The following is a 72,089-nucleotide window of genomic DNA, read 5'->3' as shown; positions in this document are numbered from 1 at the left end:
TGGTGCCTGATGCACAGCTAGATTTACAAATCACTTCTCTTGTGGCTCTGGCTTCAATTTCTTCCTGTCAATTCTAACTAATTTTATTAGTACTCCTATCTTTAATAGGAATTTGAATCCTCAGTCTCTACTCCATCTTCAGAAAATTTGGACTCTTATATGGATGGATCAAATACAATAACATTGCATGGGCTAAAGCAATAAAAGAAAATATTTCTCTTTAATAATAATCAAGGCTATTTTTGTGTCTATCCCTTTCAAAATTTACCTTTTTGGATTGTCTCCCTATTATGGTCATCTGTAAATCTTTCTGACTTGAGAAAGTTTTCAGGTTTGATTTAGCATGTGCAAAATTCATTTTTGATGTAATACATTGCAAGTCACTAGGACTAATGGTGTCCCCACAAAGATTTTAAAGCCAAATTTAAGCTAGTTATAAAATCTTCTTTTGACCTTATCTTATGAGCATATATTTTTCCCAAAGCATATCTGTAGTAATGGTAGTTAAAAGGTCAGGATTTAGAGAATCTGAATCACAGCTATATAACTTTTTTTTTTTTTTTTTTTTTTTTGCGCGTTACGCAGGCCTCTCACTGTTGTGGCCTCTCCCCTTGCGGAGCGCAGGCTCCGGACGCACAGGCTCAGAGGCCATGGCTCACGGGCCTAGCCGCTCCGCAGCATGTCGATCCTCCTGGACCGGGGCATGAACCCGTGTCCCCTGCATCTGCAGATGGACTCTCAACCACTGCGCCACCACGGAAGCCCCCACAGCTATATAACTTTGAATCTTAATAAATATCAAGAGTATTCTAGCCCCACTGGGACTAAGGCTTCTTATATTACCTTGATCTAACCAAGACTGGTCAGGAATTGCCTCCAGCTACAGGGACTGACATTCTCATAATTTTCAAATACAATGTCTGTCAGCACCTGGAATATTGTGTTCATTTATGATTACCATTCTTTAAGAAAGATAACAGAGTTTGAAAATAATAATAGATGATTTTAAATAATTTTTTAAAATTTCTACTGCTTTATGAAGTGAGATTTAAAATATTAGAACCACATTTTCATTCTGAAAAACAAAAGCTAACAGAGTACTACTAAAACTATGAGGAAAAACACAAGCTATGCTAATGTGACTTTATTTACTAAATTGATAAATAATTAATTTAATTATTTATCAATTTGGTAAATTAGTTAATTTTATTAAATTTAGTAAATTAGTTAATTTTACTTCCAAAATTCTGTTAAGTCTATATCCATTTCTTTATCTCTTCAGGAGCCAGTCTAATTCAACATACCATCATCTATCTGGACTAGCCTTCTAACAGGCTTCCATTCTCCACTCTTCCTCTATCCTAATCCACATGCCACATACATTCAGTGTTTTAATCTAAGCTTGGGCCCAGGTCAAGATGGCAGGCTAAGCACATGTGTTCACACTCTAGTTTTCCTGAGATACTAATTCAAATTATTATAAATAAATATACAAAGAAAAATATAATCTTACAATAAAGAAAATAGAATGAAAGCCATCAATGGAGGAGAAAGTTCAACTAATTCTGATGATGCAGAATTAAGAAAACATCACCTAGAATTCTGGTAGGGAGACAGCCCATATAGCAGGTGTTACAAAGACCAAAATTTTAACAGAATTTAAGAATGAGGAATGGAAATAAAAGCAGAGGTATTATTTGAAGGCTTAAAAATATATATACATATACACCAAGCAAGGCTTTTTTTTTTTTTTTGTACTTGAGAAATGTCATCTAACAGGAATTCAAGAAAAAAAAAGGGGGTTTGGGAATACTAGAAGATAATTTACCAAGGCTGAATGGAGGCATTCATCATCAGAATAAATGTTCTATAAATTACTGATCAGGATGAACAAAAATAAGTGACCCATACTCTGAAATTTCATGTTCCCAATGATAGAAAGAAGACTCCTAAAAGATTCTAAAAAGGAAAAGAAAAACAGATTTCTTTCAAACAAACCTTTTTCAGACTGCAAGCAGACCACTCATCAAAGTTGGCAGTTAGAAGAAAAAATAATGCCTTAAGGGATTAAAGGGAAATTAATAAAAAACCTCTGGAAACTGGATTAGCAATTGAAAGTGAGAAGTGAGTAAAGACTTTCACAAACTGTAAAGACTCCAGGAAATTACCTCATACACACACCTTCTTGTGTTATTAAAGATGTACTTCAGTAAAATGAGGGTTAATTAAAGAAGGACCACTGAGGATCTAATGTACAAAACTCAAGAGGAAAATTCCATATTGCTGCTTGTCTGTAGGCATTTACCACAATTTGTGCAGCTATGAGCAGAAGAGAAGACTCCAGGAGAAGTCTTTGAGAAAAAATTTTATCTCTGTCTGTATGATTTAGATAATATTATATAACTTGAGAATCTGAAAAAAAATCATAATAAAGGCAGAATCATAGAAAATATTTTGAGTGTTTACAATGTGATAGGCATTGTTCTGAGCATTTTATGTATATTAACTTATTTTATCATCACAATAACTTTAAGAAGGATATACTGTTAGTATCACTAGTTACAGATCAGGAAGTAAGTTCATACAGCTAGTATGTGATGAAGCTTTGGTTTTAAGTCAAGCAGTATAACTCCAGGAAATATCAAAAGGAGAAACAAAAACAAAATAAACAAAAATTGTAAAAGGCACATAGAAAAGGATTCATTTATAGTATACTAGTTGACTTGGTAACAAACAATATTTACATAATTATAATATGTAAACATCATTAACCTTTAACTTTATAATTGTTTGGAGGGACACTTATCCCTAACCCTAATGTTTCTAAAGAAGAATAGGAGTTATCATTTGACTTCTTAAATGTGAAAATAAGGGAGAAATACTTCAAGATTCTCTCCTTTCCTCAATACTCTGCAATATCCAAGTGGTGTGCCTAGGAGAATAAGTTGCTTATGCTTATCCCAACATTTTCCTCTTTCTCCTCTTCTTCCTCCTTCTCACTTTCAGAGATGGTACATGTTGGTTGGCTTTCTCTCTCCACGCAGTTTACTCATATATGTTCTGTTCAGTCTGTTGTGAGTTAATTAGCCCTTGATAGCCTATTTTCTAGCTCAGCTTCTATTAGCAATAAAGCTGATGTTTTGATCCCCTCCTCCTCCATCTTCTTCCTTCTCTCTCTCTCCATGTCCCTCTCTCTCAATTACAAACCCAAGAAGGTAATAAAAGATTCTTATTTACTCATCCTTTAATACCTAAAGAATCATCCTTTTATATGCCATAATATAATATAAAAGTGCAAATATGAGATTAAAATATAAACAGACAATATAAAGTACAATATAAAAGTGTAAATGTGATATAGAATAGGTGCAAGAAAGGATAGAGTTGCTAATGTTCTTATTAAAAAGTAGGGGAGCAGAGAGACACTAATTAATGCCATAAAAATGTTTAGATATATTTTAAACAATATTTATGTTTTCTGATTTTATATAGCCCCACTCTTAGAGGTACTTTGTACATCCAAATTCTGAGCCTTTCAGAGCTCCTGAATCAGCCTGATTCTGTGCTGTCCCTGGGGCTGACATAACTAATTTGCTCAGGTCTGTCAAGTTAGTTACCACTCAATCTTCCTCTGCTTCCAGCTTTCCAAATATTGTAGCTTACTTCTTCCCTCAGTTTCTCTTTGCCTTATAGACTTAACACCTTTATGAAAATTCATGTTACTGTCGCTTTCATGGTATCTCACAGAGCATTGAGGTAAACAAATATATTTGATCTGCCATGTTTAATTTGAAGTTCTGTTGTTAGTTTCAAAGTTGTCTGTATTTGCAGTTTAGACGTTGGCTCCACCACAAAATGTAATTATATTCTTTCTTTAATACCCTTCTTATCTAAATTTGATTATCTCATTCATCATTTCAACTACTGTCTTATCAAAACACTAAGTCCTTTGCTATTTTATTCTATTAGCATCTACCCAGCTAAACACCGCTATTTTCTTTTTGCCTACACCCAAATTATACAGATAATACAAATAAATAAAAATAGTAAACAAACAAATATATAACACAACTAGCTCAATCCTTTTATAATTTTATCACCAGAAGTACCAGCACATAAATGGTCAACAAGTGTAATTGGTCTTTTTAATAATTTTTCTATCTCCAAATATCTTTCAGCAGCACTTGACAAAAACTGACCTTCTTTATTTATTGGAGAAGAAAGACTGTCAGCTCTTGCTTTCAGTGAAACCCAGTTTCAATTTTCCTACTTTTGACTTCTAGAATTTCTCTCTAATTTGCCAGTCCCCCTTTTTCATCTTGACCAATAAATGTTGGAATACATCTGGGTTTCTTTCCTAGGATCTCTAAATTTCTAATCATCCACTTGTTCCTCAGGACAATTCTGAAGGGTCTTCATGTTTCAGAGTCCCCAAAAGGATTGGACGAGTCTCCTGTTGAGACTGCATCACAGCTTGACTTCTGCTCATTCCAGCTTCTGTCTCTTCCCTTCGCAGTGTTAATGCCAGGAGCACTTCCTAATAACCTGCTGCAGGAAGAATCTATTTCTCAATGATGCAACCAGTGACAAATAGTGTCACCCCTACTTAGAACAGTATACTTCACTCCCTTATTTTCTTCACTGACTTCTCACTGTATGTAATCATGTTTTGATGGAGACATTTCCTGATTTCTAGAATTGGGATAAATTCCCTTATGTTATAGTGTTACAACACTGTGCACTTGCCAGCTCATAGTAACCATCATATGTTGAATTATTTGTTAGTTCTGCATCTTCAACTGGGTCTTCAACTCCATCTCTCTCCACCTTCCATGCTGGTCTTCCTCAGTCTTTTGCATTTTGTAGTTCATGCTGCCACCTGCTTCTGGTCCTCACACTACTGTTGTGGGTTTCTGGCCCTTCCCTCTAACACCATTGCCTGCCTTAGTCCACTTAGCTTACTCTCACTCATTCTTTATGTCTTTGCTTTAAAATACCATGACAGAGTTTCCTCCATCCCGTTTACAAATATTTACTTATTCCCAATACTATCATCATGCTTTATTCTCTAAATAACCAAGAATGTAGGAACTGTATATGCTTTTCCTCCCACTTTAAGTCTTAACACAGGGCTTCACACATTGTGGATGCTGAAGAACTGACTGACTTGAGTTGTTGTTTTGCCATCCACATATATATATTGCTTTGGGATACATCCTCCTCAGAATGAACCATCCTTTTTGGAATTCTATCCTTCCCTCCTTCCAAGCCCTTTATACTCAGAGATGTACAGTTTCTATATTGATGAATAAAAAATGGAGGTGGGAGGGGCTTCCCTGGTGGCGCAGTTGTTGAGAGTCCGCCTGCTGATGCAGGGGATGGGGGTTCATGCCCTGGTCCGGGAAGATCCCACATGCCGCGGAGCGGCTGGGCCCATGAGCCATGGCCGCTGAACCTGCGTGTCCGGAGCCTGTGCTCCGCAACGGGAGAGGCCACAACAGTGAGAGGCCCGCATACCGCAAAGAAAAAAAAATGGAGGTGGGAATAGACTTGAGGGTTAGGGACAGAGGCCATTGCTTACTGCCACTTCTAAAAGAGATCATCATATGTCCAAGTTTCTCATGTAGTTGACATAAGGAGTGTGCCTCTCAATATGGAGAGATGGTAGGGGTGGTACAAAAACATTTCCTTCCATTTGTCAGGTAATCTCTATTTAGTACTAGAAGCTATTTATGTCACAGTTACTTCTCACATTAATTTAACTTAGTTGGACTAAAATAACTGTTGCAAAATTAATCTGTTATGCTTCATATTAGTGTAATTCTTAGATTTAATAGTACATGGAGTTGTTCTTTCTGAAACTTCATCAATTAGTAAGAAATTAGGACAGGCTCAAAATTCCCTACAATTTCTAGAATTTGGTGGTATAATTGAGGATTTTATAACAGGTATAATAATCTCAGTTTTGTTTACATTTGTGTATGTTTTCTCTCGAAAATAGTTTTACTTCTGTTTTTCAACCATATTTAGTCACATTTATAAGCAGGCATTAAGGACATCTGAAGATGGAATGCTTGCTTCAGTTTTTTTAACTTACAAACTGTGCACTTGTTGCTAAGTTACATACTATTTTTGTGTGGGCCTCTCACTGTTGTGGCCTCTCCCGTTGCGGAGCACAGGCTCCAGACATGCAGGCTCAGCGGCCATGGCTCACGGGCCCAGCCACTCCGCGGCATGTGGGATCTTCCCAGACCGGGGCATGAACCCGTGTCCCCTGCAGCGGCAGGTGGACTCTCAACCACTGCACCACCAGGGAAGCCCCATACTTTTATTTAATGTTTGAGATAGACTGTATTTGGTTTTGTGTTTAATTACTGCAACTTACTTGGGAGATAATTGTACTTTCCTGCCCCACTGATGTGAGGCTTAGCTATGTGGCTTATACAACTATGACCAATGAAATGTTAGGGAAACTGAAGATTCAACATGTGATTTGTACTGTTCTCTTTTTTCTTTGTGTCAAGGAGAGGAAGAAGTTTCTTCAAGCCTTGATCTCAGAGTAAAGGGTGATTTCTGATCTATCTATCAATCTATGTATCTATCTATTTATCTATCTACTTACGTAGAGAGTAAGAATGCATGCATATATGCACATAAATATAAATATCCACATATATATTGTATAAAAATTACATGCACACAGACATATGCATAAAAATGCTCACTTTCAAACGTTGTGGAACAAAATATATTGGAACAAAAAACAAGAGCCTGTTACTCTCTGTAAGTGTTTTATTATTTTGTCAGAGACTTTAAGCTTGTGATCTTCTTTTAGTGTAGAATGACTATCCCATTCACAGATTTACAGAATATCAGCACTAGACAGGCTCTTACAGAATAGAGCAGGACCATCCCAAGTTGGGTAAATTCAACTATGGCAGCACTGGTATTCACTGGGAATCATTCTGTAGTCTCTTTGCCACACCCCTTGTTGGCTACTGTTGCCTTTTTTCAGATTATATTTTAGAAAATGTAGGGGGAGAGACTTTAATCTTTGGATTAACTATTCCTAGGCATCATTCTTTCAGTTTGCCCAAAATATTCAAATTGCATCAAAATATCGTTAACTGGGTCATTTTGATTTTCATTGGTATAACTCTGTGCAGCTAAAATTTTGGTAATAATTTTTGATTAAAGGAAAGATAAAAGCAATTTCAAATTCTACTTTTTATGACAGTATTGTATATACCTCAGTGGAATAAATTTTGATATTAGATAGATGTGTTCTTAAAACTATTGAGCCATTTCCCCAATAAGTATTTACTAGCTGGTTGCAGTTCCTTTCCTTGAATCTCTCTCCTTTATTCAAGACAGCATTCTGTGTCCCCAAATCCCATCCTTCTCTCTTGCAAAGAGAGCTCTTTAGCCATCCACCTTTTTACCAAAAATTAACTTTTCATCTCAAATCTGCATTCCCAATAACCATTAATCATCTCTGCTAAAGAAAAGAGACAGCTTTGTAAGTTTTCTACCCTTGAGTAATAACAAAGACTGGAGTAGAGTTGAATTAGAATATTTTCTTTAAATGATTAAATACTTAGTAAGGTCCCCCAAAATGCTAATGTTTATAGCAGAAGGGGCACCATAGAAAAATGTATTCTCTTCATCCAGAGAAAGCCCAAGAGTTCTTTAGTTCATTCTTTTTCCTTCAATTATATGTAGATTTAAATCTTGCCAAGGTCACATAGATAACCTTTAATAGTAATAATATCTACCAATTTTCAGTATATACCATATGACCATGCATTTAAAAAATATTTATCAACACTTCTCATGTGTTTTCATTCTTTACAAATGAGGAAACCTTGGTCTTTGTATGGTTTAGGTAAATTGCCCAAGGTCCCCAGCACATTGGCTAGTAGACATAGGAGTCTAAACTAGATATTTCTGGCTAGGAAAACACATGGGAAATAAAAGAATGGCTGACATTCTTGGTCCTGTTACTATTTAGATTTGTTACCATCGGCAATTCTCCTAACAATTCTGAACTTCAGTTTAATCATCTAGAAAATGCAGGGATTAAAATAATCTCTAAAATATGTTTAAGGGCTTACCTGGTGGCGCAGTTGTTGAGAGTCTGCCTGCCGATGCAGGGGACACGGGTTCGTGCCCCCGTCTGGGAAGATCCCACATGCCGCGGAGCAGCTGGGCCCGTGAGCCACGGCTGCTGAGCCTGCACGTCGGGAACATGTGCTCCGCAACGGGAGAGGCCACAACAGTGAAAGGCCCATGTACCGCAAAAATAAATAAATAAATAAATAAATAAATAAAAATAAAATATGTTTAAGCTTCAAAATTTGTGATTTTCCAGTGAGACTTGTTGCAAGTAATACCACTATAAATTACATGCAAGTTCAGCTATTGCTCTGTATTTTTGAGCTATACTCATTACTTGTCAGTATCTACGAGACTATTTATATGTGTTAATTTAATCAGTTCATAATATTAAAGGGAACTCACTAATGTATATTTGACATCACTCTTTCTTAGACTAGAAGTCTTTAAGTTTAGGTTAAACTGTGAAATTGTCTTTTCACTTAGGAATCACTTCTTGAACATTGCATTTTAAATCTAATATTTAAAATATATTTCAAACCTTTTGTCATAGGGCTTCCCTGGTGGTGCAGTGGTTAAGAATCCACCTGCCAATGCAGGGAATAAGGTTTTGAGCCCTGGTCTGGGAAGATCCCACATGCTGTCGAGCAACTCAGCCCATGTGCCACAACTACTGAGCCTGTGCACCTAGAGCCCGTGCTCCGCAACAAGAGAAGCCATCACAATGAGAAGCCTGTGCACCGCAACAAAGAGTAGCCCCCCGCTCACCACAACTAGAGAAAGCCCTTGTGCAGCAAAAAAGACCCAACACAGCCAAAAATAAATAAATTAAATAAGTAAGTTTATTAAAAAAATAAAAAAGGTTTTGTCATAAACACATAATTTTAAAACTTTGAATTTGAGTATATCTATCAAGGTTCTACAAAGGTTTAAAACATTCGGACACTAGTACAGCTTACAATAGGTGAAGGAAACAGCAGGTCAAGTGCTCCAAGGTTAAAAGTAATATTTAGTAAGTTAGACCATAAATAGGTTTTTTTAATGTGATGAAGTCATGAGAATATCATCCTTGCAAAGGGGAGATGATCTCCAAACTGAGCATAAAGTTTACTAGATGTACATAATTATTAATTTTTTGATAAATGGAAATTAATATACTTTTTTCATTTCCACCTAATTTTTTAAGTCAGTGCCTAACCAATTTCAAAGAATTTGCTACTGTCCTATTGACAGTCAGTAGACCCAAAGACTGGTGCATATGCTATCATATTGTAGGATGTAATGAAATAAGTTCTTCATTATTTCCAAGTAAGTAATTGTAGCAATAGTCTCTTGAAAATTGCATAATTGAAATACTGGCTGTATATTGCTTCAAGCAGGCATACTTTGTAATGGATAAAATAAAAATCCTTTTAAAACACAAAAGTATATTTTCTGATCTCCTCCCTTGCAGTCATCTCACATGATCATGATTATTATAATTTAGCAATTATAGAACTTTTAAAATAGATTGTGCTTAAACTAAGAACTATTATTACTACCATACTCTGAATTAAGAAGCAAGCACAAAGATTTCATCAGTGAGACCTCTCAGCCACTCTACATTCTGTTAATCTGAACACTAGAAGACGAAAAGGTCAAGTCCAACAGCTATACATACTGAATAGCTGTTTAACACAGCAAGAGACACTATCATAACCTGGATACCAAGAGTGCAGCCTGAGAATGCTGAGCCACTGGCAGTGTGGAAGTGAACCTTTCCAGATTTAATTAAAACTATCCATGAAGATACTAAGGACAATGAATCAGACACCATAACAATTACCATAGGCTTTTTGTAGTTGGATGATAAAGGAAAGCTATCATTCAGGAAAAAAAAATTCAATTCAGAAGATAATACTGTAAAGCAAGTTTTTACTGGGTGAAAACTGAATGCCTTTTTGCTATTTGCTGAATGCCTTTTGCCAGGATGGGAATAAATGGTGTTTTAGGTGGCACTTTTACACTCAAGTTCATATTTAACAAATACTTTTTATGACATTCAACAGCAGATGTATATATTCTGGGGCACTTGATAATAACAAATTGCACATCTAACAACTTCTTTCTCCAAGCCCATGCAATGAGGAAGGCTCTAAGTTACTATTTATAATTTTTATGGAAATACTTTTTAAAAGAGCATTTCTAAATAACCACCCATGGCTGTCTGATTACAATTATTTTTCAGCCTTAAAGTACAGTAAAGTGTAATTCCCTATAATAACATTTTCAGAGGCTTTAAGTGATAGTAAGAATAATTTTAAAAAATTCATTCCCTGGTGGGTTATTCTATTACTATAGTTCCTACAATTTTAATATCTCTAAATCATGAGTTAGAGAAGATAAGCAAACAATAAATATATAATATGTATCCTCTTAATTATATCTGTGTTACTTCAATTAAAAGAGTCAGGAGTAGAAAGTAAAAGCAACTCTTATTTCAGAGAACATACAAAATATCAATGTTATGTGGACTTTACTATTATTATGGTTTAAAAGAAAATAAGCATTTAATGTTTCAGAGTTAAGCAACATTATGAACAAAGTGAAAATATAGGCACTGCATTAAATTCAAATTTTATTAAAATTATTCTTAATACACAAAAATATAGAGCAGTCAATTGTACAGATTTATGTATATGCACACAAATTATTTTCTTTTAAACCAAGCATAATCAGTGACAAACATATAATCAAGCACTGTTCTGTAATACAAGAAATTAAGACAGTGAATAAAGTGAGCATAAGAGCACTGGAGTAATCACAGATTTGAATACTTTTTTTTTTAACTTTTTCAGTTTTAAAGTAGTAACAATAGTATCATTTCACAAAACACCTTAAAGGAATAGTCAGCTGAACCATCCTGTAACAAAGATAATGATAGAGACATCCATTATGCCAGTAAAGGGTCATATGGGTGTATTAGTTTGCTTGAGCTGCCATAGGAAAGTGCCACAAACCTGGTGGTTTACACAACAGAAATTTAATGGCTCACACTTGTGGACGTTAGAAATTCAAAATCAAGATGTTGACATCTCCTTCAGAAGGCCATGAGGGAAGGATTTGTTCCATTTCTCTCTTCTGGGCTTGTAGATGGCCATCTTCATGTCCCCCATATGCATGTCTGTTTCTAAATTTCCCTTTTTATAAGGAGACCAGTCATATTAGATTACAGCCCACTCTAACGACCTCATTTTAACTTGAACACCCCTGAAAGACCCTTTCTTCAAATGAAATAGCATTCTGAGGTACTGAGGCATTAGGACTTCAACATATAAATTTTAGAGGAGCACAAATCAATCCATGATGACAGAGTTTTACCCTTTCATTTTTAATAGTTTCAAGATATCAACTGGAAATTTGAGGATTTCTTTAAGTGGATGGTTTATGTTCATGTTATTCTTCTAGCTTAAAATCATAACAGAACAACAAATAGCAGTATACAGTTCTACTGATCCCCTTTTTACTTTACAGAGACCCTCTCTTACATCCCTTTTAGCATATTATGTAATGAACTCTTTATATTTTATTGGCTTTGTAATTTTTCCCAATATACTTCAATATTAGGCATTTGCCCCCCCAAAACAGGAAATGTTTGATGTTTAATATGTAAATATCATCAATAACAGAAAAAGTACTGGTTTATTATTTCAGGGAATTTTAGAAATATCTACTAAGGATCTTTCTGTATAGCCTGTAAGCTCATTCTTTACACATATCCTCCACAAGAAAGCTACAAATCATCAAATGTATATTTGCTTTTTAAAAAGTCAGTATTTTATAACACAAACCTTTTCAGAGCTTTGATAAAACGGTTGAGTAAAATAAAACGGTACAAGTTTACTTACATGCTGTTAAAATTCTTTTGACTTTCACGTGAATTATATCTTTAATTTTTTAAACTTTTCATTTATCTAGTTTCATGCTTTACATCGATGGTAAAGTCAGTATTCAAAGCAATTTTTAAAAATAGTATAGCACAGTCATAAGATGTCAGAGTTTACAAACAGACATATGCTCAATCTCTGACTCCATCACCTAATTCCTGGATGACATGTGACATGAGCAAGTTACTTACTTTCTCTGAGCTTCAGTTTCATCTTGTGTCAATTTAAATAATGATATATGTAGACTATTTAGAAGAATACTTGGTCCATAGTAACAGCTCAACAAGTGTTAGTTGTTTTACTCTTATAAAACTTGATTTTTCTACTTCTTTAGTCTGTAATTTTGTTTTCCTTTTCAATTGTGCAGTGGGCACACAAAATTGTACTGTGGCTATATGACGGAAAAAGACTTCTACGTAAATTTAACTTTGAAGATGGCTTTGAGAATATATTTTCTGACAATAACAAAAAATAGTAGAAAATAATAAGAAATAGATGCCAGTAGGGAGAAGTTTCCTTTTTTAATTTTATAAAGGAAGCAGCTATAAGAAAGAAAAAATCCCTTTTATTACAGCTTAAGTGTCAAAAATATGTGGTATGAAACAAGGTCAAGTTTTCTTCTAAAGAAAAAACATTGGCAATAAATTCAATGCTTTATTGAAAAGATAAGAACCTGGCCAGAAAGAAGTTGTAAACCTTGAACATAAGTATCATTTGTTTGATTTTAAGCTCATTCTGTTGTACCCAAAATAAATATTAAAGACATGAAATGAATGTAAAGACTTTAAAAGCTCTAGTTATATGAGATCAGGGCTGGATAGGATTTGAGAGCTGGATCAAACTTTCAATGTTCAATAACGTTTATGATAGAAATGGTATTTGGATATAGAATTCAGAGGCTTTATTTTGGAATACAGAGTTAAAATGAAATTAGGTAACAAATAAAATTAAATTTAATAATAAATACATTCTAACAGGATGGCAAACAATGTTTTTCTATCTTGAATGGATGGATAAGTCAAATAAAATAGAATAAGTTCAACACAAAATCATCTCAATTGCTTTAAACAAAGCATGAGAAAGCAGGTAAATTGGGGGGCTTCTTACTTTGTACTTCCTTCTTGCTTCGCAAATCTTGACACTATCATACCTTTTGAATAATGAAAATGCAGTCTCTCTGCTGCTGTCAAAGTTGCAGTTTTCTTTAACCTAGCATTTGTTGGTTTGTTGATAAAAGCACTCAGATTTTCGTGTTCCTGCTGTATCATAAATATGAATTATGGACATAAACTTTCACAGGTAGACTCATCAAATAAACATTTTTTTTTTAATTAAGAAGAGAAGGGCTTCCCTGATGGCTCAGTGGTTGAGAGTCCGCCTGCCGATGCAGGGGACACGGGTTCGCGCCCCGGTCCGGGAAGATCCCACATGCCACGGAGCAGCTGGGCCCATGAGCCATGGCTGCTGGGCCTGCGCGTCCGGAGCCTGTGCTCCTCAATGGGAGAGACCACAACAGTGAGAGGCCCGCTGACCGCAAAAAAAATAATAAAAATAAAAGAAGTGAAGACCTCAGCCCTGAGTGATTTGTATTAAAGTCAATAAGGCATCTTGATTGTGTGCTGCGTGCATCAGCGAAACAAGCCCATGGTCAAGATGAAAGGCAAAGCGGTTGCCTAAAAATTCACATGCAGGAGTTCAGCAAATGTTTTTGAATGTATGAATTACCTAGTGTATATGGTAGAAATTGGACTGCAATATCTGTTACTGTATTGATTTGATTGCCATTTTAATTTGAATGAACATATTATCTTTGATTAATCTGTCACACACAAAGTTAAGATTTATTTTCTTTCAATTTGCATCATCACTCCTGGGTTGTTAATTGACTATTTCAATATGAGAACGAAGTAGTTTTAATATATGTGAAAGCTATTTTTGAATGCTTTCTTCATTTTCATTTTATTTAGCATTTCTTTATGGTGACTGCTGGATTAAAACTGACCAACTGGCAGATAATTTGCTGAATACAGATTTTTGTAGACCCTCAAATCTGTCCTGATAATCTATGAAAGGATACACTCTATCATGCCTGGGGACAGTTAACCCGAAGCCCCTGGGTACCAGTGCTCCCCAGCTTTCTAAAGGAATAAATTACAAAGTCTACTTCCCTTTTACGTGGCTACCATCGCTGACACTGTCTAGACGTCAGCCTTCCTGCTCTTACAGTTTGTAGCTAAGGCCTTTGGTGCTCAGCATACACACATCGTCTTTCACCCAGGGTGATAAATAAGTGAACCCCTCATTAAAACAGCAAATGATATTATTAAGCAAGAGACAGGTGAACTCTGTACAGAAATTGGAAAAAAATGGCTATGGAAGTCAGGGTACATTTTGGCTGGTAACGCTTCTCCAGGAAAGGATAGAAGAGTCACTAATCTGAAAAGAGATCAAAATCACAGTTTTAAAAAATGTCTAGCAATTCTCATTCCACCTATTTATCACCTGACTTTATTACTACAAGTTCTTCTCTTGCTTTCTCTTTCTGACAGAACCCTCTTAAGAAGGAAATTGTTTGACACCTCCCGCCTCCATGTATAAGCATCAGTCATTTCTCTAACGGGATTTTCTCACATTACACCTCCCCCAGCAACTCTTGTAGTGTCCGTCTCCACCCTCCACTCTAAGGAAGCACATGGTGATAAACACCACAAATTCCTTTTGGCTTCCATGAGAATTGGACCTAAATCATAATTCAGATTGTTGGAACTAATATTTTAAGCATTTCCTAAAAATGTATTTGAGGCAGTTATGCTTCTTTTTGCCCCATCGCTCCCTCTGATTAGTTATAAGAATAAAGAATACAGGACTTTGTAATCATCACTCCCTCCTCACTCAGTCTTATGTTAATATTTAATCATCCACTTTGATGCACAGAACAAATGAGTGTCTAATCTGTAAAACTCTCTCAAATGGACATCAAGATGGAACTTAAATCACAAATGGAGTGTGTTTTACATAAAATTTATAGAAATTAGATAGAATTACAGAAAAAAAATTTCATGATTATAAACTTAAATCATGATCATTGAAGAAAATATGTATTCCCTGTCTTTGTTTTCTACATATGGACATATAACATACATATTTCTCAATATTGTATTATATATAAAGTTGTGTATCTTTTGTTTTCACTTGGTATTATATTGCAAATGTTTCCTGATGTTAGTTCCAGCCTCTGTAAAAGTTTTCTCAATGGCAATGCCTCTTGATGGCTGTGGATTCTGGTGGCTGGCTGCTGTCAAGAACTCTGCGGTTGTCTGGTGGGAGGACCCAGAAGTTCTTCTCTCTGCACTAACAGTTGCTTTGGGGAAATCTCTGTAACGTATTATAGCAATAGAACTTTGAAGGATTTGTTTCTCTCTGGTGTCTCTAGGCACATGAAACAGTGCCTGAATCCCTTGGATTGACTTCCCAGTGCTGCCACCCACTGCATCCTCTCTAGCCTATTGCTTCTAGTGACAAGTGCTGTGCTGTGAATTTCTTTCAAACTCCTATGAGTGTACCCAGGGAACACTTTGCATAATGATACAAAGTTATATATTCTTACTTACTTTCTCAGTTTCGTTTTGCCTTGTGGAAGCTTCAATCCTGGCTCAATAATATTATTTTAGCTCATGGTGAGATTTCCTATCCCTTTAATTGTGTGTTTTCCCAGGTCTTTGTAGAGCCAACAAGGACTTCGTGGTGATTTTGAGATTGAGATATTACATGGATTCGGCCATATCCCCATATTTATCTCTCCTTGAATTCTCTGCCTATTTTTCTCATCTTCCTGATGAAGTACTATGTGCAAATGGAATTCCAAGTACACTCATGATTTTTTCAGTTTCCCAAACTAGATTTGTAAACATATGTCCATAAATTGCCTGATTTTACAACTAACTTATTTTTCAAAAATAGTACCTTAGCGGGGTCCGCACTTCCTGACAGTTTCATATGTTCTCTGGATTAGCACTGCCACGGGTCTTTGTCAAGTGAGCTTGTACTAAGAAATCTAGGGATGTACAAGCTTTTTGCTCTTAACATTTGAGAGAACAAGTAAACTGGATGACTAAGTAGATGCAAAGGAGAAACATAAACAAACATCAAATTTTGCATGTTAGTGGTGGAAGCTGCCAAGCATTTATGATGAATTTTAATTAGGTGTGGAAAATGGACACATTAAAAAGCCTCAGCTCAGCAAGAGCAGGGATTTTTGTCTGCTTGGTTCACTGATCTATTCTGGACACCTAGAAGACTGCCTGGCCCACAACAGGCATACCCAACATATATTTGTTAAGTAAAGAAATAGTGGCTTAAAGAATCAAGTTCACTAGAATCCTTCAAAGAAACTCAGCAGTTGTTCTTTCCAACCCTTCCTCTTATCACCTATTATTTTCTCATCGCTGGAAATACGATCTAACTTTGCTTAAAGGGGGAAGGAAAAGTATCCCCTTTCTGTGTGGCCAGGTAGAGCCGGAGACATCAACAGCCATCTGTAGAATAATCCCTATACCATCTAAGCATTAATCTCTATCTACACATCCTACCTTTGCATAAAATATCTTTGAAAGGAAAAATGAAAAATAATAGACAAATCATATCCATTTTGTAAAATATTTCTAGCCTTGGGACATTGCATTATAAAATGAAAATCCATTGCCCCCATACAGATATGCTGTTCATTTCTAATTAGACTTTTATTGCCAGTAGATATTCTCAGAAACTGCTGTCACATTTCATATTAATACTAAAGAAATAATTTATTACATGCAGAGCACCTAAAACTAGTAATGGTTTCATATTATTACTATTGAATTATTATCTAAATGCATTAGATTCACTGTTTATACTGTCTTGATATTCTTATACAATATTCATACATGGTGGTTATCTATAAAAGTCTTGTAAATAATCACTTTTCTAGTGACTTAAGGCAAGCAAAAACTTTGGTTTAAATTATGTTACTATTAATGCTCCTTCATAAGGAAAAAATGATTAATTTATTTCTGATAGAATCAATTTCTTTTACTTATAAGTCCCTTATATTTCTATTCACATTGAAAATTACTACAGCAGAATTCCATTAAATAAAACTGAACAAATGTGTCATTTCTGCATACCTAAATCAGACTAGGTCATTGAGGTAGTTGCCCACAACAACAACACAACAATAACAAATAAAAATGACAACAAAACTTACAAGCTTCTACTAAAAAAAAAAGATTACTTAAAAAGAGATAAAAAATGAACTAAGATGCAGCTTTTACTCTGTACCATAAGATGATGTAAAATAATGTAAAATCTACAACTTGCCATGAAAATAGGATTTTGAACCTACAGTCTTGTGTCTATTCAAGCAAGAGGAACTAACAAAGACATTTTTAGTTACACAAAGTCACAGACCCTTGCATGCCTCTGTTTCTCAATCCACATCTGTTTCATTTTCTTCTCAGGGTTCAGGTTTCTTCTCCAAGGCTTTTATTTTCTGCTTCCACTTAACTTTCACTTGCAACATTCCATGGCTTTTCATGGTGATTCTTGCTTTACCTCATCACTTATAGATCCATTTATCAATACCAGCTCAATTCATCTCTGAGTATCTTAGTTCAAATTTCTATAGAGAGAGAAACTATTTGACTCAACTTTTATCAGGTGCCTGCCTTTGGTTGCAGCAACTGTATGCTAAGGTGTAGGGGCCCCTGATATCAATATGCCCATCTGAGTTATGAGAAATAGGAGAGGGGGGCATATAATTTTAGAAGGGAGTGAAGCAAATATAAATATATCTAATAACTTGGACTGCTTACAATTTATGTGGTAGCTTGGTTATAAAATATAGACTTTGGAGTTAGGTTGGGGTTTGCTTGATAACTTATTCCTGATGTCCCTAAGTCCTATTGTTCAATGATAAAAACATCTATCTCCAGGCACTGCTGTGAAGAAGTATGCGATAAAACACATGTTGTGACCAGTCCCAGGTCTAAAATATTATAGTTAATTAATGGTAGCTTCCTCTCCATACATCAACAAGTAGTTAATTTTAGTCAAAAGAAAAATCATTTGTTCTTACATAAATTATTTTAAGTGCTTATAAGCAGCAGGTTTAGGGTGGAGGCACTGCTTTTGGAGGCAAAATATATTGAAATAAAAATTTATCCTCATTGGCTGTCAGTGTTACCTCAATACAGTCCAATTCACAAAAGCATTTCCATTTTTGTCCTAGGGAGTCAGGAATTTCTGAGTTAGATAATAGCTGATGGATAGATAAATAGATTATAGATAGATAGATAGATAGATAGATAGTTTTATATATTTGTTCCATAGCTTTCAAAGTCTTCTCTAATCTTGCCCACTCTATTTAGTAGAATAGTTTTCTCACTAAGAACCAGTATGTTTCCTCTACCCTTTGGTTCCCTTAAGACCCAAACCTACATCCAACGTACATGCATGTGTTCCTGATATTCTACAAGTCCAGAAAGATCATTTTCTTTATTTATCTAAATTTTACTCATGTTGTCACCCCAAATCAAGTTTAAACTCATTAAAGAAATATTCTTCTGAATTCTAAAACCTCTATTGACCTCACCTTTCTCTGAACTTCTCAAGTCAATTGCCATGTGATTTATTACTTTATTGTCTTCTTTCTCTTGTTACTGTTCGTGCATTACTTTTGTCTTCCCAAACATAAGACCGGAAGTCAACTATAGATTGTACTCAACTTACATAGCACATAGGTCCTAGTTTAATGTAAGGTCCTCCACAGATATTCAATAAATTTCTAGTTATCATTTACTCCATACTTTCTTAAAATTAAAAAAAAATTGATAATTAACATTTGATATATATTGACAGTAATAACATATTATGCATACACAATTCATCTTGCAATACACACTTCATGACATCACTCTTTTAATAACTATATGAACTAGAAATAATTATATAATGTTGATTCCTAATGTGTTATAACCTCTGAAATGTAATTCAGATAAAAATTCCTTCAACACTTAATAGCCCAAAATAGTTCATGGATTTCTCTTTTTTCTTTCTTTTTTTTTTTTTTTTTTTTTTTTTTTTGCAGTACGCGGGCCTCTCACTGTTGTGGCCTCTCCCATTGCAGAGCACAGGCTCTGGACGCACAGGCTCAGTGGCCATGGCTCACGGGCCAAGCCTCCGTGGCATGTGGTGTCTTCCCGGAATGGGGCACGAACCCATGTCCCCTGCATCGGCAGGCAGACTCTCAACCACTGCGCCACCAGGGAAGCCCCAGTTCATGGATTTTTATGTGCTATATCAAGCTAAACACAATGCTTAGTTCATTTTACAAAAGGCAAAAATTATTCACATGTTGTGATTCATAGAATTCACTTAATTAAAAACTAGTTTTCCTGTTGACTATAAATAAGCATAATATGTTAAGAAATAGGAACAAATCTGTTAAAGTTGGAACCACAAGAAGAAACTCTGGAATAACAACTCCTTACCCTTTAAGTCAGAAGAATAATTGCAAGAATTTGAGTGTACTGCATGCACAACAGTGTAGCATCACTTCAAATGAATTACACTATTTTCCCTTAAGAATTTGTAATAATGTTCAAAAGTAAATAATAACCTGTACGGCAAGTATAAATGGACATGGAATGTAAAGAAATTTTACCAGAAACTCAATTCCACAGGCTATATTGATCTATGTTGATTGTTTTTGCCTGTACAATTTGCTTCTGCAGATAACAGCATAAATTCCAACACAACTCTCCCGACCTGCCAACCTCAATTGACCTCTCTGTTTATACTGCTTACTGTTAGACACTAAAGAGGGAAACTATACTCAATCAACACTTCAATCTATAGTATAATCACCTTCTAAAAATAATGCAATCTATTGAGAGAAAACATTACCATTTCATGTAATTAAAAGCATTGTGATAACTGATAAGACCTTAGTCTTGTAGCACTTAAATCATTTTTGTATCTCTATTTATTAGGTGATATAACCAAAAAGACTGAATATTCATACCTCATAGGAAAAATTTCATGGAAAAGTTGAAGTTTTAGTTTTTTAATATGATCTAAGGTACTTCTTTTAAAATGTATATACTTGATATCTAGATTACTGATCATTAATAAACGAAGACCTTTTGTACAATTTCATAGAGATGTTATATTAGAGGTCTTCTATGGTATTGCAGTTCTTAGAGTAGTCCTAGAGAGAAGTAGAACAAAATTAGTCAAAAATATGTGTGATTTTTTAAGGTGTTTCAAAATCTTTTTTAGATTCTTTAATTTTTTAATAAAGTATAATTGATTTACAATGTTGTGTTAATTTTTGCTGTACAGCAAAGTTATTCAGTTATTCACATATATATGTATATTAAATTTCTCTTCCATTATGGTTTATCATAGGATATTGAATATAGTTCTCTGTGCTATACAGTAGAACCTTGTTGTTTATGCATTCTATATATAAAAGCTTACATTTTCTCACCCCAACCTCCCACTCCATCCCTCCCCCAACTCCCACCCCCTTGGCAACCACCAGTCTGTTCTCTATGTCCATGATTCTGTTTCTGTTTCATAGACAGGTTCATTTGTGTCATATTTTAGATTCCACATATAAGTGATATCACATGGTATTTATTTTTCTGACTTATTTCACTTAGTATTATAACCTCTAGTTGCATCCATGTTACTGCAAATGGCATTATTTCATTCTTTTTTTGGCTGAGTAGTATTCCATTGTATATATGTACCACATCTTCTTTATCCATTCACCTGTCAATGGACATTTATGCCATTTCCATGTCTTGGCTATTGTGAATAATGTTGCTATGAACATAGGAATGCATGTATCTTTTTTAGAAAAAAAATTATTGGAGTATAGCTGATTTACAATGTTGGTAGTTTCTGCTGTACAGCAAAATTAATCAGTTATACATATACATATATCTACTCTTGTTTAGATTATTTTCCCATATAGGTCATCACAGAGTACTGAATAGAGTTCCTTGTGCTATACAGTAGGTCCTCATAAATCAGTGAGCAAGCGCAGGCTTGCTGTCCCAGGATGGTGTGGAGAGCACTAGTCCCTGGGAATACATGTGATTTTTAAAAGTCCCACATTTCCACCAAACTAAACCAATAATCTCCATAACTATTACTCCTGACTGATACAGAAAACTTTAATTTAAAAATAGTCATTATTTGAATATAAGCATGCAATCCTATAGTATGCTATTTTTGCTCTTCTTTGGTGTGCACAAAGTTTAAATAGATAGATAGACATTTCTAAAACCCACTTTTTTCCATTTAATTATTTAATCATTTAAAGTGATCTTATTTATGACTGATATTGGGTATTGAACATAAGAAAAGAATATCCAAGAGGAGAGAAAATCCCTAAACTGACAACCCAGATAACAATTCTGTGTATTCAGGTATATTACAATTTAACTTCCACTTTAAAAAAAGATATCCCACACTCATAACTGCCAAAGCTTTCCATATATCTCAAATGCAAATAACATTTTTTTTTATTATAACCACAATAGGGCTTAACATATGGATTTTTATTTAGAAATTGGTCCTTACATTTTGAATACTTAGTGAATGATTTGCACTTCAACAATGGGAATAATTTTTATTCACTATGGGTGGACAGACAGCTGCTTTCTGCTGTAATAACTACCCTCATGTTTCAGTAGTTTAAGATAAAAAGTGTTTATTTCTCGAAAAAGACTAACCCAATATAGGTATTCCTGGTTGCAAGTGAGTTGTGATACTCTTGTCTAGTTTCACACTTGTTCCGGGACTCAGACCGACGCAAAATCTTGTGACGTTCCATGCCTAGTATAGCATTCCTCGATGACTTTTTTTGTCCTTAGTAAGCAATTCCAATCTCCTTAATGTCTCTCATGAAACTCTCTGTGATCTAGTTTTTGGTTACTTTTTATGACTGTTATCCTGCAATTCTCATATTCCTTGCACCAGCCCACTGACTTATTTCCATTTCCTGAATGGACTACACTCTCTCGCGTACCTTCAGACTTCTTTCAGACTTTCTTTCTATTAATGTTGCCCCTCTTTATGGAATCTCCTTTCTTCATTTTTATGTGGTTAAGTTATGCATCTTATCTGTTTCAGCCTAGAGGTCACTTCTTAGAATTCCAGAAGTGACCGCCCTATTTCACAATACTTTGTGCTCCCCATAGCATATTATATTTAGCACCATCATAGCATTTATGTTATTCTTCAATTTCTTCTTCACCTCTTGGTGATATGCTTAAAGAAATAAAGTGTTTGAAGGCATGGACTATATCTTATACTTCATTTTATCCCCAGGACATAGTACATGACTAGCTAACAATAGATACCAGTATAGAAATAGTGAATAAATAAATAGGGAACATATTTTGTACTGTAACCTAAACACATAAGTCCCAGATTGATTAGTGTTAGTAGTAAAAACAGAAAACATAGGAGAAATAGAACAAAATATATATGTCACATTTTAAACTTAATTCTAAATGAAAATGGAAGCAAGGCATAACATTAATTAAAAAAGCACAAAGTTTACGAAAGATAGAATGGCTTAGATCAACATTTAAAACTAATGTTCATTTTTAGAGTTATATATAAAACTAAAAAATCAAAGGCAAGTGGGGAACATTTTGGCAACAGATTTGATGGGCAAGCCATATTTTTAATGTATGTAAATTTCTTACAAAGCACTAAAAATACATAAACGCAGAAAAAATAAGCATTTCTTTAAAAAATCATTACAAATTGACAAAAACTTTTTAAATAAAGGTACATCTTCTCTGGCAGTAAAAAAATAACTCTGTAAGCTTTTGCCCTTTAAATTGATCAAAAAAAGGGGGGGGGGATATAACGATGGCATTATTGTGAGATAACCACTTCCAGAAAGCAATATGCCCATATATATCAAGAGACTTAAAAATATGTATACCTTTTTATTCTGGATTTCCAAATGGAGGAATTTATTTTAAGTAAACAATTCAGGGTGAGTTTGAAAATAAATATAAAAATCACATATTAAAGTAGTATTTATTTTAATACAAATTGGAAACCAACTAATTATTGAGAAATAGGTACATTATTAAATAAATAAAATATAGTGGATAAAAGGAGAAAATATTATTTCAGTAACTAAGAAGATATTTAGTGACCTAAAGATTTTTTTTTCATATTTAGGCAGGGAAATATGGCATTTTTTTCTTTTGTGGTATCTGCCTTTGTTTCAGTTGCTTAAGCTGCCTGAAAACTCTATACCATGGTAGAGTTAGCCAGTGATCCAGAGTGGTGTCCCAGTTCCTGGGCTATGTTCAGAGGTAAGGAAACAGGAACTGAGGGAAGATGACCCCCCTCTCCCTTTCTCCTCCTCCATAAACTGTTTATGTTCACTCTTGGATTCTGGCCTTCAAAAGAAAAAAATTCAAGAATAGATGTAGTCTATTTCTATATTTTGGTGTGCCAGAATCCTTCTCAAAATAGAGAGCCAGATGTCTGGTCAGTATGCTTGTTGGAAAGGATGAAATGTAGAGAAAAGGGAAAAAAGATAATATCTAAAAACATTGTTATTTATATTCAAGGTCAGATGAACATTCACTTTCTTTTTCTATTTTTATGGGACCATTAAAATTAATTATAATGTGATATTTTTACAAATCATGAAAAATTATCTAATTTAGTTTTTGAGAAAATCAGCTTTCCACTGCCATCTATTAAATAATAATCACAGTTTTCACTAATTTGATATGTCATATCTAACATATACTAAAAAATGCTTAGTATAAGCCACAGTACTGATATTCATAAATTTTAGTTGTTTCACTGATCTATTTATCTTTTCTGTATAGTGGTGATTAGTAATTCTTTATGATATGCTTTTCTATTAATTATTATAAATTGACATGATCATACATTTTTTATTACTCGGCCATAAAAAAAATGAAATCTTTTTGTTTCCTTAGATATTTGAAAGGATATATGCACCCAAAGTTCATAGCAGCATTATTTACAATAGTTAAGATACGGAAGAAACTTAAGTGTCCATCAACAGAAGAATGGATAAAGAAGATGTGATATATGTGTACCACAGAATACTACTCAGCACTAAAAAAGAATGAAATTTTGCCATTTGCAGCAATGTAGATGGACCTAGAGAACATTATGCTAAGTGAAATGAGTCAGTCAGAGAAATACAAATACTGTCTGTTTCACTCATATGTGGAATCTAAAAAATAAAACAAATGAATGAGTATAACAAAACATAAACAAACAGACTCATAGATACAGAGAAAAACTAGTGGTTATCAGTGGAGAGAGAGGTAGGGAGATGGGCACAATAGGAGAAGGAGATTAAGAGTACAAACTACTAGGTATAAAATAAATGAGATACAAGGGTGTAATGTACAGCAAAGGGAATACAGCCTATATTTTATAATAATTTTAAATGGAGCATAAGTTATAAAAATATCAACTCACTCTGCTGTACACCTAAAACTAATATAACATTGTAAATCAACTGTACTTTAATTTAAAAAAAAAGAGAGGGAATGAAATCTTGCCATTTGCAACAACATGGATGGACCTGGAGGGTATTATGTTTAATGAACTATGTCAGATAGAGGCAGACAAGAACTGTATGCTTTCACTTATATGTAGAATCTAAAAAATGAAACAGACAGAAGAATATAGCAAAACAAAAACAGACACACATAGAGAACAACTAGTGGTTGCCAGAGGTGAGGAGGGTAGGGGGATGGGTGAAATTGGTAAAGTGGATTAAGAGGTACAAACTACCTGTTATAAGATAGATAAGTCACAGAGATGTAATGTACAGCATAGGGAATATAGTCAATAATATTATAACAACTTTGTATGGTGTATAATCTATAAAAATATCATGTCACTATGTTGTACACCTGAAACTAATATAATATTGCAAGTCAACTATAATTCAATAAAAAGAATATGCTTTGTTAATGTTAATAACAAATAAGATTATATTTTTTGCTCATCAAATTTTTAAAACAAGGATATTTTCTGAGAAAAGATTGTAGATATGCTGTTACATCACTGTCATTAACATCACTAATGTTATCTGTCTTTGGCCTGTATCAATCTTCAATTTTAATATGCACCTTAACTGATATAACATCATTGAAGCCACAAGAAATGTTTTCTTTTCCTTCTTTTCTGTCTACAGCTTTTATGCAGCCCTTTCTAGCAAATTATACTCTTATTTTAAATCTATAGAGTTTAGTTATTTCCAAGCAGGACATCTGTAACAGCTGTTCTGAAACCCTAACAAGTGAATGCATTCATTTAGATACAGCTCTTTCCGAATAACCTCAGTTGCCTGAGGTTGCCAACGGTCTAAATTGTAACTCCTATTCACTGGAAATGGCCTGAAACTTTTATCATTAAGCTAAACTTGAGGGTTTCAGGGAATCAGCTAGATTGGTCAAGTACCATGCAATAATACACTTAAGGAGGAAGCTTCCAAGGACCACTAGGGTTAAAGGTAATTTTGTAAGAAGTTTTGATGCAGTACTCACTCTTGTACCTGTGCCACACTGGACATCATTTGCCTGGTGCTGGCATATCCTTTTGAAAAGATGTGAGAACTGCTTTAAAATGAAAACCATACACATTATCCAGTGGTAGAATGACTGTAATATGATTTTAATATACTCAACTAAAAATTCTAGTCATGTTTCTTTCTTCCAAACTCTGGTTCATAATAACTGTCTACTAAATAAAGCATGCCTGGTAAACTAACATAATTATGTCGATCAATACCAATTACAAGAGAATAGAGACCATGGCATTTAGCACGGCACTAAACATATTAGTTGCATTTATTATAAGAATTCTAACAGGTAGACACTGTTATCACCACCTCCCCATTTTTGAGATGAGATAATGGAGGTTTAAGAGGTTAAATAATTTGTCATTGTCAACACACTAATGTGTTGTGGATCTGACACTGGAATGCTAATCTATGTGACTCTAAGTACCAATCACTGTATAAATATTCAGCCAAATACTTCCAAAGGGTGGCATTTAAATACCCTGTCTGTGAACTGAATTTGATTTCAATCATCTCAGAAAAATAAATTTCAGAACCTTTTCTTAAATGCCTCTTTCTTTCTCAACGTCCTTGGCTAATGCTTTGCAATTTTAATATTCTTTCTGATATCTAATCCCAAGCATTCCTGATGAATTTTAAACCTACTCCATTTTTAAGGTGTATCAAATAGATGCTTGCCAACAAACGTATGTCTATAAGTAGCTATAGCGCAGCATAACCCGACTTCAAGTGAAAAAATATTCTGGAAAAGTGTGTCGAAATGAACACTGTTCCCCTTCCTTTTACATCTGCTAACGAACAATAAAACTTCAGGACCACATTTTCAAAGATAGCTCATCAAATTTTTAATTGTTTCATGGACAAATCCTTGAGGTCACATACAGGAGATGGTGCTTCAGAGGTCTTCTGGATTGTCAAAAGCTGAGAGTAAAAGAAAGATTAACTATCAATGCTTGGAAGATCTAGTTTTATTTACAGTAAAAATGGGCCATGATATCTGCAACCAGGGTCATTTATGGGAGAACTTACTGTTTTAATCAGTGTCATACAGGGAATTAGATTACTGATAAAGTAGAAAAAGAAAATAAGGAAAAATTAGATTGGAATAAAGAAGCGGTCTAAAGTCATTACCCAATAGTTTAATATGTCTACTGTTTTGTTGAAGCATAAGATATTAGAATATTTGAGTCACTGTAGAATATTTGTGTCATGGTGGATCATTACTCTGTTAAGAGTCACAAAGGTATGTTTCTGGGTGCATTTGGTCTCATGGTTGAATACTTTGTGATCTTGGGAGTGTCATTGCTTTCCTTTTTTTCTATTAGTGTAATAATTTTTTGGCGAATGAGAATTATTTTCTTCTGTAATGTCATCTTCCTCTATTCCATTCTTTTCCATTTTCAACACTGCCTTATGCTATTTCATTTATGGTATATTGCTATGGCATCCTAACCTGTTTTAGTAACCTGCTTTTTAACCTGTTTTAGTTTTTAGTAACCTGTTTTTTAACCTGTATTAGTTGTCCAATCTCTTCCCATCCTTGGCTCTTTAAGCCAGTTTGAATCTTCCTAGAGCCACATCATCAGTGGTTCTTTTGACCTCTGATCTGCTCTAGCATTTACTTGATCTCTACCTGGTTCCAAAACACCTGCCGCCAAGACTCCTACTTTGGATACATTTGGATTTAGTATCTCCAGAATATTCTCAATCATCAAGTTTTTTTCAACAAACTTTAACTTCACCTGTGACTCTGATTCCTCAGGTTCCTTGTTTCTTTCAACAGGAATCCCATACTCCTGGCTGAGTTCTAGAACACTGAGCTATAAAAATTAGCTCCACGTTCCAGCCAGATTGCCTCTAACACACATTCTCCCTGCAATATTCCCTATGCATTACCACTAGATTGAATCTTTTCTAAGTTCCACTTTTCACAAAACATTTTCCTACTAAAGCATTAAAGTATTTTTCCATTACATCCCTCCAGACCTATTTGTTAATGCATTTTGTGTCAGTCGAGTTTCCACCAGAGAAACAGAACTAAAGATATATTAAGAGATTTATTGCAAGGAATTGGCTAATGTGATTGTGGGGCTGGCCACGTTAGTTAGAAATCTGAAATCAGCCATCAAGAAGGGCAGGTCGGAACTCTCAGGCAGGAGTTGAAGCTTCTATCCAGAGGTGAAATTTCTTCTTCTTCTGGGAAGCAGTAGTTCTGCTCTTAGGGTCTTTTAACAAATTAAGTAAGGCCTGCTCAGGTTATCTAGGACAACCTTCCTTACCTACTGTAAACTAATTATAAATTTTAATCACATCTAAAAAAATATCTTCACAGCAATATGAAGATCAGTGTTTGATTGAATAACTGTGGACTATAGCCTGGTCGTTGGTACATAAAACAGACTATCATGTACTCCAAACTGAATGAATGAATGAAGCCCATTTACTTGCTAGCTTATTAATAATTGCAGAGAATAAGCCATTAAGACTGGGAGGAGAGAGGAATCTGGAGAAGCTAAAAATGACTAACTCTGGCCCAACACAGGAATACCAATTTCTTATCCAGCGGAATTTCTCTTCTCACACCAAAATAATCAGTCTATTATCTTCCTGTCGTGGCCTACATACTTTGCCTCCTGATCCTTACTCAGTATCACAGCTCTGGAATACCTTCTCCTATCGTGCAGTCTAAACTATGGCCTTCCTTCAAGGTCCGACTTAAGCCCTGCTTGCAGAGTGAAGCTTGCTTAGTTGGCAATTCACCCTGGACTTCCATAACAGGTAAGGTATTTTTTTCCTTTTTAAATTTTTTTTTTTTAATTTTTTGGCAGCTGTCACACAGCATGTGGGATTTTAGTTCCCTGAACAGGGGTTGAACCCCTGTCCTCTGCATTGGAAGCACAGAGTCCTAACCACTGGACCATCAGGGAAGTTCAGGTAAGGTTTACAGTACTAATTTATCATTTGCCATCTATACCTTGTATCATTATTCATCTTTAGAACTCTTACCCCAGTTATACTATAACAAGTCCATGTGCAGTGCTGTGTTCCCTACATACACAATAGGTCAAAACTATTTATGACCACATTGGTACTTGTCAAGCAAAGAGAATTATTTCATAAACTAGTCTACTTTTGTTAAAAGATCATCCTGATGGCAAAGTGAGCAGAAATAGATGGAGAAATCAAAACATTCTCTGTAGTTCAGTGGAACTGCCTCTTGTACAATGGAATCTATCTGGACTGCATCTGCTTTTGTTTCACCTCCTTTTCCAGTTCCTTTTTCCTTTCCTCTTCTTCTCACTGCATATACCCACCCCACCAAGGAGCTACACTAATATCTCTTGAAAAATGCATTGTCTGCAGTTCCTACCTAGCTTTTTCATCTCTGTTGCACTGCCTGATGCTATGATTTAGCATGATTTATAATAACAAGACTCAGCTAAGGTCCTGTCACCTCAGATTGCTTATGTGCCTTTTTAGGTACATGCTTAATTCCTGCTGATGTAGCTGGGAGTCATTCACAAGTGTGGGATTGAGGAATAATTCCCTGAAGGCATTACAAATGACACTTGCTTTTCGAATCTCCTTTTTTTTCTTTCATTTAGTCATTCAGTGAAGCACTGTGCTCAATATAAGTATCATGGATTCTAGGCTGTTAAAGCAGGAAAATGCTACTTACATCTTCTTATTATCCCTGCCAAGAAATGATGATCCTTGTGGTGTATTTCTTAGAATAACCAGGGCCTAACTTAACACTAAGTCATTTTACAATATTAAAATCTGAACCATTTGTCTGAAACCTAGTATGTCTTTCACATTGAAAAATGTTACTAAATGTCAGTTAAATTCCTGAACTAGGATAAAAGAAATCTCAAAGTAGACTTAATTCAGCGAATTAGGCCCAGTATATTATAAATAATTTGAGTTTTTTTCCAGTAAACTCTATTAAAAATGTAGCCATTCTACGGCAGGAATGGAGACACAGATGTAGAGAACAAATGTGTGGACACAGGGTGGGAAGGGGAGAATGGGATGAATTGGGAGATTAGGTTTGACACAAATACACTACCATTTGTAAAACAGATAGTTAGTGGGAACCTGTGGTACAGCACAGGGAGCTCAGCTTGGTGCTCTGTGATGACCTAGATGGGCAGGGTGTGGGGGATGGGAGGGAGGTCCAAGAGGGAGGAGATATATGTATACATATAGCTGATTCACTTCATTGTACAGCAGAAACTAACACAACATTGTAAAGAAATTATACTACAATAAAAAAAGATTTAAAAAATAAAATAGAGTTAAAAAAATGTAACCATTATTTCTAGCACAAGGTTCACTTTGGAACACTGGGAACTTATCTTCCTTACTAAGGAAGGCACTGGATCACAATGTGGACAGTTTGTAGTTATAGATTTCATCCACTGAATGTTTATATGAAACATGGACACAATCCACATATTTTCTCAATGAAAAATTAATGAATAAGCAGATATCCTTCTCCTATGTACTATGGGAGAGGGAAAACGTTAATAATCACCTCTCTTGATATGAAGCAGCAAGAACCACAGGGAATGTTGGGTCACATCCTCTCATGGAACACTGCCCTTTTGCTAAAACAAATTTTTAAAAACTTTAACCTTTCCTTGACATTGTATGGATAAACTCTCCTCCAAATCAGGCAATTAAAGATCAGGTGCTGGTGTGATGGAACCTGTCTATATTTAAATAGTTTGTTCAAATTAAGACTAGCATTAAAGATTCTACCAGAAGAGTTGACCCTGCCTGTCCTTCCAAAAATCTCAGATCTCTTCTGTTCCCTTTTTAGAAGACTTGAGTAAAAAATGCAGAGTACTTAAAAATACACACTCAGCTGGAGAAAGAAGATAGAAAAAACAAGAGAAAGCCTCCTTCTGGGGCAAAGGGAGGGAAATGCCTGCCTTTTACATATAAAACCTTGAGAGTAATTACATTAAAGGCATATTCAGTAATATCATTTAATAATTTTTCAAGGATACTTATGAGTAATTTAAATATATGCCTTTTAACCTACACCTCATGTTCCATTATACATAATTATTCTACTTACTTATTATACAGTTTAAATTACAATGATTAATCATACACATAGCATAATTAAATTGTGAAAAAGGATTAATCATCATTTTGTTATTGTTTAATTAGACTACATATTTCATTTTAACTAGAAAATGCAAAGTGCTTTAACTCATAGGCTAACCACATTTCTATATAGATAATTAGCCTGGATTTTATTATAGGTAAAGAAAAATAAGGTCCAGGATAAGTGACTTATCCAAGGTGAAACAAGAATATGTCCTGTCCTTGGTCTGAACCTAAAATAGCTTAGAATTCAGAACTTTCAGCCATTTTTCAGAAAACCAAACCAAAGAAAAACAAAAAGTTTTTCTCTTTAATGAATTATATTGTGACTCTTAAAGAATATGTGTTCTTCTCACCCAGAATCACATGGTTCATATAGGGTTTCTGAGAACATGGCCACTGAGTGTGTCATTTAACCACCTATTGGCAGTAAGGCTGGCTTACACAGCTGTCACAGTCCCAGCCTCTGACCCTATACAGTTCCACCACAACCTGGAATAGTCCCAGGGTGTCTTACTTCTTAAATGGCCTCCAGACAGATATTGTCACCAGATGGCAGTACGAGTTGTGATCCAGGACATAAATCTACAAACTTTTCTTTTCTATTATAATACCTATTTATAATACTAAATGAACAGAGAGAAAAAAAAGTACTGGTGGGAATTATTTTAAATCACATGGCAGGTTTTTTCTGCTAGGTAAGGAAGTAGTTAAATTCCTTCTTGAGAATGCTACTCAGCCATAAAAAAGAATAAAATAATGCCTTTTGCAGTAACATGGATGGACCTAGGCATTATCACACTAAATGAAGGAAGTCAGAAAGAGGAAGACAAATACCACAATATCAATTATATGTGGAATCTAAAATATGACACAGATGAACTTATCTACTAAACAGACTCACAGACATAGAGAACAGACTTGTGGTTACCAAGGAGGATGGAGGTGGAGGAGAGATATACTGAGTTTGGTATTAGCAGATACAAACTATTATATATAGAATGGATAAAAAACAAGGGCCTACTGTATAGCACAGGGAGTTATATTCAATATCCTGTAATAAACCAGAATTGAAAAGAATATGAAAAAAAAATATATATATATGTAAACTGAATCACTTTGCTGTACAGCAGAAATTAACACAACATTGTTAATCAACTATACTTTAATAACATAAATTTTAAAAAATTCCTTCCTGAGTAAATTGCATCTGGCTTAGTTAAGTCCATTGATGGGTCTTTTGATTATTGAAATAATTAAGACTCAAGGCTTAACAAGGAAAATACAGGAAACAAGTAAATGAACATCAACAACAACAAACTTGGTCTCTGTTTCAATCTCTTGTATGAGGTGACAGTCATAATTCCTGAGAGAGAAAGTCTTATTGCTCAAGATTAGACCATAATACTGTCCATCATACAAGTTAAATTGTGAGGAAGGGAAGACAGTTGAAAGGAGATATTTGGCTGAAGAAGTTTGCAGGAACTCCTCTAGTTTCTGTTAAGTGTACGTAGAGCACCTGGATAAATTTACCCAACAAAACACCAATGAGGATAAAACATTTCTAAAGGTAGATTGGAAAGTTGTTAGAAAGGGGAAATAGATGCTGAGCAGCAAAAAGTAAAAATAAAAATAGACTCCAACACAGAGTCTAATCAACACACTGAGATTTTTTTTTAAATGCTTTGGTACCTGAATAAGGTAACCATAATTTTAAAAAATGTACCTTTATATTTTAAGTGTGTGTGTGTGCATGTGTGTGCTTTATATCAAAATCTACAAATTGGAAAGATACAGCTCAGTTATTCCTCACAGTACCTCTTTCTTGATAAAGAAACATGAGAAAACCCAGCTAAAATATTTTTATTTGAAGATAAACTGTAAAAACCAAGGATCATATATAAAGCAAATGAACATGCTTGTAAATATTTTTCTGGTAAAAGCTTCAAATAACAAACTTCCTAAAATGGGTATTTTTTTAAATATAATAAATATCTTTAGTATACACACACGCTTTCACAATCTGTCTGTGCCCTTTTAGATTCTTGACTGTACACAACAGTCCCAGGAAATAATCCTTCTATTTGATGTTTCTGGATCAGGCATCTAACTGCAGATACCATGGTTACAATGCCAAGTGTTGGGCATGAAATTGTAGGCTTTAAAATGCAGCAAATTGATATACTGTGTTTTTAGGACACTCAGCCATATCTGCACCAGATCACATATTTGTTTATGAAGAAATTGTTCTCTGTAAGGTAAGGTGATGTAGACCACTAATTATAGATGGAAGTCAGTAGATAAGGGAAAAGATGATAATTTATATAACCTGGTTCCTTACCACAATGCTGTACAGGGAAAGAGCTAATAAAACCTCTCTGATAACTTTGAACCCAAGAGGTAATTTACATTTTATTAGGTGGAGGAGACGTGAAATTGTTTGTTGCAGAAGATTAAAAAGAGGGGAAATAAAGAGAGAGAAAGAGACTGAAGCTTGAATTAAAAATGAGACGCATGATTTTCCTTTTGATCCACAGAATAGCAACTGTCTGTACTGCATTATAACTTCATACCATTTCCCATCAGGTTGTCTGAAAATTGACTCTAAGTGTGATGATGCTGAAAAAATGGTGTCTAAAAAAAAAGATTTTCTTTTTAACATTATGTCTCCTGCAAAATTTTACTAATGAGATACACAATAAAATTATATCACTCATGCATTATTTAACATCATACCTCCCGGATTTCCATCTCTTGATTTTAGATGACTCACATGCCTGGAAACAGAACAGCCCCAGGCATTTTAGGTTTTGAATATAAATCACCTATATAACTTAAGAATGTTATTTTAAATAAAATACCCAGTGCTCTGCCTTAATTATATGTGAAAGAGAATATGTATTTTTGCATAATTATAACTTCATTTGAATATTGCAGTATTTCATTTTTATTGAGTGCCCACTGGTACAAGGTGCCACGATAGAGATATATGACATTGTTTAATTTAATTAAGAAATCATTATTCCTAGCATATTCCACACCTCCCATGCAGGCAATTGACAGAAATACTTTGGTAAATTGCTGGCATAAATTATTTATAAGAGATAAGATATCCATTTTACATTCAAAATGACACAAGACTGATATTTGAGTTGCAGAAGGAAACATACATGTATATGCCCAAACCAGTGTGCTAGAGTCAGCTTATTTTGGCTCAGGAGAACTGTTGTAAGCATCTCTTTTCAAATCCATATTCAATAATGTCAAGTTGCTGGTTTGAAACTGGCCATAGTGGAAATATTTACACCAGAGAAATTGTAAACGCAGCAAACCAGTGGTTTTTATTTTGTTTTGTTGTTTTCAGAGAGCCAGTTGTTAAACATCTACCAGTACACCACTGGATTCATGAAATGTTTCAGAATTACACATGCAAATAAAGTGTTGTCTTGAAAGAGAAACACTCTTTGAAATATTTTTATGTTGTAGTAAATGTTATATTAAAATAATAGTCACACTTATATTATATTTAGCATTTACTTTAAAATAATCCAACACAAAAAATGAGTTCGTGGGAGGATAGGGAATAGATAAAACGAAACTAGTAAAAATATTTACATTTTTTAAATTGGGGGATTGGTATATAGGTTTCTTTTGCATTTTTATATTTGTGAATATTTCCATAAAATGATGTTAAAAGTAAGTATCAACAGCAAATATACATATACATATATATTCTCTTACATGTGCATGTATGTATATATTTACATTTTTCATGATATATATATATATATATATGAATTCACAGATAAGTACCATATTCTTAAAAATAAAAACCATATGAACACACACAGCTTTTGTTCTATAGACATTCAATTATTTTCTTAGTATGTTTCTGTATCATGAAGTTATGGCTTGTAATTTAATTATGAAAAAATATTTAATTAACCTCAAATATTTCCTTAACTGTGATTCTAGCTTCATCAGGGCATGAAAAGAAGTAAAGTACAAAATTATCTTCTTAAGTAAATTTTTGACAAAGTCACAAAGGATATAATGTAATATATGTTAACAGAGGTACTGAGGGTTTGTGTGATTCAGGCCCCTTGCATATTATTGAGTCCAGCATTTTATTTTGTAAATGAATAAACAAAAACAAAAAAGGACAAGGGACTTCTTCAAGTTAGTTAACCAAGTTCTTTCTGCCCAAATGCCAAAGTCAACATCACCTAGGAACTTGTAGGAAATTCCGAATCTCAGCTCCTACCCCAGGACTACCGTAGGAGATTACACTCCACTCCCTAGCAAGTGGATGAACTTCTTTTTGCTAATCGAAACAAGAGGAAAATAGATTTTCCTCATTCTGTTTGCGTTTTCCCCTGTCGAGGTTATGATTGTATCTACACATGCACACACTACAGAGGCACCAAAAGATTTCTTACAGGTTTTGCCTCCTTCCTTCAAACTTGGATTGGTCATTTCATTAAAGGAAAATGTTGATATTCTGAAATTCTGTAAAAGTTATCAGACACAAGAAGAATTAGCAAGAAGTACAGCAGTGGTTTATGATGATGATGATAAAGATATCTGTATTCTCTATGACAGAGTCATATACATTCATAGAGGAATGAGTTTGAGAAGGACTGAAAATGCTGTGCTAATAGCTTTAGACTTCCCTTAAATGAGTGTATAACCTTTCTTCGGACCTCAATAGCACTTTATTTGAAGAAAAGTTGCATGTAGATTGCACATGGCATCAAGAACAGCACAACTTCTCAGAGAGCCTCTGTGGTCATGCAAATGGGCAGGAGCTGCCACAGGTTAAACCAATTACCCTACACCAAACTTAATCGAAGAATAATTTATAGAAGCCAAGAAATGTTAATTGAACAATGAATTACTTAGACTGAAGTTAAAATACATGCGGATTGATCACTAGAAAGCAAACAAAGATTAAAAAGAGCTTAGGAGGACTTGAGTACCTTGAAACTTAAAGCCACTAAAAATAAACTTCATGATGGTAGGATGATCAAAACATTGGAGCAAGAAATTGAAGGAGGTTGTCAGATTCTAGAGCATGGCCTGGCTAGCAATCAGTGTTTGTGTTTAAGTTCAATTGTTTCATGAAAGTAAGGTATTGGACTAAGATAATTCTAATGTATTTTTAAACAGTGTTCTTTAAATATTATTTTCCCCCTTAGGCATGCTTACCCCCAAGAAATTAAGACAGTTATCATTACAGTGTTTGGAATACACTGACGTGGTGGGCATTAGTTAATCACCTACATACTTCAAAAAGCCATTCAGGCTACATTTGAAGGGATGGTTGGTGAGAGATAGGAGTCATGCCTGGGCATCAGGTGAACAGAAATTGGTACGGAATTAAACACAAATCTGAGTACAATGCTGGAAAGGCACTCTGGTCAAATAGTGTTAGTGCAATTAATGTTAGTGCAAATAGTGTTAGTGTTTGTGTGACAGTGTTTAGAGAAGAAGAGTGAATAAAACAACACTCAATTGAGTTAGGATCTGCCATCATACCTGTATGTCATTGAAAATACAATTATTTTATCTAACAGACATCTTTATTGCTTTTGGAAAGCAGAGAATCATTTAGAAACTTTAAGTTTTGTTTATCTTTAAGTAATGTGAGTTGGTCATCATTTTCTAGTTCTCTACCTCTCTCCAAATTCTGTGGTTTCTGGTAAAATCATTTGACAGCCTTACTCAGTCTTTAACTGATGTTAGAGGGAAGGTTTGCAGAACATTTATTTTCCCTGGGAGACAGCAGGGAGTAGTAGAGAGAGCTCGGTGGTCAGAAAAAATTCTGGCTCTGTCACTTCTTCACTACTAACCACAAGCAATACCTACCTCTAATCTTCAGCTTCCTCATACACTTTCCATCTCAGATTATCCTTCATCAGTTTGTTATGGAGTTTAAATGAGATAATAAAAATAGACTGTTTTGAGGGAATTCCCTTGTGGTCCAGTGGTTAGGACTTCATGCTTCTACTGCAGGGGGCATGGGTTCAATCCCTGGTTGGGAAACTAAGATCCTACAAGCCATGCTGCATGGCCAAAAAATAAAAAAAAAAATAAAAATAAAAAGATAAATTTTAAAAAGTAGACTGTTTTTTACAATGCCTGGTACATGAAAGGAGAAAGACAGTGGTAGCTCTTTTCTTCCTTTTCTCCATCTGTGATGGAAGACTTCTTTAAACACAAATCACCCAGAACTGGCTAAACTAGGTAAGTTATGGGAAAACAATAACTTCCTCCATTCTGAATAATTTACTACTATGAATTACTGAGAGAGTGTCACTGTTACCCCCTAGCTAACTATTCCCAAACAGAAGAGGACATATGTTATTCCCATTAAAAAACAAACAAAAAAAAGTTAAAAAAGGAAATCCAGGTAAAACAGAATGTAAAAGAAACAAAAGCCAAAATCGCAGAAAGTGTAGTTTTTCACTGCATGGTTTTCTTAAATGTTCAGGGTTTGGTTTCTCCCTCCCATCCCCCAACACCCCCCACCACCACTGTATTTGTCAGTAAGGTTGGCCTCAGTTTAGTGACAGCTCTTACTCTGGGATGTGATGACCTTATTTTTGTGGAAAATTGCTTTGACTTTTCGTAAGGTAATAGCCATTCTAGCGTAAACATACACTGTAATTTGTTTTTTGCTTTTGTTTTACCAGGAGAGGTTGTGCATGCTTTCAGAAAGCATCTTTCCCTCTCAGTTCTTGTTCTTCCTGAGAGATCCAACTCACAGTGTTATTTTATGGGTTACTTTATGCTTTGTGATTTTTCCATGACTGACTTCTTGCACTTAAGCTAAAGGAATTCACTGATGTTAACTGAGGTGATTTCATTCTTATGAAAGCTTAATCTTTAACTATAGGCAAATCTGAGATTGATAAAGATGCTTTAGATTCTATACTGCCTCTGGATATGCATAGAATTTTACAGCAAGGGGTTTGGAAAATATCTAGGAAAAGTTGAATAGGTACACATTTGTTAACCTCATTCTTCAGCTCACTTTATATTTCCAGAGTTTATTAAGTACATATTTCTTGACCCTTAAGAATAATAATGAATTGATGAATTGTTTCTGCTGCAGTCGCCTCATTCTAACCTAGAAGATTTAAATCAGATGAGAACATGACTTAGTAAATGTAAAAGCTTCTGTCAAATGTAAAGTGTCTATAAATGTATACTAGCCAGCCTCCACACTGGCCCCAGTAATCCCTGTCTCCTGGTATTCATGCCCCTGTATAGTATGTGTCCATATTAAATAAGAATGGTCTGTTAAACCTACAGGATGTTATGGAAACGAAGGTGTGTGATTTCCAAAGTTAAACTCTAAAAAATATCACAGCTTATGCCTTGTTCTCTTTGGGATCATTTGCTCTAGGGGAAGCCAGCTTCTAAGATGTAAACACATACATGTGGTTCTAAGAATAGGTCCAGACATTTTGATTGTAACCTCATAAGAGACTTTGAGCCAGACCTACCCAGCTAAGTCAATTCCAAATTTATGGTCCACCGAAACTGTCCAAGACAATAAATCTCTATTTTTTTGGGGGGGGGGGCAATTTATTATGTAACCATATTTAACAGATGGAGAATGGTGGTTCACTCATTTATTACTCCAATGTTTATAAAATGGCATCTACCAAGCACTGTACTAGAAAGTCAGACACAATGATAAAGAAACATGCAATTCACTGAGAAAGAAATAATGTAAAAGTAAAACTAAAAAATGCTTTTCTTGGCATACTGAATTATAACCACTTTAACTGTTAAAGCCCCATTGCTGTAACTCTTGTAGAAGGAAAGACATTTCCCTCAGAAACCTGAATAAATGCATTGTGATTATTACAACTTTCATTTTATTTTAAAATGTGTCCAGGCTAACTAATTAATTTAACCAAAAACATGTCTCATGAACCAGAGTCAAGTGTACAATCCTTGGCAAGAGGGTTTTCCATTCCATGGCTCATATCAAATCTCCTTACCTTGGCTTCCCTCCTCAACAGAGACAGACCAAGAGATGGTATCAAAATTTACTCCATTAGCAGGAAGAGGAAAACTAAATGCAAACAAAAGAAAACACAGAGAGCAGGAGAGACCTTCAAGATGGAGGAGGAGTAAGATGCAGAGATCACCTACCTCCCCACAGATACATCAGAAATACATCTACATGTGGAACAAGTCCTACAGAACACCTACTGAACGCTGGCAGAAGACGTCAGACTTCCCAAAAAGGCAAGAAACTGCCCCACGTACCTGGGTAGGGCAAAAGAAAAAAGAAAAACAGAGACAAAAGAATAGGGATGGGACCTGCATCTCTGGGAGAGAGCTATGAAGGAGGAAAAGTTTCCACACAATAGGAAGCTCCTTCGCAGGTGGAGATGGGGAGTGGGTGGAGGGAGCTTCAGAGCCACAGAGGAGAGTGCAGCAGCAAGGGTGCAGAGGGCAAAGTGGAGAGATTACCACACAGAAGATCAGTGCCGAACAGCATTCACCAGCCTGAGAGGCTTGTCTGCTCACCCACTAGGGCCAGGGAGGGCTGGGAGCTGAGGCTCGGGCTTTCGGATGTCAGATTCCACGTAGAGGACTGGGGTTAGCTCCGTGAACACAGCCTGAAGGGGCAAACATGCCACAGATAGTCGGAAGGGAGTGTGGGAAAAAGTCTGGACCTGCTGAAGAGGCAAGAGACCATTGTTTCTGGGTCCTCAAGGAGAGGGGATTCAGAGCACCGCCTAAAAAAGCTCCAGAGACATCATGAGCTGCAGCTAACAGCACAGACACCAGAGACGGGCATGAAACATTAAGGCTGCTGCTGCAGCAACCAAGAAGACTGTGTGCAAGCACAGGTAACTATCCACACCTCCCCTTCCAGGAGCCTGTGCAGCCCGCCACTGCCAGGGTCCTGTGATCCAGTGACAACTTCCCTGGGAGAACACATGGCATGCCTAAGGCTGTTGCAATGTCATGCCGGCCTCTGCCACAACAGGCTTACCCCGCATTCCATACCCCTCCTTCCCTCCCAGCCTGAGTGAGCCAAAGCCCCCTAATCAGCTGCTCCTTTAATGCTGTCCTGCCTGAGCAAAGAACAGACGCCCTCTGGCGAGCTACATGCCGACACACGGCCAAATCTAAAGCTGAACCCCAGCAGCTGTGTGAACAAAAAAGAGAAAGAGAAATTTCTCCCAGCAGCCTCAGGAGCAGTGGATTAAATCCCCACAATCAACTTGATGTACCCTGCATCTCTGTAATACCTGAATAGACAACGAATCATCCCAAAATTAAGGCAGTAGCATTTGGAATCAACTGAAGACTTGGGGTTTCCTTTCTGCATCTAATTTGTTTTTGGTTTTATGTTTATCTTAGTTTAGCATTTAGAGTTTATTATCATTGGTAGATTTGTTTATTGATTTGGTTGCTCTCTTCCCTTTTTTTATATATGAGTATATATTTCTTTTCATTTTTCTCTTTTTGTGAGCATGCATGTGTATGCTTCTTTGTGTGATGTTGTCTGTAGAGCTTTACTTTTACCATTTGTCCATGGTTCTGTCTGTGCATTTTTTATTTGTTTGTTTTTTTTTTTTTAGTATAGTTTTTAGTGCTGGTTGTGATTGGTGGATTTGTTTTTTGGTTTGGTTGCTCTCTCCTTTCTTTCTTATTCCTTTTTAAATTTTTTATTACTAATTAATTTTTTAATTTCTAATATTTTTTTATTTTTTATTTCAATAACTTTATTTTACTTTTCTTTCCTTCTTTCTTTTTTTCTCCATTTTCTTCTGAGACGTGTGGCTGACAGGGGCTTGGGGATCCAGCTGGGTGTCAGGCCTGTGCCTCTGAGGTGGGAGAGCTGAGTTCAGTACATTGGTCCACCAGAGACCTCCCAGCTCCACATAATTTCAAATGGCTATCCCTCTCACAGACATATCCATCTCAACACTAAGGCCCAGCTCCACTCAATGATCAGCAAGCTACACTGTTATACACCTTATGCCAAAAAACAAGCTAGACAGGAACACAACACCACCCATTAGCAGAGAGGCTGCCTAAAATCATAATAAGGTCACAGACACCACAAAGTACACCACCAGACTCTGTCCTGCCCACCAGAAAGGCAAGATCCAGCCTCATCCACCAGAACACAGACACCAGTCATCTCCAACAGGAAGCTGACAAAACCCACTGAACCAACATTAACCACTGGGGGTAGACACTAAAAACAATGGGAGCTACAAACCTGCAGCCTGCAAAAAGGGGATCCCAAACACCGTAAGTTAAGAAGTAATTGAGAAGACCAAAAAACACAGATCAGTTGAAGGGGCAAGGTAAAAACCAACCAGACCAAATGAATGAAGAGGAAATAGGGAGTCTACCTGAAAAAGAAATCAGACTAATGTAAAGATGAACCAAAATCTAGGAAATGCAATGGAAAAATAAAAGAAACATTTAACAAGGACCTAGAAGAACTAAAGAGGAAACAAACAATGAAGAACAACAGAATAAATGAAATTAAAAATTCTGTAGAAGGAAACAATAGCATAATAACTGAGGCAGAAGAACAGATAAGTGACCTGGAAGATGAAATAGTGGAAATAACTATTGCAGAGCAGAATAAAGAAAAAAAAATTAAAAGAATTGAGGACAGTCTCAGAGACATCTGGGACAACATTAAACTCACCAACATTCGAATTATAGGGGTCCCAGAAGAAGAAGAGAAAAATAAATGGACTGAGAAAATATTTGAAGAGATTATAGTTGAAAACTTCCCTAATATGGGAAAGGAAAAACTCAAGTCCAGGAAGCACAGAGAGTCCTTACAGGATAAAACCAAAGAGAAACATGTGAAGATGTATATTAATCAAATTATCAAAAAATAAATACAAAGAAAAAATATTAAAATCACAAGGGAAGAACAACAAATAACATACAAGGGAAGCCCCATAAGGTTAACAGCTGATGTTTCAGGAGAAACTCAGCAAGACAGAAGGGAGTGGCAGGACATATTTAATGTGATGAAAGGGAAAAACCTACAACCAAGATTACTCTATCCATTCAGATTTGATGGAGAAATTCAAATTGAACAGACAAGCAAAAGCTAAGAGAATTGAGCACCACTAAACCAGCTTTACAACAAATGCTAAATGAACTTCTCTAGGCAGGAAACACAGAAGAGGAAAAGACCTACACGAACAAACCCAAAACAATTAAGAAAATGCTAATAAGAACATACATATCAATAACTACTTTAATGTAAATGGATTAAATGCTCCAACCAAAAGACATAGACTGGCTGAATGTTTACAAAAACAAGGTCCATATATATGTTGTCTACAAGAGACCCACTTCAGACCTAGGGACATACACAGACTGAAAGTGAGGGGATGGAAAAAGATATTCCATGCAAATGGATATCGAAAGAAAGCTTGAGTAACAATTCTCATATCAGACAAAATAGACTTTAAAATAAAGACTATTACAAGAGACAAAGAAGGACACTGCATAATGATCCAGGAATCAATCAAAGAAGAAGATATAACAATTGTAAATATTTATGCAACCAAAATAGGAGTACATCAATATATAAGGCAAATGCTAACAGCCATAAAAGTGGAAATCGACAGTAACACATTCATAGTAGGGGACATTAACACACCACTTTCCACAATATACAGATCATCCTAAATGAAAATAATAAGAAAACACAAGCTTTAAATGATACATTAAACAAGATGGACTTAATTGATATTTATAGGATATTCAATACAGAAACAACTGAATACAATTTCATCTCAAGTGCTCATGGAACGTTCTCCAGGATAGATAATATCTTGTGTTACAAATCACGCCCTCATAAATTTAAGAAAATTGAAATCATATCAAGTATTTTTTCTGATCCCAATGCTGTGAGACTAGACATCAATTAGAGAGAAAAATCTGGAAAATATACAAACACATGTAGGCTAAACCATACACTACTAAATAAAGAGATCACTGAAGATATCAAAGAACACCTAGAAACAAATGACAAAGAAAACACGATGACTCCATACTGATGGGATGCAGTAAAAGCACTGCTAAGAGGGAAGTTTATAGCCATACAACCCTATCTAAAGAAACAAGAAACATCTCAAGTAAACAACCTAACCTTACATCTAAAGAAATTAGAGAAAGAAGAACAAAAAAACTCCAAAGTTAGCAAAAGGAAAGAAATCATAAAAATCAGATCAGAAATAAATGAAAAAGAAATGAAGGAAACAATAGCAAAGATCAATAAAACTAAAAACTGGTTTTCTGAAGAGATAAACAAAAATGATAAGCCATTAGCCAGACTCATCAAGGAAAAAAGTGACCAGACTAAAATCAATAGATTTAGAAATGAAAAAGGAGAAGTAACAACTGACACTGCAGAAATACAAAGGATCATGAGAGATTATTACAAGCAACTATATGTCAATAAAATAGACAACCTAGAAGAAATGGACAAATTCTTAGAAAAACACAACCTTCCGAGACTGAACCAGGAAGAAATAGAAAATATAAACAGACGAGACACAAGCACTGAAATTGAGACTGTGATTAAAAATCTTCCAACAAACAAAAGCCCAGGACAAGATGGATTCAGAGGTGAATTCTATCAAACATTTAGAGAAGAGCTTAACACCCATTCTTCTCAAACTCTTCCAAAATATAGCAGAGAGAGGAACACTCTCCACCTCATTCTGCAAGGTCACCATCACCCTGATACCAAAACCAGACAAAGATGTCACAAAGAAAGAAAAATAAAAGCTAATATCCCTGATGAACCTAGATGCAAAACTCCTCAACAAAATACTAGCAAACAGAGTCCAACAGCACATTAAAAAGGTCATACAACACGATCAAGTGGGGCTTATCCCAGGAACACAAGTAGTATTCAATATACCAAATCAATCAATGTGATACACCATAATAACAAATTGAAGGAGAAAAGCCATATAATAATCTCAATAGATGCAGAAAAATCTTTCAACAAAATTCAACACCCATTTATGATAAAAACTCTCCAGAAAGTAGGCATACAGGGATCTTGCCTCAACATAATAAGGGTCATATGTGACAAATCAACTGCCAACATCTTTCTCATTGGTGAAAAACTGAAATCATTTCACTAAGATGAGTAAAATGACAAGGTTTTCCACTCTCACTGCTATTATTCAACATAGTTTTAGAAGTTTTAGCCATGGCAATCAGAGAAGAAAAAGGAATAAAAGGAATCCAAATTGGAAAAGAAGAAGTAAAGCTGTCACTGTTTGCAAATGACATGACACTATACATAGAGAATTCTAAAGATGCTCCCAGAAAACTACTAGAGCTAATCAATGAATTTGGTAAAGTAGTAGGATACAAAGTTAATGCACAGAAATGTCTTGCATTCCTATACACTAATGATAATAAATCTGAAAGAGAAATTAAGGAAACACTCCCATTTACCACAGCAACAAAAAGAATAAAATATCTAGGAATAAACCTACCTAAGGAGGCAAAAGACCTGTATGCAGAAAACTATAAGACACTGATGAAGGAAATTAAGAATGATACAAACAGATGGGGAGATAAACCATGCTCTTAGATTGGAAGAATCAACATTGTGAAAATGACTCTACTACCCACAGTAATCTACAGATTCAATGCAATCCCTATCAAATTACCAATGGCATTTTTCCCAGAACTAAAATAAAAAATTTCACAATTTGTATGCAACCACAAAAGACCCTGAATAGCCAAAGCAATTTTGAGAAAGGAAAATGGTGCTGGAAGAATCAGGCTCCCAGACTTCAGACTATACTACAAAGCTACAATAGTCAAGACAGCATGGTACTGGCACAAGAGCAGAAATGTATGACAATGGAACAGGATAGAAAACCTGAGATAAACCCATGCAAATATGGTCATCTTATCTTTGATAAAGGGGGCAAGAGTATACAATGGGGAAAAGACAGCATCTTCAATAAGTAGTGCTGGGAAAACTGGACAGCTACATGTAAAAGAATAAAATTAGAAGACTCCCTAACACCATACACAAAAATAAACTCAAAATGGACTAAAGACCAAAATGTAATGTCAGACACTATAAAACTCTTAGAGGAAAATTTAGGCAGCACACTCTATGACATTAATCACAGCAAGATCCTTTTTGACCCACCTCCTAGAGAAATTGAAATAAAAACAAAAATAAACAAATGGGTTCTAATGAAACTTAAATGCTTTTTCCCAGCAAAGGAAACCATAAACAAGGTGAAAAGACAACCCTCAGAATGGGAGAAAATATTTTCAAATGAAGCAACTGACAAAGGATTAATATCAAAAATTTACAAGCAGCTCATGCAGCTCAATATCAAAAAAACAAACAAATGCAATCCAAAAATGGGCAGAAGACCTAAATAGCACTTCCCCAAAGAAGATATACAGAGTGCTAACATACACAAGAAAGGATGCTAAACATCGCTAATCATTAGAGAAATGCAAATCAAAACTACAATGAGGTATCACCTCACACCAGTCAGAATGGCCATCATCAAAATATCTATAAACAATAAATGCTGGAGAGGTTTTGGAGAAAAGTGAACCCTCTTGCACTGTTGCTGGGAATGTAAACTGATACAACCACTATGGAGAACATATGGACCTTCCTTAAAAAACTAAAAATAGAACTACCATATGACCCAGCAATCCCACTACTGGGCGTATAACCTGAGAAAACCATGATTCACAAAGAGCCATGAACCACAATACTCACTGCAGCTCTATTTGCACTAGCCAAGACATGGAAGCAACCTAAGTGTCCATTGACAGATGAATGGATAAAGAAGATGTGATACATATATACAATGGAATATTACTCGGACATAAAAGAAATGAAATTGAGCTATTTGTAGTGAGGTGGATGGATCTAGAGTCTGTCATACAGAGTGAAGTATGTTAGAAAGAGAAAAGTACTGTATTCTAACACACACACACACACACACACACACACACATATATATATATATATATATATATATGGAATCTGAAAAAAAAATGGTTCTGAAGAACCTAGGGGCAGGACAGGAATAAAAATGCAGACATAGAGAATGGACTTGAGGACACTGGGATGGGGAAGGGTAAGCTGGGACGAAGTGAGAGGGTGGCATGGACATATATACACTACCAAATGTAAAATAGATAGCTAGTGGGAAGCAGCCACATAGCACAGGGAGATCAGCTCGGTGCTTTGTGACCACCCAGAGGGGTAGGATAGGGAGGGTGGGAGGGAGATGAAAGAGGGAGGAGATATGGGGATATATGTATATGTTAAGCTGATCCACTTTGTTATAAAGCAGAAAGTAACACAACCATTTTAAAGCAATTATACTCCAAAAAAGATGTAAAAAAAGAAAAAGAAACAAAAGAATATACAGAGAGCAATCCAACCCATGATTATATATATATGACGCACATCTTACTAAATTTTCAAACCATCTATAGCAAGTTAAAATACATAAACCTCTGTGAGTTTCAAGAATTAGCCAGATTTGTGTTCACAAACATCTCATTGACCAGTGGCCTAAATAATGCATTCTATAGATTTACCAGAAGTTGCAGATAAAGCAGCATACCCTTAGTCCCAGCACTTGTTAATTCAAGAAGCAGAAATATAACACAGAATTCCAATGCAGATGATTTTCCAAACTCCTTAAGTGGTTTCTCTGGCAGTTTAAAAATCACAAGTAACAGAAATATGGCTGAGCTCACTGCTCTGTAAATTCTAATTTATGTTGATGCAATCCTGTTGTTCCCTAAGTGTCAAATGTCTACTTGATACACAATAAACCAGAGAGTAAAATAATTCCTCTCTTAGCCCACAAAAATAGATAAGCATACGAATTTGACAATGTTACTTCAGGAAGCTGTGGAAAAGTCCTTCAAAACTACACTTTTGAGAGCATAAAGAACAGCAATCTTACCACAGGGCAATAAGCCTCTAAAGTACAATTTTTCAAACTGCAGTGGTTCCCACATTTAGAGTCAATAAAACCAAGATCTTGTAAAGCTACTGAAAATGAGGTGCTGGAACTGGGTGTTCTTTGATATTCAAAACTTTTTCACGGAAGAAACTGATAGAGTCTGAAAACAGCACCTGTCAGACTTTATACCATTTGATATTGCTGGGAAGGTAAGACCTAAAAGCTGTGAATAGCCAGCTTCCAAATCCTTTTTTCATAACAAAATTTTAGGCTATGGCATAGTGTCAAAATGAATTTCATGATGTTCGGGATTGTTTATTCACAGACGATACTATCCACACTTTCTTAGATTTAAAATTAATATTCAATATGTTAAAGAAACAAATATGGAAATATGACTTTCTTCCTAATTTCAATGTACAGATAATGTTATTCCCACTTATTAATCTAATAAAGAAAAACAACAATCTTCATTTTTTCTTTGTTTGATTAATTCAGATGAAACAGACTAAAGCCCTTCAGAAAAGTGTTATTCACAACCCAGTTATAATTCACATTTAAATGCACCAAAAAATTAGTAATTCTACTTTATTTTTATGTTCTTCAAATGTGTGATTTAACAAGTGAAATCTTCCCAAGTACTTAAAAATAACTTTGGAGAATCTAGGAAATCAAACTTAAAAATACAGTTACTCAAATTATTTTGATTATCCCAACACAGTTTAGGATGTTGGCCAGATTCATTTACATTTTGCATCTTGAAATCATAAGTTTAAAATCATAACTATACCCCAATAAAAACAAATAAAATAAAATGATGCTATGCTCAGAGATGAGATGAATAAAAAATTGGTAAAAATAAAATCAATTGTGCACTTTAAGTTGTAAATTTAAATCTAATAAAATCTCAGTCTAATGTCAAATTCTCTTAAACACCTCAGACATTTAAAATGTCAGTTACATATATTACTACTGATTCTAACACCAAAGTGTGATTATGGTAGGTTTAATTTGCTATGTCATTTCTGCTTTCAATTCTAACCTTTCCATGTTGGAAAGATACATGTCCAACAAGGAAACATTCTGATCATCTCAGATGTGTTGGCTGCCATCTCAAAAAGTGGAAGGTATCAATCAGTCAATGAAGTGATTTTGGGATGTGGGGCCTACACATATCTTGAGTGATTTCTCCTCCACCAAAGAGGGATACACTGAGCCATTTGTCAAGTTCACTTTGCTAACTGAGGACTCCAGTCCTTACTTTTTGGATAGGATGTTAACTTTCATAAGTGTTAAAATGTTATAATTCAATATTTTATTTCAGCATATGAATAGTCACATAATGCTAAAACTGAAAATAACTGTTTTTACTGACTTTCTTATTTTCTCATTTATCTTCATTTTTCATATTCACAAGTCTTACAGTTACTTTAATAACATTCGATTGTATTTTCCATCTGTTTCACAAATTTGGTGATCCACTCTGATGTCATCAAATAAAATGTGGAAGAAGGTTTGTAAAATAATCAATACAGAAGTGCAGAAAATAATTACACATACAACCGTAGGACTTTCAGTAGATTTAATACTATCATTGGGCCTCATCTAGAATGCTTGAGCAGACTTAGTGGCCTATGCATACTTATAAGACACTTTGCCATAATTGGATCTGTCAGAGTTGATGACATCAATTCTTCACAACATTTCTTTTGATGGATAGAATATAGTTCCTTGTTTAAATTTTTAGAATTATTACAAACAAAGGTATTAAGCTTATGGATTTAACCTTAAAGGGAATCTTGATGGAACTGAATACTGTCTCCATGGTAAAAGGAAAAAATGGAAATTAAATTATATATAACAGGAAGGTTATATTTCTGGTGCCATTTCAGTGGCAAGGAACCATTTCTCAAAAGACACAGTCCTGGTGAGAATGTTGTCTTGAGGAATAAGCCACTTTAACTACCAACAGAGTGCTCAGCAGAGCTATTTGCTTCTCTCTAGTATTAATTATTTTAGGGCTGTCACAACAGAGTACCACAAACTGAGTGACTTAAACAACAAAAATTTATTTTCTCAGTGTTCTGAAGACTGAGAGTCTGAGATCAAGGTGTCAGCAGTTATGATCTCTCTGAAGGCTCTAGGGAAGCATCTGTTCCAGGTCTGTCTCCTGACTTCTGGTACTTCATTGGCTGTGGCACCATAACTCCAATGCAATTCTCCTTTTGTGCTTGTCTGTCTCTTTGTCCAAAGTTTCCCTTTTTATAAGAACACCAGTTGTATTGGATTAAGGCCTATTATAATGACTCCAGCTTTATTAATTAACATCAGGAAAAACTTTATTCCCTAGTAAGGTCACATTTTGTGGTTCTGGGAGTTAAGACTTCAACATGTGAACTTTGGGGGGGACACAATTCAATGTATAACACCTCTCTAGTGCTGCCTAAGAGCAGAAGGACCTCCAGAGCGATTTGAAACTGAATAGGAGCAAGTGACAAGTCATCATCCCTCTGGGAGTAGAATGTCTTGAAACCTAAGATTTAAACATCCTTCTTAAAAGATCTAATGCAGAAGTGCTGGAGATGTTCGCGATTAACAAGTCACTGACTTCCACAGGAAGGAATATTTAAGAAAACAGCAATTCAAAATATTTGTCCATAAATGAAGAAAATGTTTTCATATTCTGGAAAGAGTTTAAGGAGATAGAAAATTTTTGAGAAGATAACATTACTACCTCCAATTCTCAGCCCCATTCTTACACTGATTATGACCCTAGAGAAAGAGGTTTATCTACCCTTTTAGCATATGTACTTCTGGAAATAGGTAAATGTGGTTACAATAAGAAAAATGAATTTTAATTATCTACCATTTGAGCTAATAAAATAAATTACTGAATAACAGAAATGAAACTAAGATCCCTGTAATTTTCAGAAGAGGATATGTCTCCAAAGTATAAACATGATATGGCAAAAGCTGAGCTCTGCTATTATATTTTTACCTTGTTTTTATTCTATGACCTATTTTGTCCTGTGAAATCAAGAGAACTGAAAGCCATAATGCACTTTGGTTCAAGGGAGGCAGAGCATCTGATTCCACCCTGAACTTAATAGGGCCCCCCTACTTTACCCACTGTCCCCCAAATGTTTTGTACATCCTTAGGTTGGACATCCTTAGCTGTGCCCTATTCATACCCGTTGCACATACTACTATCAAGATTCCCATTGTGTCAATAAAGGACCATTTATTCTGGGAATTCATGGATGAAACAGAGTAAATTAAAATTGTTATACTATTAGATTATCCTGTCTAGCAGTGAAATCTCTAGCATCTCATGTATTGGGGAGGCAAAGTCTTAAAAACTGACCTGGGAGTCTATGCTTCTCTTCAAGGTTTCTTAACTTCTCACTTATTGATACTTCTACTGATAATGATTTAGTAAGTACGATGTCCACTCCAAACCTGAAGCACTGTACAAGCAGGTTGCCTTGAGGGACTGACATTGAACAATGCAATAGCCATGTCCTCGATAGGGCAAAGTGGAGCCCGTTTTAGAAGCAGGTAAAACCTCTTCCAATACCACAAGATGCATCTGCCCCCAAACTGAGGATCTGATCACATCCATTTCAATTTCATTCTCGCACCTTATTAACTATTTTTATGATTTGTTGTGCAACTAGATGTGGCTTAGCTGACACTACTTTTTATTTCAGTTGGCTTTCCAGTCTTTGTTTGGATGTCTGCTTTGCCAAACCTAGGCTTGTATTTGTGTAAGCACGTTTACTACAGCTTTAGCTCTTCGGTTCTTTCCCAACTAGTCTGGATCTCTAGGAAAGTTCAAGGGCTTGTCTCACCTGCACTGTAAAACGTTTAGGAGGTAGCTCCCAGATTTGTGGATTTGGGACTGGTGCTCTGCTGCCCCCTACTGGCCCTAAGCCATACTTTACTTTGAAGTACAACCTTGTCAAAAGCCAAGCATTTCTGAAGGAACTATTCTTTCAAGAATTCAATCAAGATCTATAAAGTTAACTATGAAAAGACCTAATATGTATTGAGAACTTAAATTCCCACATACTTTACTTGGCTTTTTGTATATATTCATTATTTAACCTTAACTTCTTTGTGAGATAATTGTTATTATAATTCACTAGATAAATTATTTTAAGGGAGAATTGGAGAGATTAAATAATATGCCTGAGAAATTAAGCATATGTCAATGCCTGGGTTTTGCTTTTTATTGTAGCTGTTTGTGCAAGCTGTTCTCTGACTCAATTCACAGGTTCACTACCTCCTTTCCTTCAGAATAAATCCTCAAATGCCCCAAATACCATTTTATCATCCTCAGTAATAGGGTTAAAATTTAGTTATTTATGAATCTGGGCTACAGTTCAGATTACTTCTTTTTCTACTGTTCTCAGGACATGGAGTAATGCTATAATAGAAAATAAGTACTGGATGCAAAGTCAAAAAGCCTGGATATAAATATCAGGCTACTCCTTGGGCAAGTCATCTGACGAGCCCAAGTCACAGTCTCCTCAGACTAAAAAAAAAGAGAGCACTGCTCTTTCTACCTCAGCAAGGGGTTGTGTGGATCACACACAGGGTGTTGTGAGCTTAGCATGCACTCTACAGAAGTACTGTACATCTGCATAGTTACTTTAATAAAATCACAGATAATAGGGGACTTCCCTGGTGGTCCAGTGGTAAAGAACCTGCCTTCCAGTGGAGGGGATGCGAGTTCGATCCCTAGTTGGGGAACTAAGATCCCACATGCCATGGGGCAACTAAGCCCGTGCACCACAACTACCGAGCTTGCACACCTCAACAAGAGAGCCCGCATGTCGCAAACTACAGAGCCCACGTGTCCTGGAACCCGCGCATCACAACTAGAGAGAGAAAACCCGCACCCACAACTAGAGAGAATCTTATGCGCCGCAACGAAGAGCCTTCGTGCTGCAACTAAGACCCAACACAGCCAAAAAATAAAAAAATAAGAGCACAGATTATACATGAGAGAAGGAACACCAGTATTTCCTATTGAACAAAAGTATGTTTATATTAAAAAATTCAAACAATAATGATATTCATCAACATTCAAGGGAAGATGTAAACAGTAGAAAGAAAAATAATTATTGATGCAAGAGCTTACTCAAATGAGCAGACATGAACTTAAATACTTTTTAATTTTATTATCTTAATTCAAATATAATCTAATTTTCCTTACCAAATAAGTTATAAGACCACTACTACTACCACTGCTATTACTACTACAACTTTTGTAAATTAGAAAAGGGAAGAAATCATGTTATTAGTTCTGCTTCTATATAATTATAGTATAGGATGTTTACAAACTTCCTACAAAAACATTTAGAAATCATCTTAATGGTAATATAATATGAAGCCAACTTTTTCTTTCTATGAAATATTATCAGCAACAATGTCAACTTTCTTCTCCCATTTATGCTATTCTCATGAGAATTTGTTCCCCTGTGACTAGTATTTTTTTTCTCACTGAAATTTCAAAATATAAAATAAGTAAGGAAAATAAGTAATGTTATTTCAAAATCCTGTAAATTAATCCTTAGGACTATAGAACAACTTAATCTTTATTATCCAATGCAATTTTCAATAACTTCCTAAGCTCTTTTCTGCCTCCCATCTTATTTCTCTCAAACTATTGCATCCTAAGAGACCTGTGCAAAATCCAATTTGACCAATTTGCTCCCTTTTTAAAAAATACTTTTAATTTATATCTATCACCTACGAGGTAAAGTCAAATTTCTTTTGAGGAACATACAATTATTTTCATGAGCAAACTTCTGCTTATCTCTCTAGTGCTCCTTCCACTCCTCACCTTACTCTTTACAATTATATAAAACTGATGACATTTCAAGATTTGTCTTTGTCAACTGCTCATTCCTCTCCATTCCTGGGCTTCTCTACAACCCTTTTCTTCATTTAAAGAATTTTTATTCAGCCTTCAAGAGCCAGAATCATCTCTGCAAGAGAGCTTTCCAATAAGTCATCCCTAACTTTCCTCAGGAAGTTGGAAATGTTTAGGAAATTAACATTTCCTAATCTAAGCCCCACTAGTCACAATTATAAAGTATATTTGGTTAATGATATAATTTTAGTTCTAGGCTAAGCATATCACATACTTTAATTATGTAATCCAGACAAGAAGCATATGAAGTAGTAAATATTATTATCCTTTTATGCATAATGAAATATAAACACAGAAAGATTAATAACTTGCCAAAGACCACACAGCTAGTCAGTTGTAAAGTTGAGAATCTAAATTCAGTTAGTCTGACTCCAGAGTCCATTAGCTTTAACCTCTCGGCAGATACTGTTTCCTGTAAACAACACTGAATTGTCTCTTCAAAAGTTCATTTCCTTACCAAGATTTACCAGGGGAGAAAAATCAGGTCATTCATATTTCTGTCTACAACATATCATATGTTATAGTGTTCAATAAATATGTGTTAAACTTAATCATGCTTTATTTTTTAAATTATGTTATTTTTTAATTACTTAAAGCTTTTCAAGGGGAAAATATATACTTATTGGAGTAAAGAATATGTAATATAAATTGTTCTTCTGGAAAGAATTTGAAGTAAATCAATAAAAGCCATGTAATTAAAAGGTTATTAAACTTGTAGATAATAAAACACATAGTTTTCACATTTTTTATAAATCATGCAATAGTATGATGAAAAATTTCATGAACACAGACTCTAAAACACCTTCTTAGGGGAGGCTTGTCTTTCCTTGGCTGTTTAGAATCAGTGATGCAGAACAAGTAAATAGATCGACCTCAAAGACTAATGATTAAACATGAAGTCTAACTTTGAATGTCATGGTAATAAAAGCAAAAGTACGAAATATGATATGCATGTGTTGCCACTATATTAGGTAAATTTTTAGTTAAAATTATAATTTAGTAGTAATTTTAATAGTAATCAAAAGCATAACATTTTAATAGTAGATATCTGTATTGATTTTTGTTATATATTAATATACTCCCAAGTTATATGGAGAAAGCAAAAATGTAATATTAATATATATATATATATATATATCTTCCTCAAATAATATAACTAAAAGAAAATATTATATATACTAATATATGTACATACTAATTTTATAATAAGCAGTGTATAACTGTATAAATAGATACATCTATACATATATAGTTTAATGGAAAGATTTACCTAGTTTACAGTGCACTAGTTTATAGATTTCTATAATATATTTGCTTGTTTTTGTCCACTTGAAGCAGGTATACCCAAGTTATTCTTCATAGCCAACAGTGGCCACTAAGTAAACAAGTCCCTTGGATATAGTTCTTATGTTGAATAGTTTTTAACATTTACAAGTTATTTAGAAATAGCAAACAGAATGTTGATGTCTAACAAGTTATACACACCTCAGTAATTTAAATTTCTACCATAAATAATGTAGTTTTCTACATGGTTAATATACAGTGTTATAGATTTGTTTCAAGACTTTTATTAATCTTGAGCACTCAGACCAGACATGTTCATTTGCTACAACTCTGAACAACAGGAAAAACATAAAATTTCCTTGAATATAAGTCTTAAAATGGAATCATAAATTCACTTGCTCATCTCTGTCATGGACCACACCAAAAAAAACCGGTTTTATCTGGGTTGCAAATATTTGCTACTAGAAGAAAAATAAAAGAATGAGAGAGACAGAGAGAGAGATAGACTAAGAGACAGAACAAGAGAGAGAGATCATTGTGGAGACCTGAGCACAGTCTGAACACGCCCCTCAGCTGGACTAAACTTTAGACAAGTTTCCTTCTAACTATAGACCCCTGACCTCCCTTTCCTTAGACCACTTACTCTAGAACACTTAAAATTTGTAGATTTTTTCACTGCTCCTTTGAGATGTAAATCTTCTTAGCCTCTTGCCAGTTTTATAACCTAGGAATGGCTTTTTCAAAGCCCTGGAAGCCATCCCTTTGAAATGTAACCTTCAAGAAAGATAAAGTCCCTAGCAACCAGTCTCTGTGGGAGGGTAGGAGCCTAACTTCCATAGGCAACATTAGCAAACACAGTGCAATCAGCCAACCTCCTCCTTAAAGTCCTAGTACTTTTCCACTAGATGACCCCAGAGCTTGAAAGTTCTCCCACTTTTTCTTTCAGTAGAGTTCAATTCAATCTATCTCCCCTATTGCAATAACCTTGAATAAAGTCTTTCTTTCCTGTTTCACTTGGCCAGTGTAATGTGAAGCACTGTTCATAAAAATAAAGTACTTTAATCTTTCTCTCATCTTCGTATGGTTACTTCTAGAGTTAGAGACTGTATAGTTAGGTACTTTTTGAAAAAGCATTCTTTGAGTTCCATTATTTAACCAAGTTAATTTACAGGAATATTGAATAGAGTAAGATTATGAATATTGTGGTCAGTCACGTTGGATATACCTAATACATTATGCTCATCATAATATTTTTTTCTTAAATATGTATTTTATAAAACAAGCTAATTTCTGTGTCTCTGTCTCCCTTTACTTTTTTTCTAACATGATTCATCTATGTAATTTCCCTAGCCTAAGTTGTTTTGCTGATTTTGAGTGGCCTTTTGTATAAATTTACAAAAAGTTCTCTCTCTCATCTGCTCACTCATTCTTGATTGTTCCGATATTACAAAGTTGTCAATTTCTATCATCTTATTTATGACAAATTCATATAAATTGATTTGAAATGTGACAAACTGTTTAAACAATTTCCTTAATTTTGCCTTGTATCCCAGAAAATTATAGCAGAAAAAGCAGTAAATAAAAATAAATACAAGTAAGTATATACTATGTTGGAAGGTTTTAAGTACAAGGTAAAACAAACAAAATAAACAAGCAAACAAAAAGTGAAATCAAGGTAAGATATCCAGAGAGAGAGAGAGAGAGAGAGAGAGATTTGCCCATTGTATGTCAAGAATATTTTTGGCAGTGTGGCAACCATTAACGTGCCCTTGCCCTCATGTGTTCTGTTGAAAAATGCACAGTAGTTCACATTTAAATGAAATAGGTGTGAGAACTCCATAATATTATTGTAAAAATATTCTTTGTAAAAAGCTGCTGCATTATACACACGAAATAGATGAAATATTTAGTTGAGAAGTAGCAAATATGGTATTTAAGAGGAAAAATCAAAATTTCTAACTAATGAGATGTTAATCTAATACAATTAATTATATACTCTTTATAATAAAAACAAAGACATCTTAGAAACAAATGAAATTAATATGTAAATGGCAGGGTCTTAAATCATTGAAGAACCAAGTTCTAGAAGAAAAACATTAATTAAATTAAGGACTATTCTATATTCTTATTTTGCTAAGAATTGAACATTATTAATATTTTCAGGTTTTAAAACTTATCATCAGACTTTAATTTAGATGACAGAAATAACTTTAGGTTTGGGGGATTTCTTTCCCTCTTTTGTCAGACAAACTAAAGATAACTCTCTTTTCAATTATTATTCCCAGGTCTTAGATACAGTGATAATTTTTTCCTGAAATTTAATATATTCATCTTTATATATGGATGAGACTAGTGTACATAAGTAGGAGCCACTGAGATAAAGAGAGAGAGAGAGAGAGAGAGAGAGAGAGAGAGAGAGTGTGTGTGTGTGTGTGTGTGTGTGTGTGTGTGTCTACGTGAGAAGCAGAGAAGAATTGGAAATTGGAAATCCTTGGAACATAATCAAGCTGAAAACGAGGTAACTCAGTCAATGAGGACAAGGATGCCCAGTAAGATACCCTGACATTATTTTACCATAAGCAGGTTGCTGAGAAATCAAGTAGCTGGTTAATAAAGAACTGAATTTCAGGAAAGCATTCAGTCAGTCCCCACGGAGCTACAGTCTGAAAGGTCAACTGAGTCACCCACCAAGGCTGACTAGCAGCAAAACAAAGATGAGCATTAGCTGAGCAAAAGAATCCATATAATCCTGCTGCTTAGAGTATGTTTAAACTTGTAGTAAAGTGGATTCAGGAGCCAGGATTAAAAGGATCTTGAGAGAAAGTCAGAGACTGGAAAAGGAAAGACCAGGAAAGATGGAAAGTGCTAAACTGTAGTAAAACCAACCTGATATTGGTTGTCTATTTTCCTCTCCTCCCCTTGACCGACTTCAACTCCCTAAACTTATTTTACTTTGAGACTTCTCTTAATTCTGGCAATTAATCCATAAAAAGAATTATAAAGACAAGTGAATCAAACATTTACAAATAAATTGCACTTAATTGTCCTATGTATTTTGCAATAAGCAAAGTCGTTTGATAAACACTGCCCATGAAACTAGCATGTCATAAATAGACAAAAGCTACTAAAATTTGTTATTTAGCACATAATTTGCATTTATTTGAATTTATTAGTGTTCTGAAAAAGCAGACCTTTTTGATTAGATTTCTTTATTCATATGACCCAGAAGAAATTTCCTGGAAATTCATATATAAATATCTCTGGTTATGCAGTGAAAAATGGTAAACATCATGCTTCTATGTGCCAGGGAACAAAATTCTTGCATTTAAGCACATGACCCTTTAGGAAGAGAAAAATACCTGAAAATGTGTGAAAAGACATTTCTCTGTAGTTTTTGTATTTTGTCCACGCAGAAACGAGTACAAACTATCGAGGTTCATAATCTTTCCTTTTGTCACAAAGGAAACAAGGAAAAGGGTAAGACTAAAGCAGTGTATTACCACTTCTCTCATAGATAGGACCCATCAGTATCAAAAATGACAAGAGAAGACACCAAGGCAATATAGCTTATCAGAGCTGATCTTTGGGGACCTCAAATGAGAAAACCTTGAGAGAGCAATGAAAGAGTGAGAGGCAGAGTGACACACATAAAGTAGGAAAAATAGAAGGAGACCTTCAAGATGGCAGAAGAGTAAGACATGGATATCACCTTCTTCCCCACAAATACATCAGAAATACATCTACATGTGGAACAACTCCTACAGAACACCTACTGAATGCTGGCAGAAGACGTCAGACTTCCCAAAAGGCAAGAAACTCCCCACGTACCTGGGTAGGGCAAAAGAAAAAAGAAAAAAACAGAGACAAAAGAATAGGGACGGGACCTGCACCAGTGGGAGGGAGCCGTGAAGCAGGAAAGGTTTTCATGCACTAAAAGCCCCTTCACGGGCAGAGACTGGGAGTGGCAGGGGGAAGCTTCAGAACCATGGAGGAGAACGCAGCAACAGGGCTGCCGAGGGCAAAGCGGAGAGATTCCCACACAGAAGATTGGTGCCGACCAGCACTCACCAGCCCGAGAGGCTAGTCTGCTCCCCCCGCGTGGCGGGTGGGGTCTGGGAGCTGAGGCTTAGGTTTTCAGAGGTCAGATCCCAGGTAGAGGACTGGGGTTGGCTGCGTGAAAACAGCCAGCCTGAAGGGGGTTAGTGCACCACAACTAAGTGGGAGGGAGTGCGGGAAAAAGTCTGGATTTGCTGAAGAAGCGAGAGAACATTGTTTTGGGGTATTCAAGGAGAAGAGATTCAGAGCACTGCCTATAAAAGCTCCAGAGACAGTCATGAGCCGCAGCTACCAGCGCAGACACCAGAGACAGGCATGAAACATTAAGGCTGCTGCTGCAGCAACCAAAAAGCCTGTGTGCAAGCACAGGTCACTATCCACACCTCCCCTCCCAGGAGCCTGTGCAGCCCGCCACTGCCACAGTCCTGTGATCCAGGGACAACTTTCTGGGGAGAACACATGGCACGTCTCAGGCTGTTGCACCATCATGTTGGCTTCTGCTGCCGCAGGCTAGCCCCTAATTCCATACCCTTCTCTCCCCCCAGCCTGAGTGAGCCAGATCCCCCTAATCAGCTGTTCTTTTAATGTTGTCTTGTCTGAGTGAAGGACAGATACCCTCAGGGGACCTACGCACAGAGGTGGGGCCAAACCCAAAGCTAAACCCCAGGAGCTAGGTGAACAAAGAAAAGAAAGGGAAATCTCACCCAGCAGCTTAAGGACCAGTGGATTAAATCTGCACAATCACTTTGATGTACCCTGCATCTCTGGAATACCTGAATAGACAACGAATCATCCAAAATTGAGGAGGTGGACTTCGGGAGCAATGACATATACATGTTTTTCTTTTTCCTTTTTCTCTTTTTGTGAGCGTGTATGTGTATACTTCTTTGTATGATTTTGTCTGTATAGCTTTGCGTTACCATTTGTCCTAGGGGTCTACCTGTCAGTTTTTTGTTTGTTTGTTTGTTTGCTTTAGTATATTTTTAGCACTTGTTATCATGGGTGGATTCAATTTTTGCCTTGGTTGCTCTCTTCTTTCTTTCTTTTTTTCTCTTTGTATTACTTTACATTTTTTTTTATTTTTCATAATTATTTTTAATTTTTATTTTTTTATTTTTATTTATTTATTTTTTTATGGTACACAGTCCTCTCACTGCCGTGGTCTCTCCCGCTGCAGAGCACAGGCTCCGGACATGCAGGCCCAGTGGCCACGGCCCATGGGCCCAGCCGCTCCGCAGCATGCGGGATCCTCCCGGACTGGGGCATGAACTCGTGTCTCCTGCATCAGCAGGCAGACTCTCAACCACTGCGCCACCAGGGAAGCCCTAATTTTTTATTTTAATAACTTTATTTTACTCTTTCTTTCTTTCTTTCTTTCTCCCTTTTATTCTGAGCCATGCATCTGACAGGGTCTTGGTGCTCCAGCACAGTGTCAGGCCTGTGCCTCTGATGTGGGAGAGCCAAGTTCAGGACACTAGTCCACCAGAGACCTCCCAGCTCTATGTAATATCAAATGGCAAAAACTCTCCAAGAGATCTCCATCTCAACGCTAAGACCCAGCTCCAATCAACGACCAGCAAGCCACAGTGCTGGACACCCTAGGTCAAACAACTAGCAGGACAGGAACACAATCCCATGCATTAGCAGTGAGACTGCTTAAAATCATAATAAGGTCACAGACACTGAAAAACACACGAGCGGATGCGGACCTGCCCACCAGAAAGACAAGATCCAGCCTCATCCACCAGAACACAGGCACTAGTCCCCTGTATCAGGAAGCCTACAAAACCCACTGAAACACTCTACCAACTGCAGGCAGACACCAAAAGCAACAGGAACTACAAACTTGCAGCCTGTGAAAAGGCCACCCAAAACACAGTAAGTTAAGCAAAATGAGAAGACAAACATAAAGCAGATGAAAGAGCAAGATAAAAACCCACCAGACCAAACAAATAAAGAAGAAATATACAGTCTACCTGAAGGAGAATTCAGAGTAAAGAGAGTAAACATGCTCCATAACCTTGGAAATAGAATGGAGAAAATACAAGAAACCTTTAACCAGGACCTAGAAGAACTAAAGAGCAAAAAAACAATGATGAACAACACAATAAATGAAATTAAAAATTCACTAGAAGGAATCAATAGCAGAATAACTGAGGCAAAAGAACGGATAAGTGACTAGGAAGATAAAATATTAGAAATAAGTACTGCAGAGCAGAATAAAGAAAAAAGAAGGAAAATAATTGTGAACAGTCTCAGAGACTTCTGGGACATTAAATGTACCAACATTCAAATTACAGAGGTCTGAGAAGAAGAAGAGGAAATGAAAGGGACTGAGAAAATATTTGAAGAGATTATAGTTGAAAACTTCCCTAATATGGGGAAAAAAAATAGTCAAGCAAATCTGGCAAATGCAGAGAGTCCCATACAGGACAAATCCAAGGAGGAACACGCCAGGACACATATTAATCAAACTAATAAAATTAAAGACAAAGAAAAAATATTAAAAGCAGCAAGGGAAAAACAAAAAATAATATTCAAGGGAATCCCCATAAAGTTAACAGCTGATCTTTCAGCAGAAAGTCTGCAAGCCAGAAGGGAGTGGCAGGACATATTTAAAGTGATGAAATGGAAAAACCTACAGCCAAGATTATTCTACCCAGCATGGATCTCATTCAGATTTGACGGAGAAATTAAAACCTATACAGACAAGCAAAAGCTAAGAGAATTCAGCACCAGCAAACCAGTGTTACAACAAATTCTAAAGGAACTTCTCTAGGAAGAAAACACAAGAGAAAGAAAAGACCTACAAGAACAAACCCCAAACAATTATGAAAATGGTAATAGGAACATAAATATTGATAACTACCTTTAATGTTAACGGACTAAATTCTCCAACCAAAAGACATAGACTGGCTGAATGGATACAAAAACAAGACCCATGTATATGCTGTCTACAAGAGACCACATCAGACATAGGGACACATACAGACTGAAAGTGAGGGGATGGAAAAAGATATTCCATGCAAATGGAAAGCAAAAGAAGGCTGCAGTAGCAATTCTCATATCAGACAAAATAGACTTTAAAATAAAGAGTATTACAAGAGACAAAGAACAGTACATAATGATCCAGGAATCAATCCAAGAAGAAGATATAACAATTGTAAATATTTATGCACCCAACATAGGAGCACCTCAATACATAAGGCAAATGCTAACAGCCATTAAAGGGGAAATCAACAGTAACACAATTGTACAAGGGGAATTTAACAACCCATTTGCACCAAAGGACAGATCAGCAAAAATGAAAATAAATAACAAAACACAAGCTTTAAATGATACATTAAACAAGATGGACTTGATTGATATTTAAAGGACATTCCATCCAACAACAACAGAATACAATTTCTTCTCAAGTGCTCATAGCAAATTCTCCAGGATAGATCATATTCTGCATCATAAATCAAGCCTTGGTAAATTTAAGAAAATTGAAATTGTATCAAGTATCTTTTCTGACAAAAACACTATGAGACTAGATATCAACTACATGATAAAACCTGTAAAAAACCAAAACACATGGAGGCTAAACAATATGTTATGAAATACCAAGAGATCACTGAAGAAATCAAAGAGGAATTTAAAAAATACTTAGAAACAAATGACAAAGAAAACATGATGACCCGAAAGCTATGGGATGCACAAAAAGCAGTTCTAAGAGGGAAGTTTATAGCAATGCAATCCTACCTTAAGAAACAAGGAACATCTCAAAAAAACAACCTAACCTTACACCTAAATCAATTAGAGAAAGAAGAACAAAAAAACCCAAAGTTAACAAAAGGAAAGAAATTATAAAATCAGATCAGAAATAAATGAAAAAGAAATGAAGGAAACAATAGCAAAGATCAATAAAATTAAAAGCTGGTTCTCTGAGAAGGTAAACAAACATGATAAACCATTAGCCAGTCTCATCAAGAAAAAAAGGGAGAAGACTCAAATCAATAGAGTTAGAAATGAAAAAGGAGAACAACTGACACTGTAAGAATACAAAGGATCCTGGGAGATTACTATAAGCAAATATATGCTTATAAAATGGAAAACCCAGAAGAAATGGACAAATTATTAGAAAAGCACAACCTTCTGAGACTCAACCAGGAAGAAATAGAAAATATAAACAGACCAAACACAAGCACTGAAATTGAGACTGTGATTAAACATCTTCCAACAAACAAAAGCCCAGGACAATATGGTTTCAAGTTAATTCTATCAAACATTTATAGAAGAGATAACACCTATCTTTCTCAAACTCTTCCAAAATATAACAGAGGGAGGGACACTCCCAAACTCATTCTATGAGGCCACCATCACCCTGATACCAAAACCAAAGATGTCACAAAGAAAGAAAACTACAGGCCAATACCCTGATGAACATAGATGCAAAAATCCTCAACAAAATATTAGAAAACATAATCCAGCAGCACATTAAAAGGATCACACACCATGATCAAGGCGGGTATATCCCAGGAATGCAAGGATTCTTCAGTATATGCCAATCAATCAATGTGATACACCATAGTTACAAATTAAAGGATAAAAATCATATGATCATCTCAGTAGATGCAGAAAAAGCTTTTGACAAAATTCAACACCATTTATGATAAAAACCCTCCAGAAAGTAGACATAGAGGGAACTTAGCTCAACATAATAAAGGCCATATATGACAAACCCACAGCCAACATCACTCTTAAAGGCGTAAAACTGAAACCATTTCCACTAAGATCAAGAACAAGACAAGGTTGCACACTCTCACCACTATATTTCAACATAGTTTTGTAAGTTTTAGCCACAGCTATCAGAGAAGAAAAAGAAATAAATGGAATCTAAATCAGAAAAGAAGAAGTAAATCTGTCACTGTCTGCAGATGACATGATACCATTCAAAGGGTATCCTAAAGACTCTACCAGAAAACAACTAGAACTAATCAATAAATTTGCTAAAGTAGAAGGGTACAAAATTAATGCACAGAAATCTCTTGCATTCCTATACACTAATGATGAAAAATCTGAAAGAGAAATTAAGGGAACACTCCTATTTCCTACTGCAACATAAAGAATGAAATACCTAGGAATAAACCTAACTAAGGAGACAAAAGACCTGCATGCAGAAAACTCTAAGACACTGATGAAAGAAATTAAAGATGATATAAACATATGGAGAGTTATACCATGTTCTTGGATTGGAAGAATCAACATTGTGAAAATGACTATTCTACCCAAAGCAAGCTACAGATTCAATGCAATCCCTATCAAACTATCAATGGCATTTTTCACAAAACTAGAACAAAGTTTTCACAATTTGTATGGAAATACAAAAGACCCTGAAAAGCCAATGCAAGCTTAAGAAGGAAAAAGGTGCTGGAGGAATCAGGCTCCCTGACTCCAGTCTATACTACAAAGCTACAATAATCAAGACAGTATGGTACTAGCACAAAAACAGAAATATAGATCAATGGAACAGGATAGAGAGCCCAGAGATAAACTCACACACATATGGCCACCTTATTTTTTCATAAAGGAGGCAAGAATATACAATGGAGAAAACACAGCCCCTTCAATAATTGGTGCTGGGAAAACTGAATACCTACATGTAAAAGAATGAAATTAGAACACTCCCTAACACCATACACAAAAATAAACTCAAAATGGATTAAAGACCTAAATGTAAGGCCAGACACTATAAAACTCTTAGAGGAAAAACTAGGCAGAACACTCTATCATATAAATCACAGCAAGATCTTTTTTGACCCACCTCCTAGAGAAATGGAAATAAAAACAAAAATAAATAAATGGGTCCTAATGAAATTTAAAAGCTTTTGCATAGCAAAGGAAACCATAAACAAGACGATAAAAGAACCCTCAGAATGGGAAAAAACATTTGCAAATGAAGCAACTGACAAAGGATTAATCTCAAAAATTTACAAACAGCTCATGCAACTCAATGTCAAAAAAACATACAACCCAGTCTAAAAATGGGCAGAAGACCTAAATAGACATTTCTCCAAAGAAAATATACAGATTGCCAACAAACACATGAAAGAATGCTCAACATCACTAATCATTAGAGAAATGTAAATCAAAACTACAATGAGGCATCACCTCAGGCTGGTCAGAATGGCCATTATCAAAAAATCTATAAACAATAAATTCTGGAGAGGGTGTGGAGAAATGGGAACCCTCTTGCACTGTTGGTGGGAATGTAAACTGATACAGCCACTATGGAGAACGGTATGGAGGTTCCTTAAAAAACTACAAATAGAACTACCATACGACCCAGCAATCCCACTACTGGGCCTACACCCAGAGAAAACCATAATTCAGAAAGAGTCATGTACCACAATGTTCATTGCAGCTCTATTTACAATTGCCAGGACATGAAAGCATGAACAGATAAATGGATAAGGAAGATGTGGCACATATATACAATGGAATATTACTCAGCCATAAAAAGAAATGAAATTGAGTTATTTGTAGTGAGATGGATGGACCTAGAGTCTGTCATACAGAGTAAGTAAGTCAAAAAGAGTAAAACAAATACCGTATACTAACACATATATATGGAAATAAAGACACCGAAGTAGAGAATGTACTTGAGGACACGGGGAGGGGGAAGGGTAAGCTGGGACAAAGTGAGAGAGTGACATTGACTTATATATAGTACCCAATGTAAAATACATAGCTATTGGGAAGCAGCTGCATAGCACAGGGAGATCAGCTTGGTGCTTTGTGTCATCTAGAGGGGTGGGATAGGGAGGGTGGGAGGGAGATGAAAGAGGGAGGAGATATGGGGATATATGTATCTGTATAGCTGATTCACTTTGTTATAAAGCAGAAACTAACACCCCATTGTAAAGAAATTATACTCCAATAAATCTTTAAAAAAAACCAGTAGGAATAATAGTAGTGCTGATTTGATTTTTTTAAAATAAATAATGTGTCTCTGATATAAGGCTTAGTGGAAGCATAGGACCCTTTGGTCTAATTGCAGACTTATTGTTTGCTCATGTTAATTATTTGAATATTTAATTAAATTTTCTTTACTCTTATGTGATCACTCATTGACACAGCTGTGCCTCTATCCAGTAATAAAATAAGGTTGAAACATTCTTTTTTACAACCACATTATTGAAATATTATTGATGTACACAAAGCTGTACATACTTAAGGTAAATGACTTGATCAGTTTGGAGGTAAGTATACTCCAGTGAAACCATCACCACCATCTATGCCATAACATATTCATCACCACCAAAAGTTTTCTACTGTCCTCTTTATTTATTATTAGTGTTATCTTTGATAAGTATGCTTACTATAAGATCTACCCCCTTAGAAAAATTTTAAGTATACAATGTAGTATAATTAACTCCAGATACTATCCTGTACACCAGGATGTCTAGGACTTATTCATCTTGTATAACTGAAGCTTAGTGCTTTGATTAATATCTTCCCCTGTCTCCTCCTCATCTTCTGGCAACTACCATTCTACTCACTGGTACTGAATTTGAGAATTTTAGACTCCTCATGTAAGTGGTATATGCAATGCTTTTCCTTCTGGAATGGCTTATTTCACTTAGTATAATGCCCTCTAGCTTCATCCATGTTTCTGCAAACAGCAGAATTCCCTTCTTTTTTGAGGCTGAATCATCCTTTCTTTCATCGATGGGCATTAATGCTGCATCTATGTTCTGGCTATGAAGATAATGCTACAGTGAACATGGAAGTTCAGATACTCTCTTTGAGATCTTTCTTGTTAGTATCCAACTGTTTCAATCTAAAAGAAATTTACAGTGCCAAGAAAAAGAATAAGAAAAAGAAATATGTAGCCTGATACATGAACCCTGTGAATCGTAATTTAAAAATTCAAAACCAGCTTAGAATAATTAAAATGTTGACAAATATAGCATTTTCTATTACAAAAAAGTATGGATTATTCAATAAAATATATAAATTTTAACTTCACCTTCTACTAACAAAAAAATAAATTATAGATCAATTAACAATCTTGATAAAAAATTGGAAATATTTTCAAATATCTAAAAGGAAATAGGGTAATTAGATGAGAACATTTTCAGCAAAGAGAAAAAATACCAAGGGAAAAAAATGAGAAATGATTTTTACCTGTGTATATGTAAGTATTCTTTCTTAGATTATGAAATATTTGACATAATATAAAAAGAAATAACTGACAAAAAATACATAAAATATAATAGATGACAAGCCAATGTCTTTTTAATTAAAGACTTTATATAAATTTATTAAAAAATAGATGAAGAGCCAGTAGAAAATGTATAAAGATGTATAAAGGATTTTACTACACAATTTTAAAATATTGAATATAATAAATAAGCATAAATGTTTAACTCCTTGTTTACTTAAATCTATGCTAATTTAAAAATTTTTGAAAACATTTTCAATGCTAATATCAAACAGGTAAGTATGGAAAAGTGCACAATTTGCTGTAAAAGCAATTTGGAAAAATGAAACTATTCATGTATTTGGCAATTTGTATCAACATGTATCAGAAAAAGTTAAAAGATATTTTGCCTTATGATCTACACTTTACTACTAGAAATTAATCCAAGGGAAATAATTACAGATGTAACCAAAGTTTAGCTACAGGAATATACAACGGTGCACTATTGACAATAGTAAAATATTGAAAACAGCCATTTGACAAGAAATGTGGGATTATGTAAACAAACTATAATATAGTCAGTCAATGTAGTTGTAAAAAATAACATTGTAGATAACAAATGTGTCCTTCTTACTCTATTTCTCTCTGTGTCTTCCCCTCCCCGTAAATATATGTATTTTTATATAACTAAAATAGAGTTGTATATTCCTAATTTTAAAAGGGATTATTTTGGGTTAGTGAGGTTATAAAAGACTTCTGTTTGCTTCCTTTTCTAATGCATATTTTCAGAAGTGTTCTACAATAAATGTGGATTTATTTTATAATACATAAAATGCAAGTGATAAAAGCAAATCTAAGAGATTTTTATCTTGTACATTATAGAGCATGAATTAAACAAATTAAATGTCCTAAAACTCTCTTAAAACTAATGAAAGGGCTTCCCTGGTGGTGCAATGGTTGAGAGTCCGCCTGCCGATGCAGGGGACATGGGTTCATGCCCCGGTCCGGGAAGATCCCACATGCCGCGGAGCGGTTGGGCCCGTGAGCCATGGCCGCTGAGCCTGCGCATCCGGAGCCTGTGCTCCACAAAGGAAAAGGCCACAACAGTGAGAGGCCTGCATAAAGGAAAAAAGAAAAAAAGGAAAGAATATATATTGAGCCAGTCCTGCACATTATAATATTATGCATCCATGGTCCAAATCCAAATAAAGTAGAGTGGTCCTATGGCACTGAATGATTTTTCAAAATAGTATAAGTTCCAAAGAAAAGTAATTATCCACATCATTAATATTTTTCTTAAACTGTAGTCATCTGTTTCATTTAAATCTATGCAACAGGGGATGTAATATTTATTGACATTTTAATTGAAATAATTCTTATTATCTTTTGAAAAACCAGAAAACTATGGTTATTTAACCATGTGTGTCTTGAAGGTTGTTTTGCAAGTCAAATCATTTTGTACTTGGGAATTACAAACGATCAAATGATATTTCCAAAAAAATTCTCATCAGTAAAAAAATGGAAGTATATCTGGAATTACAAGAAGAATTTAACTCAATTCAAACTAAAGATTTTATAATATGAAACCCATGTTTAAAGTTTTTGAAACAAACTTTTTTCAGATATGACTCTAAACTTTTATATATGATATTACAAAAACAGTACAGTCATTCAGTCAGACTTGTATGGATTTCACCATTTTACTATTTGACCTAGTATTTATAAGTTATATCCCACTTACCAAAATTCTTAATTGAAAATTTTGTACATTATATATATATGTATGTGTGTGTGTGTGTATTACTCTCATATATACTTTGAGAATTTGCCCTTAAAAATATGTTTTAAGATAGAAATATTTATCCTTTTTAAATGTGAAGGAAACCTAGCTGTTTTCTTTTTGGTTATTTTTTTATTGCATTGAAAGATAGAATATCATCACTCACTTCCTGTGAGAGTTGGAGGATTAAGTTGTTATTTTCCTCCTGCAATAAGAAACTCATTTTTACTTTGTTGATGATTTCAAAGTATATTATGAAAGAACAAAAGAGGAATGCATTTTTGTTTTTGTTTATAAGAGTACAAAATCGTCAAAGTAGAAGTAGGCCAGAAACCCTAGAGTGGAGCAAGGTGGGAGGGGTGATGTACAGAATTCTGGAAGTTAAACCACTAAAAGTCATCCAAGAAAAAATGTCTGCTATCCTCAAAGATTCCAGTCAATGTATCTAATGACACAATAGACAGTTTCAGAATTGACTGGGGACCTAAATTCTTCACCTCCATATTTGAACCATATAAGTTTCACAAGACTCAATTTAATGATACCACTAACGCATATACAGTGGATCCTGATTATTCAGAGATTCAGTATTTGCAAATTTGCTTACTCACAAAAATTTATTTGTAACCTCAAATCAATACTTGCAGCACTTTTGTAGTTACTGCAGACATGGTACAGTGGAACATGGCTATGATCTGCCCTCTTATTTCCGCTATCATACTGTAAACAAGTGTCTTTTTCACAGTCGATTTAGTACCACATTTTTCACATTTTCTTTTTCATTGGTGATTTCTCTATTTAACATGCTCCCAAACATAGTATTGAAGTGTTGTCTAATGTTCCTAAGTGAAAGAAAGATGTCATGTGCCTTCTGAAGAAAATATGTATGTTCATTCAAGGAAGATTTATAGTACTGTGAATTTAATGTTAATGAATCAAAATATATATATTAAATAAGATGACTTTAAACAGAGACACACATAAAACAATGTTATATATAAATTGTTAGATAAAATGTTGTGCCTAAGTGCTCACAGGAACAATGATATGCACTAATTCATTGTTTGAAGCAACTTTATAGAACACAACTATTACAAATAATGAGAATCAACTGTCTGTTTATCTATTCATCTATCCATTTATTAATCTCTGTATCATGTGTTAAGTGCATATATCTAAGCCAACCAAGTCTAATTATTCTTCTTCATAAACAAGGATATCTGATTGCTTGATTTTAATAAATACCACAGTTTCAAAAAATTGGAGACACAATAATGGATTTTAAAATACCCAATGGGTCAAAAAAGAAATCAAAATAGAAATTAGAATCTATTTTGAACTACAAGAAAAAGAAAACACAATATATAAAAGTCTCTGGGATACACCCAAATTTAAAGAGAAATTTACAGTGCTAAATGCATATAGTAGAAAGAAGAAACATCTCAAATCAGTGACCTCATAATTCACCTTCACAAACTAGAAAGCTAATTAAACTCACAAACAGAAAAGAAAAGAGATGATAACAATCAGAGCAAAATAAGTTAAACAGAATACACAAGAGTCTTCAACATTTTATTTTATTCCCCTCCTGTCTTTTGCATTATTATGGTCATGTATTTTTAATTCTACATATATTTAAAATCAACAGATGATATTATTATGGTTCTTACATCTATCGATCTACTTATCTTTCCCATTACTCTTGATTTCTTCTTCAATTCTTGTGTTTTCATCTGGGATCATTTTCTTTCTCATGTAGTATACATCTGCTGGCTATGAAATCTTATTATTGTTTGTCTGAAATATTTTATTTCACTTTCATTTGTAAAGAAATTGTTGCTGGCTATAGAATTCTATGCTGGCATGTGTTTCCTTTTAGCACAATGAAGTTATATTATTACTTTCTGAATTGCAGCCTTACTCTTCTCAAAAGGCCAGTTCTCAGTCTTAATGTTAACCATTTGATGATAATAAATCTTTTGTCGTTGCCTACTTTCAGTATAATTTGTCTTTGAAATTTAAGTTTCATTAAGCTATACCTAGGCATTTTAAATTCCTAGAGCTTCTTGAACCTGTGGTTTTTATGCCTTGATTCCGTTTTGGAAAATTGACTAGAACCAATATAAATACAGCTTTTGTTTATTCTTCCTCTCTTCTTCTGTGATTCAAATTGAATGTATATTAATGCTTTCACCATAACCTATTTATCTCTTACAATAACTTTTGTATTTTTCTTCCTCTTATTTCTGTATTTCAGTAAAGATATTTTCTACTTTCATTTCTTCAAGTTCACTTATCCTTTTTCTTATGTCTAATCTATAATTAAACATATATTGAGTTCTTAATGTCAGTTACTGTATTTTCCATTTGACTATTTTTAAAGATTTCATTTCTCTGATTAAATTTTCTATTATATCAATGTTTTCATGAACAAATTAATGAGTGATATTTTAGACTAAATAGGATAGTAAAATATTTGGCTGTAGGTCTATATCTATTACCTGTTTTTTTCTTTGGTTTGCAGTCATTTCTTCCTCGATCCTAATATGCCTGGTAATTTTTAAATTGAATTCCAGACATTGTGAATAAAATATTAGAAAAACTCTGCTCTGGCGATTTTATCTTCTCTCAGAGAGATTTTTACTCTCCTCAGTTCCCCCCTAGTTGGCAGTTAGAATATGGACAAATCATTTTGATCCAATCAGGATTTTAATTTTTAATATGATAGGAAGCTGTTTCTTTGGGGGTTTTTTGGCTGCACAGCTTGTGGGATCTTAGCTCCCCAACCAGAGATTGAACGCTGGTCCTCAGCTTGAAAGTGCCGATTCCTAACCATTGGGCCACCAGGGAATCCCCAGGAAGCTGCGTTTTAGTCTCTTTGAGGTATGGTCTATTTCTGCCTTGTCCTTATTCTTCGGGTGTAGCTTTTCAAGGGGTTCAAATAAAATACTGGGGCAATTACTTGGACCCTTCCTCCTTGACAACCTAAACTCTCAATTTTGTTTTCCCAGCATGTTAAACCAGACAAAATATCTGCTTAAGTTTTTAGCTTCATAGTTTTAGCTGTCTTCTTGGTTTCTTGGTCTCTCATTCCACAACAGTTTAAAATTGACAAATGCTTTACAGTGAATGTCAACTTAGAAAATCAGACACACTTCTCAGTGTTTTATGTTTCCTGAGGGTCTTGGTCCTTCCAATTCTGACTGGGTTGGTTAGACTTGTACTTCATATTATTATGTCTCCTTAGCTCTGTAAGACTGGCAAGAGTTCTGAGTTTTTGCTTTCTGCTTGGTCTCTATGCCCTCAGTCACTTAGCAATAAACAATATCTCAAAGGGAAAATTTGTGGAAAGCAGGGCTCATCTTCTGTATTCCGTTTATTAGGATATTGTCCTAACAATTGCTGGCTGCCCTGGATACTCTCCAATGCCTCCAATCAGTAAGGTTTTGCGGTTTGTTTGTTTGTTTTCTGTTTTTAAATCTGTGCTTTACAGTTGTTCTTGGTGAAAAGTTAATCTGATACAAGCTAGTGACTCATAATTTTATTTTATAAATTTATTTATTTAATTTTATTTTATTTTTGGCTGCATTGGGTCTCCGTTGCTGCACACGGGCTTTTCTCTGGTTGCAGCAAGCAGGGGCTACTCTTTGTTGTGGTGCACAGGCTTATTGCAGTGGCTTCTCTTGTTGGGAGCATGGGCTCTAGGTGCGTGGGCTTCAGTAGTTGTGGCACACAGGCTCAGTAGTTATGGCTCACAGACTCTAGACTGCAGGCTCAGTAGTTGTTGTTCACGGGGTTAGTTGCTCTGTGGCATGTTGGATCATCCCGGACCAGGGCTCGAACCCGTGTCTCCTGCATTGGCAAGTGGATTCTTAACCACTGCACCACGAGGGAAGCCTGTGACTCATAATTATATGGAGAATTTTAATTTTAGAAAAGTGTTATTGTTAAGAAATTGTAAAAGTTGATTGTCTATTATCAAATAGAAAACCAGTAATTTAATAATATTTTTAAAGG

Source organism: Mesoplodon densirostris, chromosome 13 (genome assembly GCF_025265405.1).
Source record: "Mesoplodon densirostris isolate mMesDen1 chromosome 13, mMesDen1 primary haplotype, whole genome shotgun sequence".
In the NCBI taxonomy this organism is placed as follows: Eukaryota; Metazoa; Chordata; class Mammalia; order Artiodactyla; family Ziphiidae; genus Mesoplodon; species Mesoplodon densirostris.
Note: the sequence above shows the minus strand (reverse complement) of the source record.